This window comes from Vidua chalybeata, chromosome 14, assembly GCF_026979565.1.
Source record: "Vidua chalybeata isolate OUT-0048 chromosome 14, bVidCha1 merged haplotype, whole genome shotgun sequence".
In the NCBI taxonomy this organism is placed as follows: Eukaryota; Metazoa; Chordata; class Aves; order Passeriformes; family Viduidae; genus Vidua; species Vidua chalybeata.
Window position 1 is genome coordinate 14131493 of NC_071543.1, and position 70537 is coordinate 14202029.

General features: G+C 54.4%; 1 long non-coding RNA gene across 1 annotated transcript; it reads left to right on the forward strand.

Moving 5' to 3' along the window:
* The first annotated feature begins 26336 nt into the window (after positions 1-26336).
* LOC128795216 (uncharacterized) lies at positions 26337-28201 on the forward strand. Its single transcript, XR_008433434.1, has 2 exons — positions 26337-26589; positions 28020-28201. It is a non-coding gene; the product is annotated as an uncharacterized LOC128795216 (long non-coding RNA).
* Positions 28202-70537: the final 42336 nt, after the last annotated feature.

The following is a 70537-nucleotide window of genomic DNA, read 5'->3' on the forward strand; positions in this document are numbered from 1 at the left end:
GAGCTCCGGGTGTCTGGATGCAGGCTGGGATTAGGAGGGATTCGTGCCGGGGCTGTACCTGGCCACTGCTCCCCAGAGCTGTCAATCCTTTCAGCAGCACTAAAATTCAATTAGTTAAAACAACAACAACAACAACAGCAACCGTGGCTCCAGCCAGTTTGTGCCTCACACATTTGATCCCTTTTATTGCTCAGCCCTGCTCCGAGCCCCGCCAGCAACATCTGAGCTGACTCCCACCAGTTCCCTGGTTTATTCTACCAGGATTAAGTCAACCCTACAGTCTCCAGCTGTTTTGTGGTCGGGCCTGGATACATCTTTATATTCCAGCTCCATTATTAAGTGGAAAGTGGCCAAATTGACAGAGCTGCTTCAGGGAGGACAAGGCCACTGAGGTCAATGACAGTCCTGCCAGCTGGAGGGACACTGGGGACTCATGATTTGCTCGCAAAGCTCTGGCCTGTTGTCTTAGCCTCACTTGATGTCCCCGAGGGGGCTCCTGTGAAAGGCCTGACTCCAGCAGGAATGTTTGATTTCTTGGCAGGGAGATGTAGCAATCTGTCCTGGAGAATTGCAGGAAGATTTTGTGTTCAGCCTGGGCTGTCCATCACATCCTTTCATCACCCGATGTGCACCCGCCCTTCAGCTTTCCCAAACGGAATCTCCCCCGGACACTGGCAGCCCCCGCGGCCTGCTGCAGTAGGATGGGGGCTAAATATGGACTCACATCCTTCAGCTGGTGGCAACCACCCAGCTGGGAGCAGGGAATTGGTGAGGCCACACAAGGAGCCCAGCTCTGCCCTCCCCTGTCACCAGAGGTGTGATGGCACCGGCTGGGTTGGGGGGTGGTGACGTGGTGCCATGGATATGACATCATACAATGTGATAAGATGTGATAAGATGTGATAGTCACCCATCAGCCATGCTGGCGTGTCCAGCCAGGGATGCTCCAGGAGCATGACCCCAGTGGGACAGCCAGGACCTGCCTGGAATAAGGTTTTTCCTGAGCCAAATGGGATGAGTCAGGAGGAGAGTTCCTTAAATAAACACGGGTTTGCTCCCAGGTTAACACACTCTCTGTGTTGGTAATGAAGAGCAGCAGAAGGCTCGTGCAAAGAAAGGGATGAAAGCTCCATCCATCAGCTTCTTGGAAACTGTGTGATTTATGGAACTCCCCTGCACATCAGGGGCTGTGTGGGGCTCCGGCTGTCCCCAGGAACCAGCAGCACTCAGGCTCATTGGCCACATGAGGGAGGTCACCCTTTGCTGCTGGCTCGTGCTGGAGGGTGGGAGAACATTCCCAGCCTGGCATTCCCTCCAGCTGGACTCCCCTGGCAGCCTGAGGAGCTGCCTGAAATCAGGAATCCCAGAAGGGGTTGGGCAGGAAGACCATCATGCTCTAACCCTTTGCCTTGGGCAGGGACACCCTCCACTATCCCAGGTTGCTCCAAGCCCTGTCCAGCCTGGCCTTGGACACTTCCAGGGATCCAGGGGCAGCCACAGCTCCTCTGGGCAGCTGTGCCAGGGCCTCACGTCCCTCACAGGAAAGAATTCCTTCCCAATATCCCATCTAGCCCTGCCCTCTGGCAGTGGGAAGCCATTCCCTGTGTCCTGTCACTCCTTGACCCCAGTCCCTCTCCAGCTCTCCTGGAGCCCCTTTAGGCCCTGGAAGGGGCTCTGAGCTCTCCCTGGAGCCTTCTCCCCTCCAGCTGAACACCCCCAATCCCCTCACATCTCATCCAAGTGCAATTTCTCTTCCCTGTGTGACACATCCTGGTATCTCCTGCCCTCTCCCAGAGCTGCTGCTCTCCCAGTGCAGGGAAAAGCTCCGATGGCTTTTCCCGGCAGCAGCCGGGGCTGGAGCGCCTTTACCTCAGGAGCTCTGCAAAGCTGCTTCTCCTGCACTCCAACAACGCCACTTCCATGTGTGACTCATACTTTTCCCCCTGCCTTGGTCTTCCAGTTTTCCTAATTACTTCGAGCTCTGTGACAGGGAGCGTGGAATGTTCCAGCACTGCGTGTGTGATTCACCTAACGGGGAGTGCTCCCAGCCAAAAGGGACTTGGAGCTTTTCTGGCATCAGCCTGTGACCTGGAGAGCAGCCAGAAAATCTCACCAGGGTCATTTCTTCCTTTCCTTTCCTTCTTGGGCTCCTTTCTTCCCCTTAGCCCCTCTGCTCCCTCCCCTCTTTCCTCCCAACAAAGCTCAGCAGCACCTTTTCATTACTCATCAACATTTTTGCTATAAAACCTCCCTGAAATCCCAACCCTGCTGCAGCTCCAGCCCTGCCAGAGTGTGGTCCCTGGAAGCCACCCCCATCCAGAGCCACTGGCATGGCAGGGGCTTCAGTTAGGACACAGCAACATTCCCTGGGACACACTGAGCTTCCCTGGGACACACCAATCTTTCCTGGGACATCATCAGATATTCCTGTGTGATTTAGGAACTTCATTTCCAAAGGGATTCGTGTACAGAGTTGGAAACTTCTGTAAAAGTCATATGTGTGTGTGCGTGTGTCCATCCATCCGTGCGTGTCCATCCAGCCGCAGCCCCCACTCCCAGAGGGAAGGGGGCACCCCAGGGTGGGATCCTGCCCCCATTTCCCCCTTGTTCCAGTGGTGGCACTGCTGGGAATGGAGAGGGAAGGAGCTCGTGCAGGGGCAGCCGGAGGGCTCCTGATGTGCCTGGAAATACTCTGGCATCCCACGAATTCCTCTGGAGGCAGGAGGAGCAGCACTGGGGTTGTTATCAGCTGTAACAGGTTCGTGTTAGACTCCACAGCCAGAGGAGAGGGAGCAGGGAGAGCAGGACTCAGCAAAGCCTGGGAGGGACAGCGTCCTGGGCAGCCCCGTGGACGGTGTGTCCCACGGGAATGTCCCTCCTCTCCCCGCAATGTTCCCTCTGAGCACAGGGCAGGATGCTCCAATCCCTTCTCTCAGTTCACACAGGTCCCCAAAGTACCCAGGCAGCTCAGAGGGAGGAGCCACTGGAGCCCCTTGTAGGTGTCACTCTCTCACTGACAGTGTCACTCTCTCACTGACAGTGTCACTCTCTCACTCACGGTGTCACCCTCTCACTCACGGTGTCACCCTCTCATTCACACAGTGTCACACTGCCACTCCCACGGTGGCTGCAGCCCCCTGTCCTGCACAGAGTGCCTGGGGGTGCAGGCAGGGCTGAGGAGGCACCATCCAGCAGAGGCCAGAGGTGGCACAAAGCACCAACCCCCCCCCCCCCAGAAATCCCTTCAGATCCCAGTGCTGGCTCTTGCATTCCCAGCCCTCTCCTGCCTTTCCCCTGCCTTGCACACAGGTGATGCTCTCATGGTGCTCCAGCAGCCTTCTCCTCCTTGTCCCTGCTGAAACTCAGGGTTCATTGGCCTGGTGGCCCTGGCAGGACACTGAGGAGCAGGATGGGCCACGCCAGAGGCCACAGAAGGTGGGACACTCCCATGACTTTACAGAGGCTGCACAGCCTGGTGTGAAGCTTTTCCATCCTACACCAGGCATCCTGGGCCAGGTTGTGAGCGAGATCACAGCCCTCAGGCCTTGCCTCCCAAAGCAGCCAGGCAGCATCATCCCCTCCCTGTGTCCTGAGGTGACAATTGTGCAGCCTGCCGGGCTGAGGTGACAATTCTGCATTGCTTGGCACAGGGACATGCTCAGCCAAGCAGTGAGTGCCGAGGCTAGGGAAGTGCACACGGTGTGAGCACAGGGGATGCTTTGGACCATGTCCCTGAGCAGCATTTTCCTGAATTCCTCATCCATGAGATCACAAATCAAGGCAGAGCTGGAAGCAGTGGCCAGATCCCTCTTTCACAGCCCTCGAACAAATTCCCTAAAAGCTTCCCCTGTGTGTGCACAGATTAAGTCGTTAATGAATATTTTTGCTAAGCATCAGAAATCTGGCTGGCGCTGGAGCTCGGCTCAGCCAAGGCCTTGGAGATTTGCCTGGAAGGATTCAGCAGCAACCAGCAATGGAGCCAGGGGTCTCCAGAGCTGTGGAGACACCTCATTGTCCTGCCACTGCTCCGGGGTCGCTGGGTGGTTGTCCCTGTGCTGTCCTGGCAGAAGTGTGCCAGGGAGGGGTCACAGCCAGGGCTGGGTCCTCCAGGGAAAAGGGGAGAACCTGCAGGGATGCTCAGCCCCAGGACAGACACCAGACAGGCTCCCACACGGAGAAAGGAAGGATCCAGGTCACACCTGGCAGGAGATGCCAAGGCTGGGCTGTGACGCGCAGCTGGGACACATCTGTGGTGCTCCAGGTCCGCCTGTGCCACACCGTGCGGCCACCGGAGGGTGGCAGCTCCCCAGGTGACCCTGCCCCGCCTCGGACCCAGCCCTCGCTCCTCCCCTCCTGCTGCTCTGTCCCGTGCCCCGAGCAGCCGCTCCAGCAGCTCCGCGGATGCTCCGGTTCGGCAGGGACGGGCTGGAATGTCGGGATGGCACAGCCTGGAATGTCGGGATGGCACAGCCCGGGCTGTGGGAATGGCAGGCACAGGCTGGGCTGTCTGGAAAAGAAGGGGTCTGCAAAGAAGGAGAACAAAAGAGAATAAAACAACCTTTGGTAGGACAGGGAGTTGCTCCAGATCACATTTTCCAGGCACGATCTCAGGCAGCTTCGCGGATGTTAATTAAGACTTCTGCCCTTCCCGGGGGATGCACTGAGGTACTACAAATAATGGTATTACCAGGAGCATCGGTACAGATAAATTAATTAGGGGCAATATTTGAGAGAAGGAAAGCTGTGGGGATATGGAGCAGGAGGCGGTGGATGAACCTGCTCACCCACATCACAGCACAGCTCAGCCAGGCCACTGTAGACTTCCATGGAATTATCCTGACTTATCTTGCCTCAGAACCAAAGCCTGCCTTATCCAGAGCCAAGCAGCTGCTCCATGGAAAAGCTGGAAGTAAAACCCACCTTCTGTAGCTGCAGGGAGGGGAGGGTACCCCAATGCCACAGCCCTGGGCACAGGGGTACAGATCCTACAGACCCTCCCTGAGCCTGCAGGATCCCTGCTGGGTCTGGGCAAAGGAGCAGCAGCTCTGCCAGAGGTTCCAGGCTGGTGTTTTAAGAACTGAGTGGTTTCAGCCTCTGCAGGGGGAGGATGTGGCCACATTGACCATGAACGGTCCGGCAATGGTCGCATTCACGGCTATTTTGGGAGAGAACTGTGTCCAAAAAGAGGCACCAAGGACAGTGGGAAGAAAAGCACAGCCCTGAGCTGTGCTGTAGTTGAAGGTCGGATACGATCTGCTCTGATTTCCTGCGATTCTCTCCGTGTGGATCCCGGGCCAACAGCAAAGCCAGAGCACTGAACAATGGCCGGAGCGCCCGTCCCGGCAGCCCCAGCCCTATCAGATCCTGCGGGGACACCAGGGCCTGCCTCGGCTCCTGCCGCTCCCAGATAGGGCCCTGCATTGTCTGCAGAGTTTATTTCCATCCACTTTTGGCAGCCGAGGGCCTCGGGACCTTGGGTGAGGCAGCTCCTGTTTTGTTGGAAGGGACTTCCATGTCCCTTCCTGCTCTTCCTTCTAAACAAAGCCGTTATCAGCGTCCTGATCTCACTGGGGCACAGGGCGAGGGACACTGTGGGACGATGCCTGCAGAGCCATTCCCAGCCCCCTCAGCCCCTCCATCCATCACCTGATGCTGGGATGAGGCCTCTGTCCATCACCTGGGAGTCATGACAGGGGCCCTCCATCCATCACCTGGACACAGGGACAGGAACCCTCCGTCCCTCACCTGGACACAGGGATGGGGCCCCTCCATCCTCGGGGCACTGTGACAGGTGGAGGCCATTCAGCTGAATTCTCTTTCTGCCTTCTCCAAGAAGATCAAAAAGAACAAAATTATTCCAGTGTAACAAAGTCCTGGCTACGACTGGACAGACAACAGAGACATGGTCTGCACAGATCTGGGAGGCGGGGAAGGAGGAAAGGAATATGGGTCTCCAGCCACCAGAGCAAGGCTGGAATGCTCTGGCTGGGGGCACCTGGAGGACACTGAGCAGAGGAAAATTTAACAGGAGCCGTGGGTCACCTCTCCAGCAGGTCAGCTCCTCCAGGCAGGAGCAGCATCACTGGAGGGATGTGAGAACAGCCTTGGACAGAGCCCAAGGACAGAGCCTTTCCAGACCCCTGATCCAGCATCAGAGCATGAGCTAAATACCACTCGGAGCAGGGACGCTTTCAGGAATGTGCTCCTGCACAGGGAATTGGTGCCGGCAGCTCCCGGGAGCGAGGTGCTCGTTATCCAGAGCAGGCACCCGGACCCGGCCAGAGAGCACAGACCATCCCACTTTTCCATCCTAACCCCCCTGGATGCTCTGGCTCATCTGGAGCTGCTGTTTTGTTCATCACTCCCATTCCAGCGCGTTCCCAGAGCTCAGTGCTAATTACAGCTGGAGAGGCAGGGATGGGAGTGCGGAGCGGCCGCCTGGATGCTGGGAGTCAGGGAATGCTCCCTGCCAAGGCTCCACATGTGCTTTTGTACTCACTCATTGTTTGGCTGCGCTGGTTTTTCCCAAGGAGTTGAGCAGATGGATGGGAGCACTCCCTGGATGTGCCCACGATCACACAGAGCCCTAAAATTCCACTCGGGATGGGAACTCCTGGGAGAAGCAGACGTGGGAGGGTCTTGCTCTACCAGCAAGGAATGAGGAGGGAAATGGGATGCAGAACAGCCAAGTGGGAGACTGGTGGTCTCTGCCTGATGCAAGCCACAAAATCCAGGAAAACCAAAGGTATGTCCTCATTGGAATAAATCCTGATGCCTCCGGAGAGAAGCTGCAGCAGTGTCCTGGGAATTCACTTTGCACAGGAGTCTCTTGTGCAGGTAACATCACAAGAGATGTGAGGTAACAGGTAACATCATCAGTGAGGCACAGGACGGGTATCAGCACCTCCAGAGCTTCTGGATGTGGCTCATGACAGCCTCAGTTTCCCTTCCTGGTGCCCTCCTCCTGCAGGAGCATCCCTGGATTCCCTGAGCTGCTGGGATGCCAATCTCGAGTCACCTTGGCAGCCCCTGAGCCTCAGTCCGCGCTCACAGGGCAGCTTGACCTCCCCTCTGGAGTCCCCACATTTCTGTGAGGGATCCCTGTGTCCCCTCCTCCCGGGAGGTGACATTCCAGGTCACAGGGCTCTTTTCTCCATGCTAGTGGTGGGTGGGAAGGGATTGTGTCACCAGCTCCCCCACACGCAGGTGAAGAGAGGGAGAAGAGGCCCGTGACATCCCAGAAGCCCTGGAAAATGTCACCCACAGGGGTTTTTTGGTACCGCCTCTGCAAAAGCCATTGCCCATCCCTCACACGATCCTGTGGTGCTGGTGATGCTCCAAGGACCCAGGGAGAGGGAGCTGGGACTGCAGGAGATGGAGAAATTGGGGCTGAGAGCAGCTGGAGCAGAGCAGCCACCTCAGAGGGGATCAGTGTCTGCTTTAATGGAGGAAATTCCTGCCTTGCAAACCTCTGTTGGTTCAGGTGGGCACCAGGATGATGGGATGGTTCTGGAGGTTCATGAGGAGCAGCTGGATACAGACAGCACTTCCAGGTTATGTTTGTGAGAGCTCTGGAAAACGCTTTAACAGGCTGGAATGAAAAGCCTCATTTTCCTTGGAATGAGGGAATCTTGGAGATATCAACACTCTGTTATCACTGAGGTGGCTGCAGAAGCAGGGGCACCTCATCATGTGCAGTTCTCCAGGGAGAGGACAGCCCATTGTCCCACATTCCATGTCAGTGGAGCCAGCTCCCATCATCCCACATGGATTAAACAGGTGGAGAGGGAAGCCAAGGAACAGACACGGCATCGAGGTCAGGGAGGGGCAAATGCTCAGCTACAAGTGGGTGTGTGAAATAATCTCCCACTGTCCCTGGTTTTCTGCCCATCCCATTCCTGGTTTCTCTGGGAAAAAGCTTCAGCCCACCCAGAGTGCAGAGGCAGCACAGGGGCAGCTGGAGGGATCCCATCCAAGCTGGAGGATTTTCTGACAGTGGGCAGGAACCAAGCCCCTGTTTTTTTCCAAGCTGCTTGGAAAAAAAAAACTTGCTCTGGCTCAGGCTTGGCTCTGCAGCTCAGCTCAGCTGATCCAGGCTGTGAGCCTTTGCTTTGCTTTCCTTTGGGAGGACAGGTCCAAGAGCCAATCCCTGTTCCCACCTCAGACAGGGATAGCAGCTTTTGTTCTGCTCCAGGCAGTGCCAGGAAGCCCAGAAATCCCAGGGGAAGGGAGACCTTTCAAAGTTATCCAGACTAATCCTCAAAGATCTGTGCAATAGCTGGGATGAGCTGCCTGAGCTCTCCCAAAAAGGTCTTGATGCCAAGCTGCATGGCCTGGAAGAGAGCACCTCTGTAAATGATCCCAAATGCCCCAGTACATCCCAGCTCCAACTACTTCCCAATTCCAACCACTTCCCACTTCTCCTGCCATGAGCTGCTCAGCCTCTCTCTGCACAGATTATCCTACAGGAATTCACCCTCCAAACTCCAAACTTCACCACATGGGACTGCTGGAAATTCATAGGATCATTTGGGTTGCTTAGCTCCGTAGTCCAAAAAAAAAAGAAGGTGTGAATTTTCCTTCGGAAAGGCTGGATGCAGTGGGAGAACCCCATGGGGCATCAAATGAGCTCAGAAGAGCCCTGGGCTCAGCCGGTGAGGTTGGATCTCACTCATGCCCTAAGGTCCTGGTGCCCCAGGAGCCTCCCTGGAGGGCACAACTCACCTGCCACACATCTCCCAGTCATCCAGGAGAAGACATGGACAAGCTGGAATGGAAGTAGCTTTAGAAAAGTGCCCTGGAAAAGTGTAAGGAAAGGCAAAATGCTTGGGAAGGGGCTGAATGAGCCAGCACTCCACGTGCCCCAGGGGGGATGGAAGAACAGGACCTGGCGCGCTGCTCCAGCTGCAATTCCTCCCTGTGAATGAAAAAAACAGGAGAAGGCAAATGCCCAGGAATGCGGGATGCAGCCCCAGAGCTGTTTGCAAACAGGATGCTTTTAAAGCCTCGCAGGAGGCTGTGCTGGGGCTTTAATCCCCGGCAGTTCATTTGTACCTCCTAACGTTTTACTGCTGCCCCATTACCTCAGGGTCGGAGCGGGGCTGGAGCGGGGCTGGGAGAAACTCAGGAAGTTGGGAATTTCGGGGAGACGGAGTGGAAGAGGTCTGTAGATACTTTCTATCACCAGCGCAGCTTTCTGGAGAACACTCCGAGGCTTGAATGCTTCTCCAAACTCTTCAGGCCAAGAAAACTGGGTGATGTGAAGCAGAAGCTCTTTGGAGACCTCAACTCATTCCTGCTTTCAGAAAGCCAAAAAAAATGAGCTGAAAAAAAAAAAAAACACCTTTCCTCGGCTGCCGAAACATTTGGGGTCTGCAGCTGAGTGACTCGGGGGGCTTAGAGAGGTTCACCCTTCCCTACGTCCAGATTCCCAGCCCCTGCTCCAGGGATCCTGCGCAATAACGGAGCCGCAGTCACACTCAGCCAAACCTGCGGCACAGTCAAGGAGTAATGAGCGGTTTAAATGTCATTAGGAAAGAAATTCCTCTAGGAAGTGTGTCGGGACTGTCACACGAGTCCCACTCATGGCTCATTGACCCCGATGGGGTGAAGGACATCCCTGCTGAGGGCACAGCGCACTGGGAGGAGGAGGGAAACTCCCTTGGAAATGCAAATTTTTGTCTTTTGTTGGAGTAATTGGTGCGATCAGAGCGGGTGGAGTGTGAAGAGCAGCAGGGCAGGAGGATCAGCAATAGTTATTTCAAACAAAACCTTTGGGAAGCCTCAAGTCCCAGAGGGGACGAGCCCTCATCTCAGTGGAGGACACGGGCAGCATATCCTTCCAAAACAGGGGGAATTTCCAGAATATTTATTAATTTCACTAAATGCATCAGACTCTGCTTATCCCCATTCCTGCACGTCCCGGGTGAGGGTCAGCACTGAGGTATCATCCTGGAGAAAGGATAACCAGGCTGCTGGGAAAGCGGGCTTTGGGCCCAGGAATAAACACTGTTTTACAGAAAAGAGGGAGGAGGTGTGGAAACATTCAGAGAGAACAGAGAACGAAAGAGGGATGTGATAAAGTTGGGAATGGAAGGATGGACAGAGGCGAGGAAAGAAGCAGAGGCAGAAGTGAAGAGACAACGAGGCTGAGCCTCTCACAGGGAGCAGCTCCCCCCCAGCCCAGCAGCCCTGCTCAGCCATTCCTTCCCCCTTGCCGAGAAGCTGGAATGCCTTTTCCCATCAGCACCATTTTGTTCTGCCCTGGTTTTCCCTCGCCTGCTTTGTTCTCTCCCCTTCCAAGCTCTTGCTGAGGGGAAGTGTTAATTCTTTCCAGGTGCTCGTGTCCCGCCATCCTGCTGTTCCCTGCTCTCCCGCTTGGTGTTCTCCAGGCAGGCTCTGCTCCATCTCCCCCGGGGCAGCACCCCGGGAGCCCTGGAAACAGGAGACTCTTCTCAGTCCTGAAAAAACCAGACCTGAGGCTGCAGCCTCGGCTTTGCTGCCGTTCCTTTGCCATGGACAGTCTCTGTTCTGAACTGAGGGGGCACCAGCCACCAGTGGTGACACACAGACTCCCTCCCCACCATCTCAAAGTGCTCAGAAAATCCCATTGGGGTGAGGGACAGGATGGGGAAGGCCACCTGAACCTCCAGGGCTTCCTGCCCTGAGCCTGTTGGGAAGGGAAACCCAATAAAAGAGCACTTAACCAGCTCAGAGCCAGGCAGGAGCTGCCAGCACCTTGGAGCTGGATGTGTTTGCAATTCCTCGGCCTCCTGCCTCGCTCCTATGAACTGCCAGGATCCAAAGGTGAAATCCCTGCAGCTGCTCCCGCCGTGAATGCAGCTCCATGCAGACATTCCTGGTTCTCGGCACATAAAACAGCTCCGTGCTCCAGGGCAGCCGTGCCACGGCAGGGACACTTTACGATGTGTGAGCCTGACTCCAGGTCTGGGCTGGGGAGAGGGAGCAGAGCCTCCTTCCAAAGCAGGTGAGCCCTTGGCTTTATTCCCCTCTCCAGCAGACACCATCAAAGGAGAGGACGGCTCCTCCTGCAATCCCTGATGGAAATTCATGCAGGGTCAGGTGCGGTGCAGGACAGAAAAGCCTTGATGAATTTGGCTGCCAGGACCTTCCCATCTCATCCAAGCCCCATCCCATGGACACCCCCAAAGCTCCACTCATCCAGCCTGAGCAAGCCACTCCCCCTCTGAAGGCCCATTCCCAGCAAAAAGGGGATCACGGGAAGCCTGGAGAGGGAAGAGCTGGCAGCAAGGGCTGCTCCATGGCAGCACTGCCCAGCCAGCACCAGCCCCAGGCTGGAAGAGCACCAGCTCCAGGGGAAGTGCCAGCAGGAGCTTTCCCTGGAATGCCAGCAGATCCATCTCCCACACACCAGAACTCCCAGGGACATCGTGGTTTTCCATGCTTTGTGGGTTTTGAAAGCCTGACCTCACTTTGAGAACACGTGTGAAAGTCCAGGCACAGCTGCTTGGAGCAGCATCCAGGAATTCCACAGCTGGTGCCTCCCAGGCTGGCTCTGGCACAGCCTCTCCCCCTGCCCCAGGCTCCTGGCAGCCCCCATGGCCCCTGGCTGACCATGACCAGTGTTATTTATTAATGCATTAATTAATTTATGGCAGTAGCACCTGCAGGGAGGTCCCCAGACATCTGGGTGGTCCCAGCCAGCTCAGCCCACTCAGCTCCTGGTGATCCAGGACATGGATCCCAGGCAGGGAACAAGATGGTGAAGAGAGGGAGACAGGGAAACTGTCCCTGGTCCAGAGGGTAAGGCATGACCAGGTCTGGTGGTAAATATTGGGATATAGAGGAATATACATCCTACATATAGGAATATATCTATAAAAATATCCCAAAGTGAGGGCCTGGCTCCCCCTGCTCCTTTTGCCTAGAGTTATTTCACCAGCTGCTCCTCCCATTTCCCAGGGCATCCAAAGGGGTGGTGAAGATAAGAGCCATGACAAGGAGAAACCCCCCAGGACAATCCCGAGGAAATCAGGTTCCTGGAAGCAGCAAGCCAGGCTTCCTTCCCAAGCCTGTTTTCCATTTCCTCCCCCTCCTCTGAAATTATCATGGAGAATTTTCTCTCCCCCTGTTCAGTGCCCAATCTCTAATTGGGAACGCAGCTCTGGAGCCCATGGAGTTGTTATTTTCGGCACAGGGAATGGAGATATCTCCCAGCAGCTGTCAATCCCACTGACCTGAGCTTCTGTGCAGACAGCTTTTTTTTCCCCTCTCTTTCCTTTCCGATGTTTTTTCCCACTCCCTTTTTTCCTGCAGCCAAGTTACTGTTTCATTGCTCTCCGCTGGGACTCTGACAAGCGCCGAGCTCCTTGCAGATGACACAGAATAATTGAGATGTCCTTCTGCTGACCTTCAGTGCCTGCCAGCGCTCGCGTCCCCGCTGGGGACGAGGTGACAGCCAAGTGGCACCGTGTGCTCCGTGCCCATGCTAAGGAGGGACACTCCTGTCCGGGGGGGAAGGGAAAAAGGGGAAAATACCCATCAGGAACACAGCAGGAGGGCAGGGAATGAAACCCTGCCAGGAAGGACAGCACCAGGGGCAGCCCCGGTGCCGGGCACAAGTGTGGCTGCATGTGTGTCCCCAGCCACCTGCCACATGTGTGTCCATATCCACCTGTCACATGTGTCCCCATCCACCTGTCACATGTCCCCATCCCCCTGTCACACACGTGTCCACAGCCACCAGTCACATGCATGTCCCCATCCACCTGCCACACGTGTGTCCATATCCACCTGTCACACGTGTGTCCATATCCACCTGTCACATGTATCTCGACATCCACCTGTCACATGTGTCCATATCCACCTGTCACATGTATCTCGACATCCACCTGTAACATGTGTCCATATCCACCTGTCACACACATGTCCCCATGCCCCAGGATGTCTGCCCAGCACAAACACAGCCAGGGAGGCCCCCCAAGCCCACGGGAAGCAGCACAAAGACCCCACTGGTGCAGGTGCTGAAGGGGATGGAGGCAGAGGAGCAGGGGATCACACAACCATGGAACCCCAGAACCTCTGGAGCTGGAAGGGACCCACCAGGATCATCAATCCTGCACAGACATCCCAAGAACCCCACCCTGTGCCTGAGGGTGTCCAAATGCTCCTGGAGCTCTGGCAGCCTTGGGGCCCTGCCCATTCCCTGGGGAGCCCTTTCAGTGCCCAAACTCCCTCTGGGGAAGAACCTTTCCTAATATCCACTGAAATCTCCCTGACACAGCCGCAGCCATTCCCAGGGTCCTGTCCCTGGTCACAGGAAGCAGAGATTGCTGCTGCCCCTCTGCTTCAGGGATGCTCCATGGATATTCCAGGGGGAGGATGGAGGATGGGAGGCAGACTCTGCTCCCCGATTGTGCCTTGCCTGGATTTCCAAGGCTGGAGACTGCTGGGCTGGGATCATGCAGCCCCTGTGCCATGCTGGGAAGATCCTGGTGCCTCCTTCCCAGGGCAGGCCCCACTCCTGGTGTCAAAAGTTACCTCAAACCAAGGATGGAGGAATTCTTTCTTCCACATCTACTGTGTTTGGGTGGGAATCTCCCAGAAACTTGGCATCAGGTATTTCCTTTGGTTTCATGGGAGCTGCAGAAGATGAATCCAATTGCAGACATGACCCTGGCCATTCCCAGCCAGGGAGCTTCTCCAGAGGAAAGAAGAGGAGATTTAGATTATGGAAACACTGAAAGGAGCCGGTGCTGTAAGCGAAGAGGGTTGGTGGTTGTTGTTATCACTGCACCCAGAGATAAGCCAGGAGTGGGGACAGGGCTTCCAAACAAATGCAAGGAGAGCCAGAGTCACTCCTGGAGAAGTTTATTGTGGGAATAAACACAGTGGGCAAGGGCAGGAGGGAGGGAAATAAGGCTGGATTGGGAGCAGGGAATGGCGGTGGGGCAGCTCCACCACATCCCCACCACTGGGGGCCAGGGATGGGCTCCCCACCACAGGCTTTGTCCTGGGATCCTGCAGCCAAGAGGGAAAAGGGAGGAAGGAATCGTGTCCATGAGCCCAAGCTCCACATCCAGCCCTGAGGAGAGTTTGGGTTGCCTCTTTAAACCTTCACTCAAGCCCCAGCAGATTTCTCAGTGTCCCTTCAAAACAAAAACAAATTTACTGCAGAAAACGCTACAATGAAAGGTTTTGACTTTTCCAGGGATTTTTTTCCCCTTAATTTTTTTTCCAGTCTGCCCTATTCATCCAATTTGGCACTAAGTCCCTGCTAGTTGTGCTTGTCCCCAGAGCAATTTGTGGGAAATAACCCACTGTCCCGCCTTGCTCCCCAGCCTGGCCATGCCAACTTCCATTGTGCTGACAATTGATTCCAGGTGGCTTTTCCTCCTTTTTCTTCCTCAGCATATGAAAACGCCTGTACAAAATAAATCTTGGTGACTGGGATGGAGAAACCACCTCTCAGAGCTGTGCTGGCCAGCAGAGCCAAGAGCATTCCCAGGAGTGCTGAGGAGCAGGACAGATTGATGGGAACCTTCCGAAATCCATTAGCTCCAAAACAAACTCTGGGAGATTGACAAGTCCTGCTCGGGACTGGGAGAGTCAGATGCTGGAAGCTGGAACTGGAGCACAATGGAAAGACAATTCCAGAAATCCCCCCCACACCTAATCCTGGGGAGCAGGCGCAGGAATCCCCAGCAGGGACACCTTGAGCTGGAACAGTCACAAGTCATTTTAAAAGCAGTGTCACTCCATAACTCCCTGATCCTAAGTGCAGGTGCTGGACCTGTGCTGATCCCAAAAATCTGAGGGACAAGGAACACTTTGACCCAGCAATTCCTGGCTCGGGCTCTGCACGAGTGACTTTTAATTCCATTTGTGCTCTGGGGCTGGCCCTGAGATATTCCAAGGAATATCTGTAATGGTTTAAAGGCATTACAAGGTGCTGGAAGTTAAAATGGGAAATGTCTTAATTTTGGCTGGGGACCTTAAAAATACAAGGAAGGGCTTATGCGGGACTCAAGTGTGGAATGGGAAATCTGCTGCCTAAAAACCAGCCAAAAATGGGCTCAGCAGAGGTGGAATGGAATGGCTTTTACAAATCTTTTATTTGTCATTCCAAAGGGAAATGTCAATGCCACCATGGAAATATATACAAGAATTTATAGCAAGGAATTATTTGGTGAATTGTATCACTCGATGGTCAATGGTCAGGATAATGGCTGCAGAATGCCATTGGAAAAGGAGATGGGAAATGCACCTGCGTGGTGGGAAATGCTGAGATCTATCCTGTTCTCCTGAAATAATGAGGAGAGTAAAGATCCTTCACTTCAGGGGCTGATGGGAGTCAGGAAGGGCAGAATTTCTCCACAGAAAGGGTGGTCAGGTTTTGGCAGGGGCTGCCCAGGGAGGTTTGGAGTCCCCATCCCTGGAGGTTTCCAAGGAACGCCTGGATGTGGCACTCAGTGCTCTGGGCTGGTGACAAGGTGGGGATCAGGCACAGGTTGGACTGAGTGACCTTGGAAGGCTTTTCCAACCTCAGTGATTTTGAGATTCTGGGATTTCACTGCCCTGAGCATCTTGAGAGTCCTTCTGTGTGGTTTCTCCTCCTTCTGCAGAAAGAGAGAACACATCCACAGGGATAGAGGAGTTCATGGAAAGCCCTAATCCCACTCCTGATGTCCCCAACCCAGTCTGGCCATGCAGCAGATGTTTGTGCAGGAATGGTGATTACTCTGAGCTGACATTTATCTGGAATTTTCTGGCTCATGAGCAGTAAATCAGTCATTGCCGGGAGCATGACCCATCCTGGGAGGAGAGCTGGGAGGGAATCTGCTGGGGACTGAGGGAGAAAGAGAAGAAAATGGTCAAATTCCACCCCTTTTTTGAAAGGGTAACAGCACCAGCTAGGACCTGGGGTGACCCCAACATGACTCCAACAGCCCCTCCAGGCTCCCTGGGTCACAGGAGGTGGGAGCAGGAATCCCTCCCCATGCTGAGTCTTTATCAGCACTTAATTAAAACCTGACAAGAAGATTAACACTCAGAGGACAGTTTTAATTAACTTAAAATTGAGTCCCATTTCCCAATTGGTCACAGGGCACAGCCACCTGCAGGTCCCACTTCAAAACCAAACCGAAATGGGGAGGTGGGAAGGGGAGAGGGAGGATCCAAACCTCTCCAGAACCTCCTGCTGCTCTGCTCTGCCCGTGCTCATCCTCCTCTCCCCTGGATTCCTGGACGGGTATCCAAGTGCCAATGGCCACTGCTCCCTCTGGGCCCATTGGAGCAACTTAAAGATGATTTCTTTGCAAACTGCATTTATTTATTTGAGCTTAATTTACTGAAACTCTGTTCCTGAGGACCCACAAAGCCTGTTCTGCCCTTCTCCCCATGGGAAAAGAATGGGACAATGTCCAGGAGTAGGGTCCTGGATAGCTGAGGCTTAATGCTGGAAGGACATATCCATCCATCCATCCATCCATCCATCCATCCATCCATCCATCCATCCATCCATCCATCTCATGCTGCTGTTCAGGGATGGAGGAAGGGAAAGTATCCATCAAAACCATCCCTGTCCCACTCCTCCTGCCTGTTCCAGGAAACACCTGGAGCAGGATGCTTCTCCCTAGGAGAGGCACATGGAAAGGGGTGAGTCCAGCTCCGACATAAAACAGGGGGAAGGAAGGCAGGGAGAGAAAAGGTGTAGGAATTGGGAATACTGCCCTTCCCCCCTTGCTTCCACTGCTTTCACTTAAGTGCCATGGAATGATGGGTCCCAAATCTGGGAGATGCCAGGAGCCTGGACCATCCCCTGCCAGAGCTGCACCTTCACCTGCCTCACCTCTGGATAATGACAGGGAGGGAATAGCTAAAAACACCTCTGAGTGTCCTTTAGCTCCAGGTTCCTGCTGCAGGGGGCAGCTTGGGAAGCTCTGGATCACTGGGAATCCCTGTGCCGGGCACAAGGACACCTGGGACACCGTGCCAACAGGAACTGCCCAAAGCACCACCCTGAACCTCCAACCCTCCTGTCAGGAACAGTCTCCACACACCAGCCCAGGGTTATTGTGAACTTTCTCCTCCCATTGTTTGTGCTGTGTCCCCCCCTGCCTCTTCCCACTGATTTCCTGACAACCTTGGGAGGAACAATGCAGCCACCGAGTATTTTTTCCTCTGGATTTTTACAGTTGAGGTGGGACAAGGAATAAAGGTGCCCTGCTCCAGCTCCAGCTCCAGCTCCAGCTCCAGCTCCAGCTCCAGCTCCAGCTCCCAGGGGCACAGCTCTGAAGACTCACAGAGCTGCCAGGTTCATCCACAGGGTCCATCCAGGTCTGCTGATTCCAATGGGAAGAGCAAGGCTTGTTTAGATTTCATCCATTTCTTTGGACCATATTCCTTATGAGGAGGGGACAAGGTAGCTCAGCTCCAGAGGGATAATTTCATCCATGTTGCAGAGCTCTCCAAAGGCAGGCTCTGCTGGACAATCCCTTTGTCTCCCTGTACCTTTGGTTTTTTGCTGCCTTTATATTTTGTGATGCTCTGAATTCAGTTGGATGTGATTTAATAACTTGCTGTAGTTTTCCAGGGAGAGGCTTGGTTAGGAAAGGAAGAGGAAATGTCCTCCCAGCATCCTTACAGATGAGGAGAGTTGGACATCAGGAGCTGGATTGGTTGAGCCTTGTGAGTCCCTTCCAGCACAGGATATTCTGTGATAAAAGAGATGGGCCTGGATGGAAGAGCAGAGGGAGGGAAGGAGCTTTCCATGAGGCAGCTGATTCCTCCACCCCCTCCATGAGGCAGCTCCTCCACCCTCTTGAGAGCAGGGACTGAGGGAGCAGTGGCACCGATCCCAAAACTCCCTTCCCAGCTGTTTTCCTTCCTGGCAGGCAGCAAGGGGAAGTCAGGCAGCACCAGCCATCCTCCCCTTGACCTCCCGGCTGAAATTCCCAGCAGAGGAGGAAAACTCTCCATCCAGTGCTGTGCTTTGGGGCATAACCAGCCCCCTTTTCCTCCTCCTCCACTTGAGCACTCACTGGCACAAGGCTGTGAGTGACACCAGCCCCTGTCACCTCTACCCTATGCCCTAAATCCTTTCATCATCCTTGGGAACCTCCCATCCCCAGCCCATTGCCACAAGGAGCGGAAGGACGGGAGGCCATGGGAGATGGACAAGCATTTAAAATGTTTAATGGACAGAAACAGCCCATCCCGAGTAGGGGTCCCAACCTCTCGGAATATTTCAGAGGGAAAAGAGAGCCAGCCCCTCCTCCCCCACCTTGTTCCAATCTGGTGTAGGGTTTAAAGGAGGCTCCCCATAGTGAGGAGCTTCAAAGCCTCTGCAGCCCCTCCCTCCGAGTGTCCTCCTGCTTCAGTTCCACCCTCCGCATTTCAGGGCCTTTCATCCTTCCTCTTCTTCGTCCTCATCATTAGGAGGTCCCTTCCCCCCTCCCGCCCACTCCCACCCTTGCTGGAGACTGCCTTTGGTCAGGAGCCCAATGGGAACCAGCTGTCAGGCGGAGCTGGGATATCCTGGAGAAAACAGCTTGGAAATGCCTCCCCCCTGCTTCCCCCTCCATGGCAAAGACAAAACTCCTGCTGCAGAATGGCCCTGCAGATGGAAAAGGTATCCTGCAGGCCACCCTGCCCCTGACCCGCGTGGGTCCCCCGCTGGCGAGGTACCAGGAGCTCCTGACTCCCTTTGGAATCACCAGCCCATCCTGTTTGTCCTCCTCCTGCCAGCGGGACCCTCCTGACCCCGCAGCAGGAGCTTAGAGCCCTTGTGCCGGAGAATTCCGTGTTAATCCTCCTTTCTGGACTCCTTGCACCTCGCTCCAGCATTGTTCCTCTGAGATGTTCCTGCCCTTGCCGGCCTGGGGGTGGTTGTTGTTTAAACAGCAGCAGCCACACAAGCTGCTGCCTGTCCTGCCTTTCCAGGGTGGTCTGTAATTGCTTCCTGTCCTCTCCAGCAACTGCCTTCATTTGTTTGAGTCTCTGCCTAATCTCAGGACTGGGGGAGTTGGGAATGAGAGAACCTTGGTCCAGGCTCAGGTTGTTTCCCTGAGCTGGGATGAGCTGAGCCAGTTTCGGAGCTCCTGGTAAAGTCACAGTCCCACAGCCAGGAGAAAAGGCTGAACTTAAAATAACCCGGGCAAGCCAAAGCCTGGCCTCAGTAAAGCCAGAGCCCTGGTTTAGGGCTGCGGTGAGACCACGGGCTCTGTGGTCCTTGGATGTGGTGGCTGGAACCCAGGTGTGTCCTGGTAGGAGCAGGAGTGGAAAAAGCAATGGGGGAATGGGAGAGAAATGAAATGTTATTCCTCAGACTTCAGAGCTCCGCTGTTCTCGGTTGTGTTATGGCCTGGGCTGTGCTTGGCGTGGATTTTGTCCAAGGCGGTTCGCACACATCCCGCTGATTTCCCAGCGTGCTGATTCCCTGTCTCTGCGCTGGCCTCTGAGCTCCCATTATCCTGGAGCAGGAAAAGGGATGCTGGGGGCCAGCCCTGAGCAAAGCTGAGCTGTTCAACAGGCTCCAGACCAAACACTCCCACTTTGTGCTTTCCCCCTCACTCCAAAAAGGCGAACTTTGGCTTTTTGTTGAAATGGGACATGCTGTGGATAATGGCCACTTCCAACAGCAGTTTCCTCATGGATAAACTAAAGCTTTTAAAGGAAAATGCTCCAGAGGGCATTTCCAGAAATAAGAAACATCTTCCAGCAGTAACCTGCATGGTTTGTCTGGAGAAGGAAATTGGATGGGCTTTTTCCTGGGGTCTGGTTTGTGACTGAGGCAAGAGGACAGGGGTGAGTAGAACAAGGTGCAGGAATAACCCGCTTTCCAACCCACATCCAACCCTGGCATGCCCCCAGGCTGTGCCACCTCCCCCTCCACTCCAGCTGGATCCCAGTGTCACATGGCACCAATCTGTGACAAGTGTCCTTGTCCAAAGGGTCAGTGCTGGGGGACCCCCAGAACAGACGGCCTGGAGTTAAAGCAGCTGTGAAACCAAAGTCAGAACAGGCCCATTCCCACCCTGAACTCCTGTAAATACTTCCCTGAATGGCTTTTCAAGCTGTTCCTGGTTCAGGAGCCTCTCACACACACATTGCACATCTCTGTGCCTGCTCTGAATGTGCAGGACGTGGCATGGCACACACTGGGGATCTCTCGGCCTCCTGGCTCATTGGGACTGCCCAAACAGGATGTGTTCATTTCTATTTTCTCTGCACATCCTTTAAATGAATGCATGGGCACTCCAAGAGGGGATGGCTGTTTAAAGCCCCTGGCTGCACCCAGCCCCTGGGGCTCTTCCAAATGCTTCCAACACATCCCACCGCTGCTGTTCCAAACACTTTGAACACATCCCGTGGGTGCAGCTGCCTTGGGGATGCATTGGGGATGGCCTTTCCCATGCCAGAGCCAGGAGCAATTCCCTGGGCCAGTCTAGCTGGGCTTCACCTTGCAGGGCTGTATTCAGCTCTGAGGCACCTTTTTACCCCTTCCAAGGTGGCCAGGGTGCGAAGCTCACTCTGCTGCAGCATCTCCAGCTCAGCCTGAATCCCTCCTCTGCTTCCAGCTTTTGGATCCCGCTCCAACAGCTCTAAGCCCTGCAGGCTCTCTCTCCTTTCCCGCCATCCTCATGCTTCCAGCAGCTCAGGCCCCCTCCTGCAGAGCTCCAGGTCTGTCCCTGCACAGGGAACACTGACCAGCAAGGATGACACAGGCTCCACACGGGCTGTTCCCAATGATGCACAACCGAGAAACAAAGCGGGAGCCTCTGCTGGGTGTCCCCACCATGAGGTCCTGGAATGTAACATGTTCCCAGCTCCGTCCCAGCTCTGCTTCTGCTCAGTTTCCTGCTTTCTGGCACCAGGTAGCACCAATATCCCTTCCCTTTCCTCTTATCTGCACCCTCGCTCCTTCCCCGAGTGTGCTCAGCCTTTAACAGAGCTCTGTTCTCTTTCCTGGCCTCTCCTGCTTCCCTCACAATCCTGGCTGTCAGGAGCTATCTGTTCCCAGAGAGACAACTCTGTGCTGGGATGTGCAAAGCAGGGAGGAGCTGGGCTTGGAGGAGAGCTCTCCAGCAGTGGAGTGCAGCTGGGCTGCGGGGGACAGTGGGAATGACCATGGGAATTCCTGCTGTCCTTGTCTGGATCACCTGGGTGTGACCTCAGCTCCATGTTCCAGGTGGAGCCCAGTGCTCAGTGCCAGCCCTTCCCCTCACAGATGTCCCCATCTGCTGTGGCATGACCAGGACAATGCCCCTCAGGGACAAAGGAAGGGGAAGCTGCAGCCCTGGGTTGAGGGAAAAGGACAGAACATTCCTGACAGACAAGGGCCACGTTGCTTTTCTTCTCGCCGTGGTTCTCTGGATGCCAGGAATGCCGAGGGCTGGCTTGGAGTGCTGTCTAAAAGGGCTCCAGCCCTGTCAAGACTTTCATGTTGGTGGTCAAGGAATTAACGTGGACTTTCTGAACCAACAGAGAGCCAGAATCTGATGGGTACCAGAAAGAGATGGGGGAGAGAAAAACAATCCTGGTTCTGATTACCTGGCTTCAAACCCATGGCAATAAACCCAAATTTGGGAAGCAATTAGAAGGGAAGAAGAAGAGCAAGAAGGAAAAGGGGGAATGAAAGAGTCGCCTGGCGGTCTCAAGGCAGCCTTTCAAGGATCAGCACCTGGATGAAAGCCAACATATCAGCTCTAATCTTTGGCTTTTTGTTGGACTTAACAAGGACTTTAAAATGAATCCAGTCGCAACTGACGGGCCCCATATGGATCCTGGTTTGAAATCTCCTTTCCAGTTCAGAATCAAATAGGCTGGGACCACAGAGAGCTGGACAGGAGATTTCAAAGGGAAAACCAAAGGCAGGAGCACAGACGTTGCCTCCCACCCGTGCATGGTGCCCATTCCCACCCAGGGCTGGGCATGAGGATGCTGGGCTCGGTGTCAGCACAGAGTCACCGCACACAAGTGGCTTTGTGGCTCCACAGAGGGGCTGTCTGTGACCATGACAATACGACAGGGACATTTCCCTTGATGCCACTCTGCTTCCCAGCCTCCCAGACTCGCCCTGACTTCAATTCCATCTGCATCTGGAGATTGCCTTCATTTGCTGCCTTTTCTTTCAAACCTGGATAAAATAAGTGTACAGCAATTTGCCTTCACACCTAAAAAACAATTAAAACTCCATCCTCGCCTGCTCGTGCTCCAAGGCTGGCGCATCTCATCTCCCTAAGCTGCGCCAGGATGCGAGAACAAAGGCATCTGACCTGTAGCCATGGCAACCCTCAAATTCTACACCTTTGCCTTTTGTACCAAGTTGCCCCTCCCTGCTCTGTGCACACACAGGTCTGTGCACGCTCCTGTTTCCTGCACACTCACACGTGTGTGTGTAACTCACATCAGAGACAGGTGTAAAAATGCTGCTCCTGATTCTTTCAAGCGCTCCTGCCTTTTCCTCACACGCCAAGTGAATTCCCACTCATCCCTCGGTGGCATTTGCCTCTCAGGTGCCAGCAGGGTTAACTAAAAATCCACTGCTGGCCACAAGGTAGCAGCTGGTTCAAGGGATAAAAGCAAGTGTTGAGAGCTGAGGGAAGCAGGAGTGCAATGAGGGATTACTGGATAACACTTGGCATGCCAGGGCTGGGACAGCTGCCCTCTGCCTTTTCCTGGCCACTGCCACAATCCAAAGGGGCAGCCACCTCCTGAATCCATCCATCAGCATGAGGGGTGAGGCACCACGTCCCTGAGGAAAGGAACACCAACAAACACCACAAGAGATGATCGTGATTGTTCCAAAGGGAAGTGCTGGCACTGCTGGGTCATGTTTTTAGCACCTGGCTGCTGCTGTCATCACACCTGGAGCAGCTCCTGTTTGCACAGGGCTTGTCCTGTGCCAGCCACGAGCACAGCTGTGGATTTGCCCTCCTTCTGAGGGGCAGCTCGCATCTCTGCTCTCTGTGACCAGGAACAGGACCCAAGGAACACCTGGAGCGGTGGCAGGGAAGGGTTAGGTTGGGTTTTTTAGGGAAGGGTTCTTCCCGCAGTGGGTGGTGGGGCACTGACCAGGCTCTCCAGGGAATGGTCACAGCCCCAAGGCTCCCAGAGCTCCAGGAGCATTTGGACAATGCTCCCAGGAATGCACAGGGTGGGATTGTTGGGGTGTCTCTGCAGGAGCTGGGCTGGATGATCCTTGTGGATCTCTTCCAGCTCAGGAATTCCATGATTCCATGAAGTGCATCAGACAGCCCTATCTGGGTCCCATCAGTGCCTTCTGCTCCGAGGGCGAACGGACTGGGGGCTTTAACCCACTTCTCCCTGTATGCACCACCACCATGGATCCCTGGGGAAAAGGGAAGGACTTCTGAAGAGGAGCAGCTCAGCTCTGCTCCAGGCAGTGCCCAGACCTCCCTGGGATCCAGCTGGCACTCAGTACCACCCTTGGGCAGAGAGGGCACAGCCGAAGCTCTCCCCTCCCTCCTTTCAAACACTTCCAGTCGTGGGCACAGCAATAAAAGCCGGGCTGAGCTGTGGGTACAGACGGGGACTGAGGCAGCCCAGCCCCTCCTGCACACATGGAAGGGTTGCTGCTCATTCCCTGCAGCAGGAGGCCCGGGAGAGGCTCCAGCTCATTGACTCCCTTGCGCTCGATGGGCTTGCACTGGGACCGTCATTCCCTGGGAGAAGCCGCGTACTGGGAAACCAAGGCAGGACCTAAATGTTGGATAGACGTGGTGCTCCGCAGTGCAGAGCCATGGGGACTGCATTTCCCAGCATTCCCACTGCATCCTGGCCAGCACCAGGAACCTGGAATGCTGCATCCATCCCTGGAGAGGGCTCTTGATGCTCTTCCATCTCACCAGAAACGGGAATGCCTGAAATCCTCAGCAGCGCATTCACTGCTCCTTGCCAGGCCAAGTTTTCCCCAGACTGGCCAAACTTCCAGGGCAAAGGTGGAGTGGCTGGGAAGCAGGATGGCTGTTCCTGACAACCTGCACCTTTCCTGTGCCTCAGTTTCCCTGTTAGAGAAGGACATCCCTGCAGGGAGATGGGATATCCCATTTCTGCACTGAAAAGACACCCTGGTCTGGTGGGGGTGTGCCTGTCCATGACGGGGGGCATCCAACCCAAACCAGTCTGGGATTGTGGGATTCTATGGAAAGCTCCCACTAGGATGTTACTGGGCTTCCCATAGCTCATGATATGGATTTACTGGAGGCACTGTGTGACATGGCAGAGGGTCCTGGATAGGCAGACACAGCTCCCAAGCCAAACTCCAGGGACTGCCTCACCTCTGGCATGATCCCACTCCAATCCCCACAGCAGGGCCATCCACAAGGTATTCCTGTTGGATTCTCACCCCTTCCTAGGAAGCTTTTCCCTCTGTGGCCAAGCACAGAATCCAAGCACTCTGTGTGAGTTCAGACTGAAATGGTGCCTGCATTCCCTGGAAGACTCCCCACTCCTCATCTTATCCTCCCAGCAATGGCTGAGAACAATTCCACCCCCCAGGCTCTCCTTACGTGCACCCCCTGGTCACCAACTCAAGCCACCCCTGAACTTTCCTTCAGGATTTTATATCTCAGAAGATGCTTGAGGGATTTGGGCCTGCAGTTCAAATTCCTTGGCCTCCGGAATCAAAGCTTCCAAGCTGTTTGACACATGGGATGAAAGGGGAAGTTGGGAACACAAAATAAAAGGCCCAGCACACCCCAGTTGTTCTCCTCAGCTGAGAAGCTTTGGACACGCCAGGAGAACAGAGGAGCTGTCTTCTCCCTGCCCTCTGCTCCATGACCCGGATTCCTCCACCCCTCCAGCCTCCTCCTCTCCATAGGGAGCAGGTCCGGAGCGAGGAGCATTCCAAACACCCCGCTGGTGCCATGTTTATCCAGCGTGTCCTCCTCACTGAGCTGCTCCAAACCAGCGCCAGAATGAAAAAAAGAGAAAGAGGGGAAAACAAAGAGAGGGAAGAAATTAACAGCTCGGGCTTTTGGGCCAGAAAACAACATTTCTTGTTTTTTGTTCTAGCAAAAAAAAAAAAAAAAAAAGAGGAATCCTGCCAGAGATCCTGAGTTTTCAGAGTTAAAGGTGTATCTTGATCTAAAGACAGGGAACTGCAGATTTGGTTTATTCCCTTTCCCTAATTAAATAAGACCCGCAAGGCCCGACATTTTTGGTGGGAATAATGCTTTCTTTATCACTGCTCTGGGTCAGAAAAGGAGCAGGATCCATAGGCTTGAGTTCAAAAACCCAGGAGCAAACAATAGAGATGCTCATTTATGGACCCTGAAGTTGTGCTGTGAGGCCTGAGCTTGTCTCCTTTTGGCTGTTGTCTTCCTTTGAAATCCCAGTCCCCGGAGGATGCTGGAAGTTGCTGCTCCCAGTGCTCCAAAGGCATCTCCAAAGGCAGCACCAGGCACAGTGAGAGCCGTCTCCTCAGACACTTCAACAAACTGGGATAGCACAAGGATTGCTGGAGCCCTTCTGGGTGTGAAACAGCCACGGCTTTCCAGAAAGCACAGGAAAACTGCTGCTGTGCCAACAAACCCGTGGACAACATCCACGGCTCCCAGCGTTCACCATTGTTAGGGACTCAGAAGGATTTTCCCTAAAGAAAATCCCTCAGACCACCATTAGCTCCATTATCAGCCTCTTATGGTTCCCTCATTTAGGACCCAAACCACTCCAGACACAAGAGATGGAGGTGCCACTTTTTGCTCCATCTATGGGAGTTTAGAGCTTCCGAGCAACTCTCCAAGCCAAATTCCCACACCACGTTGCCAAAAATACTTTGGAGTGTGTCTCACTGATGTGAAACATTTCTCTGGATTGTTTCCTCCCAACATCTCCATTTTGTGTTGCCAAATGAGGAAGGAACAGAGTCCAGAGACCCTCATTTCCTCCCCGGGGTTGAAGAGGGGCCACGCTCCAGGAAACACAGCTTGGGTTTATCCACGGAGCAGGAGGAAGATCATCCACACCCTAAGAACGTTCCCCATGGCTGAGACCAAGGGAAGCTGTTCCTGAAATACCATGGGGTAGATGCAAGGGAACACCTGGAGCTGTGTGAGGGCAGGTTCAGGTTGGATTTTAGGAAAAGGTCTTCCTCCAGAGGGTGTTTTGGCACTGACCAGGCTCCCCAGGGAATGGTCACAGCCCCAGAGCTGCCAGAGCTCCAGGAGAGTTTGGACAACGCTCCCAGGGATGCACAGGGTGGGATTGTTGGGGTGTCTGTGCAGGGCCAGCAGTTGGACTGGCTGATCCTGGTGGTCTCCTTGCCAGGAGATTCCATGGCTCTATGACCTCATGAGCCCTGCTGGGGTGGTTCCAGAGAGCGTCACAGTCCGAAGGCCAGCGCCGTGTGCCCGTTCCTCCCTCGCCTTTCCCAGGCAGTGAACCAGACAGTTGTCCCAGTGATTTACCCTGGGATCATCTGTTCCCTGCTTTCTCTCTCTCCCGGTTCTCAGTCAGGCACGACAAGGGTTAATTAATTGCAGGGTGTGGAGCAGCAGGGCAGGAGGGAGTACCCAGCTCCTGTCACCCTGTGAGGCACAGGAATGACTCCGACTCCCGGGATGATCCCTGCTGGAAGTGCAGGTCAGGGCTGTGCTTTCCCCTGCAGATCCGGGGGTGGGAATCCAAGTGCCAAGCTGGATTATGTTGTTAAGCAAAGGGCTGGGAGTGCCAGACAGAGCCAGCCAAGGAGTGGGAAGATGTTAAGGAAGCTTCTCCCAGCTGTCCCCAGTCCCACATTCCTGTCCCTCGACACACCCTCCCCACATCTGATCCTCAGCATCCATGAAGTTCTGTTCACCTTTCCCTGGGCCAGAGCAGCCCTTACCGATTTTCTGGCTTGGCTGTGTCCCTGGAATGTGTTTCTGTGTCTCCTGCCATCCTGCAGCCCCTTCCCAGTCTGCCCACTGGAGCTTTAACTGAGACAGTGTGAGGGACATGCAGGAAAACAAAGCTCCTGTCCAATGTCACCCACTTTTCCACCCAATTTCACGCAGGGTTTTTCCCATTCCCTGTGCGTTAAAGTACCTTTTTCCAGAAAATTTCTGGGTCCATTAATTCCAGAGGCAGAATACCAACCAGTGGGATGAACAACTTCATCCCTGGGGGCTCCATTTCTCCATTTGGATTCGCTTTGCCTTGGCAGAGGAAGGCCAACCTCATCTGCCCCCTATTACCCACACCAAAACCATGTGTGAGCTTTTCTTCACTTTATTGGAGCCAAGCAGCTTGGAAAGGGATTTGGAGTTCTATTCATTCACAATATTCCCCCTTCATAATTATCCATGGAATTGCACCACACCAGGCCTTAAACTGATGTTTATTTTCTCTTCTAAGAGACCTGTAGCACATCCCTGAAATTCAAATCCCTGCTCCTGGACTGAAGTTTGGCTGTCCAGTGCCTCCCTTCATCCCCTTGGATCTGAAGTTTTCTTGCTGCTGCTGACTCCACCACAATTCCCTGGGTGGGAACTGCTGCTTTCCCTTTGTCCTTGCCAGTGTTTGGGGCTGGGAACAAACCTCCCATTTATTGTAAGCACAATATCCTGGAATATAAGGGGAATGTGGATGTCTGAGCAAGATCGGAGCCCTCTCCTGCAGTATCCTGGCATCAGAGGCATTCCCAGGAACACTGGGCAGTGACAGGAGCAGCAGGAGCACTGCTGGTCCTGGCACCTCCAAAAGAATGTAATTTATCCAGGCTGAGCATTTCTCTGGAAATGGGGCAGTTTAGGTGGCAGCAGTCACTTCCCAGGTTCAGGTGTCACTCCAGCCTCGGGAATGTGCCAAGGAATGGGCTGCATCCAGCACGTGTCAACCTTGGTGTCTTTACAAGGCACTTCCTTGGATGTTTTACCCTGCTCCACATCCTCCCATCCCACAAGGACATTGAGCAGGTCCAAGAGACACGAAGTACCCCAGATCATCCTCTTTGGCAGTGAGACATGACAATGGCTGACAATGGTTGGGTTGCTGGAGTTAAAAAAGTACATTTGTTCTCCCTCCCTACCCAGAATTGTGAGGGAAAGCAGGAAAGTCCAGAAAATCAGCTGAGAAAAACCCGTTAACAGCAAGATTTGCCAAATAAGTGAGCGCATCCACTGGCCTGGAAAATGAGCCGGCGAGTGATGGAAGAGCCCTTTCCCAGTTCTGCACACTCAAGGAAACATTTAATACATCTGGAAGGAAAAATCTGCCTTGGCTCCTGCTGCCGGCGTAAATATTTGTGTTCGCAAGTGTTGGCAAATATTTGAGCCATCGATGTTGTTTAACCAAGAGCTTTGTCTCGCGGAGTCCCTCTCCCTGCTCAGGCTCCCTTGGAATCACATCAGCCGGTGGAATCCTCCTGGTGTTTATGAGGGATGGGATCAGACCCTTTCCCTTTGTGAATTAAAGACCAGGCAGGAGCTTATGGAGGTGACCAACAAAGGGTGTCGGAAGTGCTGACAAAGGTCGTGCCCCAAATCCGATTGCTCTTGGCACGGATTCCTTTGGGAGACGGGGAATTGAGCCTGAATTTGCAGGCACAGAGCCATGCAAATGAAGGATTTTCTTGCCTCTACAGTAATTCCTAAGCTTTTATTTGCCATATTCCATGGAAAGGGACAGAGCAAAGACGATTTGCCTCCCGCCATGGCCGTGGTTGTTCAGGTCAGATATGGGAAGACCTCTGTAAAAAACTCCCGGACAAGAGTTTGGTGCCTCAACAGCTTCTGAGGGAAGAGAAACAGAGGCGAAGTGCAAGGACACCAGGAATTGGTAGCCTGGGAATGGAGAAGAGGGGCCTTGGCCTCTGGAGCAGGACTGTGACCACAGCTTGGATCTCTCCAGCTCTGGCCATGGAATTGGTCCCATGCTTGGTTTTCATCTTCCTTCAAGGACAAGTTGTAGACTTCCCATTCCTGGAAATGTCCAAGGCCAGGTTGCACAGGGCTTGGAGAAACCTGGGATAGTGGAAGGTGACTCTGCCCATGGCAGGGGATGGACTGGATGGGATTTAAGGTCTCTTCCAGCCCAAACCATTCTGGGAATCCCTGATTATGCTCCATAAACACTCCTTGCTAACTCATACATGGACCTTGCTAACATTGCCCTGAAGCTGATGGAGAGAATTCCCAGCTGTAATCCCAGCTCAGCGGTGGATGGCAACATCTAAATCCATGACAGCTGTTTCTGCAGTGACTTTGTGACTTGGCTCAGGGACCTGTCCCCCCTGTGCCCACTGTCGGTGACAGCATCACTGAGAAATTGTCCTGCTGATAAACAATTAGCAAGAAAGTCCTAAAAAATTGCCAGAGCAGTTTCTTGAGGAGCTTGAGGGGTGCCTTAAAATGCCTTCAAAGCCTTTTGTGCTTCAACCTGGGTCTAGAGAACACACTAAAGATGTTGAAGTGGAAAAAAGAATTGCAAGCATATCCTGACAGAGCCAAACAAAAATTGCCATTTCAGACAGATGAGAGCCAGCACGGGGGAATCCTGGAGGAGTAAGGGTGGAGTGAGCAGCCCTGAAACCACCTCAGCCTCACCCACCCTGGTGAGGACCACAGCAAGGGTGACTTTAAAGGACGAGGGTGACTTTAAAGGATGAGGACCACACCTGGATTTTTCAGACATGGAACATAGAGAGCAGTAGAGGAGAACACTCCAGGCTCTTCCAGCTGTTTATTCAGTGGAAGATGTTCCAGCAAAAAGCCCCCACCTGCACTTCTGGGTGCTCTCCTGAAGCAGTGCTGTGCCAGGTAAGGCAGCAGGGCCAGCACAGGAGCTGCTGTCCCCTGCCCTGGCTGGCAGCTCCCTCCCAGTTGCTGCATTGACCTCTGAATAAACAAACCTCTGCAAAGGCCTTTCCTAACCCAGCCCACATTCCTCTGGTTGTAAACCCCGAGTGCAGGACACACTCCTGGGAATGAGCTCGCTGTGTTTTCCCTTTGATTCCAACCTCTTGGGAAGATTAAACAGTGTCATCAGCAGGTTAATGCCGGGTGACCTCCGCCGCTCCAAACATTATTGCCTTGCAAATAACGCTGACATTTCCATATTCCTGCCTTGCCCAAGGGTGCAGCAGCCACGTTCCAGGTGCTGCACCAGGAGCGTGCTGGAAGGAAGTTGTGCAGGGATGGGAAAGGGCTGGGATCCAGCACTAAGGGCTGGGAGAAGGCAGGGAGCTCCCTAAGGAAGCTAAAATCCATCCTCCTGTGCCAGGCTCCAGGGAACAGATGTCTCCCTCACCTCCTGCTCAGGCTCCTGTGAAAGAGAGCAGGATCCCAGCTTGTTTCCTGTCCAGGTCTGGAGGATGAGCCTCTCACCAGAGTTTTGTGTCCCAGCTCACAGTTGAGTGGCCTGAAAGGGGCTCTGTGTGCCTGGCTGGAAGGTGATGCCACCAGCGGCTGGTGGCAATGGAGAGACTTCCCAGGGGAGCATTGGCACTTCCCTGAGCTCAGGTGAAGAGGGAAGCACAGAGGTGTGAGGGAGTGATGGAGAGGGGAAGGACAGGGATGAGGAGCAGCAGGGAAAGCTCAGGGCAGCAGTGCAGGGACAGTCAGTGCCTGTGCTACACCTACTCCATGTTCTCCTATCACTGCAGCAGCACCAGCCCCTTCAGGCTGAGGAAAACCAGACTGAGCCCCAGATCCTCACCCGGTTTTCCCTGTAGGTGGGCAGACCCGTCCCCACAGCCCTCCACCCCCTGCTTCCCAAAGCCTGACTGTCTCCCTGTGAAGATGAACGTTTCTCTCACAGGTTTTTCTCTGGTTTTACAGCGAGGTCTTCCATGATCTAAACCCTCATCCTCCTATGGACTGCTCTCCCTCGCCCCTCCCATGCCAAGCCCAGAGGCCTGGCTGGATGCTGGCAGAGCTCCTGCATTCCCTGTGGGCCGCCAGTGCCTGGGCTGGGCAGGACAAAGCTGCAGGGCCAAACCCAGCCCAGGGCAGGGGCTCTGGCAGAGCTCCCTGTGCTCATCCCTAGGCACTGACAGGGATAAGTGTTTCCAGCTCCCAATTCCCTTTCCCGGTCAGAACATCAGGACTTTTCTGTGTCCCAGGAGGGTTTTACTGCCCTTTCAGGATGCTGTGAGATGGTGCAGCATCTCACCATGGGTCCAGTGATTCCCTGACAAATCCCCAGGGATATTCCTGCTCAGGAACACCCTGGGCTGAGTTCTGCCACCCCTGTGTCACCTCACCCAGCATGGCCTCCCAGGGTCACAGAGAGTCCCCAGACCTGCTGGAGAGGTGACACCCCCCAGCCATGTCCCTGTGTGTCTGGGACAGTCCCTCATCCCCCTCCTGCCCCTCCTGGGATGGAAACAGGGCCACGCTGGAGCTCCTGAGCAGGAACCCAAGGACAGAGAACTGAATTCCAGCTCTTTCCTCAGCCCATAAATCCTGCAGTGCTCTGACTTTTCTAGGAATGATGCCTCAGGGAGGGTCTGTGTGGTCCAGAAAAAGAAAAGCAACTCAAACCATGCTTGAAACTCCCAAAGTCTGCTCATCAGCCTCCTCAGCATCCCACAGGCCCAGATCCTGGTGGTTTGAGGGCTCAGCTCTCTGGGATCTGGGATAGAAGCTGGGAGAGATGCTCCCTGCTTGGAGAGAGGGTTCACAGGGGTTCCTCGGGCCTGGCATCAGCTGTGTCCAAATCTGGTTGTGATCTCCCTGTGGAGAGGCCTGTGGCAGTCACAGGCACTGCCAAGGCTGGGCAGGGACTCTTGGGAGCACAGGAAGGCTCCTGGCTGCCTGGCATCCTGCAGAATCCCAGAATCATCAAAGTTGGAAGAGACCCAGAGCATCATCAAGTCCAACCACCCACCCAGCCCCACAATCAGCACCCCTAAACCCTGGCCCCCACATCCAGACACCTCTTGGTCACTCCCAGAGACAGTGACTCCACCACTTCCCTGGGCAACTTATTCCAAGGCCTGACCACTCTTCCAGTGAAAACATTTTTCTGAATATCCATTCTGAAGCTCCCCTGTGCGACTTGAGGCCGTTTTTCTTTCTCACTTGGGACACGGCAGAAGCAATCGACCCCACCTTGCTACAGTCCCCTTCCAGGTGCTTGTGGGGAGCACTGAGGTCCCCCTGAAACTGTGAGGTCCCCCCGGAGCTCCAGCCCAGGCTGGGACCCCAGAGCCAGGTGAATTTGCCTTGTTGTAGATGTGGGATCACAGAGAGGGAGCCTTTCCCTGAGCACCCCAAGCACGGCGAGGCTTCTGCAGGAGACAAAGGAGAGCTGGAGCTGTTTGGGCTGGGAGGAGGCTCTGCATCCAGGAAACACCTCCCGTGGGAGATGAGGGAGACCTGGCCACCCACAGCCCTGGCTTGCCAGGAATCCAGGCTTCCATCTGGCCAAAGCTGTGCCAGAAGTGTCACTGCCATCACCAGCAGGTCACCACCCCTTTCCCTGCATCTCTCTCCTCCTCTGCTCACCCTGGAACCAGCTGAGTTTTTTTACAACCAGGAAACAATCAAACAACCTCTTGAGCTGCTCCTCCTCCTGCCAGCACGGCCATCTCCCCAGCAAAGGATGCTGTGAGTATTCCCAAGGCCTGATGCTGTTCCGTGCTGTTATTCCAGCCTCCCGGTGGGGAAAACCCTCCGGGCTGCAAATACCTGTGTTTCGTTAAGTAAATAATCACACACGATAAAATATCCAGTGGCTGCTGGGATGGAGGAGGGGGGAGCAGGAATGCAGGCGTGGGGATGAGGTGCTGGCAGTCCCAGTATGCTCCAGCAGGTAACTGGGAGTGCTGGCACCACTGGAGAGGAATTAATGAAAAGCTTTTAGGGGGGTCTGTGGGGGGAGTGTTACATTTGTTCAGAAAGAGCAGAGCTGGGAAATCCATCCAGCACAACTCACCCGGCCTCCTTGGGAAAGGCTTGGAAACTGCCCAGCTGTTTCGGGCTCCCAGGGGGCAGAGGAAGAGGAAGGTGGGTGATCCCAGTGGAGGGGGAGCTGTTCCTAAAGCTCTGGGGGGCTTTCTGTGCCCCTCTGGGTGCTGGGACCTTCAGAAATGCTGTGAAGGCAACCCAGCTCTTGTGGGACTCCACTCTGCCCCTTTCCCAGGGCCACTGAGGAAGTTTTTGCTGGAGCCAGGCTGTGATCCTGAGTGTCCTGGCTTGCTGCCTGCTCCAACCACGAGCCCGTGGTGCTGCTACCTCCCTGCAAAGTCCTCTCCAGCTTTTTATGGCTCACCTGTTTGGGAGACTTCGCACGTTCAGAACTGAGGCTTAAAAACCTGTGGAGAGAAGGGAGGAAGGGAAAAGGGGAAAGAGGAGTTCAGCCAGGAGTGAAATACTCAGGAGGTGTTGGAGCCTTGGGCTGGGCCTCATCAAGGTTATCCAGGTCCATCCCAGACTATGGAAAGGCAGCTGGGGGGTTTGCCCTTGCCAGGATCACGGGGAGGGAGGTGTGGGGTAACCTGTGGGACTCTTGGGAAGGCCAGGAGGAGTGGAGTGGGATCAGGAAAGGCTCGTGCCAGGCACAGGTGGGCCTGATGGACAGCTTAGAGCTGTGCCTCGGATTGTGAGCTGGAGCTGGAAGCAGGGCTGAGAGGCTCCTGGAGTCATTTCTCAGTCATTTATTCATCTGTAATTGCCTGTCTGCCTGTCTCGGAGCTAATGACTGGCTGGGAAGATTTGCAGTTGGGTTTGCAGGAGGTAATTACATCCCAATCTCGCTGGATGACTGTGCCTCCAATGAAGATAAACTCGTTGGAATGGGGCTGCACAAGGCAGGGATCAGTTGTATTCCAGAGCCCAGGCATGGCAGGGCAGATAAGGAATGTTTGCGCCGCTGCTTCTTTATCTGCTGACCTATTAAAAGCTTTTCTGTCTGAAGGGAGTGAGGAGCCACCAAGGGGGTTAATCCCACAGCTCCTCACTCCTGATGGATGCGATTCCAGCCTCCTGGTGAGACTCGATCACTGGCTTGGGGTTCTCTGGGTGCTCCTGCTCCTTTCTTTAGGCAGGGCTGGGTTGGTTTTTTCAGCTGCCCCGAGCTGAGCTCCAGGTCAGACTCCAGCAAAAGGAGAATACACAGCTGGGAAAATCCAGCTGATGCCTGGGAATAAAGCCCTGTCTGGGGGGGCAGGGAAGGGGCTGCAGCAGCAGGACATGAGTGGTTTCAAGGCTGATGTTTGGATAAACCCTCCTTCCTGTTCAGGAGCCCTTTGCTTATTCCAGCACTGCACAAGAAGTTTCTCTCTGTCCCCGTCCCCTCGGTAAAGCATCACTCGAGTGCATCATTTGTCACCAGCTTTGTCACCTGAGGACACTTCTGGAACATTGGAGGGCCTCGTGCAGTCCCAGCCCTGCTGTGGGTCCTGGCAGTGCCTCAGGAGCACTGGCTGTGACATGGGGACACCCCAGGGGACAGGAGGAGGCACCTTTGCTCTCCTCAGGCCTTTCCTGGCGTGTGACTTCAAACCCCGGCCCAGCTCAGAGAAGGAGCCAAAGCTCTGAGGACATTTCTGGAATATTGGATGGCCTCGTGCAGTGCCAGTCCTGCTGCAGGTCCTGGCTGTGCCGTGGGGACATCCCAGGGGACAGGAGGAGGAGCCTTCACTCTCCTCAGGCCTCTCCTGGTGTGTGACTTTAAAGCCCCAGCCCCGCTTGGAGCACGAGCCAAAGCTCTGAGCTCATCCCTGTCCCAGGGAGCTGCTAAACCCCCTCAAATCTTTCTTGTTCAGCAGCACTTCATATAAATCCCATAATGTGCGGATCACTCCGGCTGCCAACGGCTCTGGGGCCGGGGGGGAGGATGCTGGGGGGGATTATTGCAGTCCCTGCTCCATTCCCAGGGGATCCCGGGAAACCACGGGCTGCCAGCAAATGTCTGCAGGATGGAGGCACGCTGGGACCCCCGGGAATCAGCTGGCAAAGGGGATGCACTGGGGATGGATTAACAGCCCATTAGGGCAGAGGCTCGGTGCTGCCTTTCTCAAATCCCCTCTGGAATGCCGGGATTCCTGCCTTCCATCCCGGCATCCTTCAGCCCATGGAACATCACTGAGGGCTCAGGGCACTGCACAGCCCTCCCCGAAGGGAGGGCAGGGATTTCCTGCCATGAACCCAACAAGTCTGCTCCGTGCTGCAGGTGCTGGCTGTGGATGTGGCCGAAGGAACACTCGGGAACACTCGGGAATGACTCGAACCTGCTGCTGGAGGAGCTGCAGCCACGCAGGAAGAGCCTTTGGGCACAATGGCCCGCCTGCTTTTCCCCTTCTCCCAGGAAATCATTGCCCAAGAGGCTTCCAGGAGCAGCATGATCCCAATTCCTCCCTTCCTGCTGTGCCAGGGAGTTCATCCTGGTGGCCAAGGAATGATTTTTAATCCAATTTTTCTCTCTCCAGAAACAATAATCTGGAATTGGTAACAAAAGCCACACTGGGGGGATGCCTTTTGCCCCTGAGGGCCACTGGATCCCTGCTGGGATCATGACCTGGTTATTTGAGATGACTGAGAAGTGCATATTCCAAAATGGGATATTGGAATCATCAGTGGAATCCTTCTTCTCACCAGGGAAAATCAAAAAAATCTGGAAGTTTGTGCTCAGAGTGAGAGATTTCTGGCTGCAGAAGTTACCTTTGCCGTGGGATTCTGGGCTTAAATCTGGGACAGTCACATCCCATTCCCCTCAGTCCCTGGGTTAGCACAGGTCAAGTCCCAAATCCTTCGGGAATTTCATGTGGAGAGTTTTACAATGGGAAGAACTCCAAATAGGTAGTTTTGCTGCCTACTTGGATACAGATGGGCAGCACTTTGAATCCAGTTCAGAATTCCAGGAATGGGTTGTGTTGGGATGGAAAAGAGCAGGAGGAAAAGGGAAACTGCTGCTGTGAAGCCATGGAATGCTCAAATAGATCCCTGGCATTCAGGCATTGGGATCAGCCTGGCTACAAGGGATTAAGAAAATTATAATGATATTTTTACTTCCCAGAGAACAGAGTTTCATCCAAAATAAAACCTTTGCAAAAGGGAAAAAAAAAAAAAAAGGAAGATAAAAATAGCCAAATGAATCGGCACAGCAGGAAAATTCCGAGCTGGTCATGGAATGAGCGTCAGCATTCCCTGTTTGTGAGTTCCTCACTCAAAGTGGGTTTTGTTACAATACTGGAATGAAATAAAGTCACTATGAAAAGTTGCTTTTTAAAAGCTCTTTGCATCACTGGTATAAAGCAGAGGCTTCCTGGTAAAACCCAAATCCAGACTCTGGGAGCTTTCTGGATCTTTGTGGGTTTGGAAGAATGGCAGCAAGATGAGAAACCCCAGAGAAAATGGGAATTTTCCTGCCTGAGAAGGCAGTGGATATTAGGCCAGTCCATCTCCTTCATTTCTTGAATTATTCCTGTATAATTCTAAAATTAGTCCCTTATTCTTTGGGCAGGTGAGGCAGCGAGGGAGGTTCCTGCTCCTCACAGCACTGTGGGAATTGAGCCTTAATTCCTTCCTGGCAAACCCTGCCTGCTCCAGCCACACAGCCTCCCAATGGCAAAGCCAGTCCTGAGCCTCGCACTAACATAAGCCCAAGTCTGGCACTTGAGATTAAACTCAGCTTGGAGATTCTGCCTCCGTGCAAAGCTTCCATTCCAAGGGAGCTGCTCCCAGAGTCGGGATGGGCAGGGAGTGGAGAAGAGGCAGAAAATTGAGCTATTTTCTTGTTCTTCTACAAGATTTTATTGCTCTTTTTCATGTGATCCTCTTCATTATTTTCTTTTCCCTAGGGGAATGTTGTTCATTTGTTGATGATCTGACCTGGAAAGGGTGAGGATGATGCAGAGTTTTTGGCCTCGCTGACCTGCTGGATGCTGTTGGTGCCTCAGCTCCCACAGATCCGCTGTGTCCCGTCCCATGGAGACAGCACAGGGAGCAGGGGGTGGCACAGGAGGCTGTGGGAAGCTTTAATTACCCCAAATGTCCCCAGTGCCCGAGATCCTAATTGCTAATAAATGTTCCTGCTGAGTAGCTTTTATTTTTCCAGGGCGATGGAATAACAGGGAAAATATGTGAAAGTCTCTGGATTTCTAAAGTGTGTTTTTCTTTCATTTATATTTCCCTAATTATGCTGTCATGGGCTGCTGAAAATTGGACCCCCTCCCTTCTTCCCTTCCCAAAAATGACCAAATAAACAGAGCAGTGACAAGCTGGCTGGGATAAAGGAGAGATGGAAGGGGCGGTTCTGCATCCTACTGCTTCCAGCCCCAGAGCTCGCAGCTGCTGCCTCTGCCCTAGAATCCTGGGATCATGGAATCGCCGTGGTGATGTGGGCTGTCACTCCCAGCTGGGATCTTCAGTGGAGGTGCTCTGGACAGGCACAGCCTCTTTCCAGAGGGATGTGGATGAGGTGAAGCTCAGGTGGAGGGTGGCAAGCTAGGCCCTCCTCTCCTCTCCTCTCCTCTCCTCTCCTCTCCTCTCCTCTCCTCTCCTCTCCTCTCCTCTCCTCTCCTCTCCTCTCCTCTCCTCTCCTCTCCTCTCCTCTCCTCTCCTCTCCTCTCCTCTCCTCTCCTCTCCTCTCCTCTCCTCTCCTCTCCTCTCCTCTCCTCTCCTCTCCTCTCCTCTCCTCTCCTCTCCTCTCCTCTCCTCTCCTCTCCTCTCCTCTCCTCTCCTCTCCTCTCCTCTCCTCTCCTCTCCTCTCCTCTCCTCTCCTCTCCTCTCCTCTCCTCTCCTCTCCTCTCCTCTCCTCTCCTCTCCTCTCCTCTCCTCTCCTCTCCTCTCTCTTCCCTTGCCTTTTCTCTCACTTCTTCTCTCACCTTTTCTCTCACCTCTTCCCTCTCCTTTAGGACCCACTCTTGCCCTGGAAAACGCTTTCCCTCCAATCCTGGGGTACTGTCAGCACACCCCGAGCTGCTCTGCACGTTTTAAATAACATTTCACTGAGCTGAGTGTGTGGTACAGAAACCACAAGTGTGAGGATCCCACAGTCCATAAATATAAAGGAGTGTACAGAGAGAGAGGAGACTCCAGAGGGGGAGCACAACCAGCAGTGGGATCACACCTCAAATCCAGGGTATTGCAATCCATGTAAACCACAAACTGCAAAGGAGGCACCATAAACAGCACAGAGCTCCGGGAAGCCTTTCCCAAGTTTTGGTGTGCCAGGAGCTGAGGCAGGAGATGGCTTTAGGTCTCCAAAACTCCTGGCTCTTTTTCCCACATGCAGAAGGCCTGGCACTGGATTGGGTTACTAAAGCATTCCAGCCCCATTCCCACTCACAGAAATCTCTGCTTCCCTGAAAAATTGAAACCATTTTATTTCTCCTCTTCCCTTCCCCCTCCCCTGGCTGGGCTCTGCCACGGCCCCGGTGGGTTTGGAGCCCATTAGCCAAGGTGCCAAGGGTACAGAGGCAAATTCCACCTGGCAAATTCCACCTAAGGAACCAGGATTGTTGGTGTCAGGAATCTCCCAGGGCTCCTGGAGCTCTGCTGTGCTCAGGACAGGGCGACAGAACCACAACCTGCCATTCAGGGGACTCTGTGACACCCCCTGGCACAGGTTCCTAGAGAAGCTGTGGCTGCCCCATCCCTGGAAATGTCCAAGGCCAGGCTGGACAGAGCTTGGAGCAACCAGGGATTGTGGAAGCTGTCCCTGCCCATGGCAGGAGTGGGACTGGATGGCATTTAAGATCACTTCCAACCCAAACCACTCCATGATATTCAGGCCCAAACAGCCTCTGTGACCTCATCCCTCTCCTTGCCCTCCACCTCTCCCATCCTCTCCCCTGTGTCCTCCACGATCCTCTCTGGGAAGGTGCTGTGCAGATTTTCCTGCACAGCTATTAAGTTCTTGCACTTTCCCTGTGGATCCTATTAGCCAAAGAATTTGCTCCTTTTCCAGAGCTCTTTTTTACTCTTTTAAATGAAAACACTTCAAAATATGTCTACGTACACCTTGGCTTGGAGATGGAATTTCAGAGCTGAGGCCGTGCACACACATTTCTGCCTCTTTCTGCCTCAAACATTTTCTTATATCCACAAATGTATGAAAACCCCATTAGAGAATTGAATTGAATTCCCTCAGTGCACTGGGTTCCCTGAGCAGGCTGCAGCTCTTTCCCAGCACCAGGAGTCTGGGTTCCTGCTGATCCTGCCATCCCTGACATTTCTGCCCAGTCCTGGGTGTGCAGCCCTGCCTGGCACTGCTCCTTCCCCAGCTGAGGGGCCAAACAGCCTGGGATCTAAAGCATGGACAGATTTGTATCCATGGCTCCAGCCTGTGTGGGGGCTCTCAGCGAGCTTGGATGAGCTCCATGCAGATCCCATCATGTGCCCAGTGCTGAGATCCAGTCTGCCCCATCGTCATGGGATCCCGGGTGGTTTGGGATGGAAGGGACCTTAAAGCTCATCTCATTCCAACCCCTGCCACGGGCAGGGACACCTTCCACTAGCCCAGGTTGCCCCAAGCCCTGTTCAGCCTAGCCTTGGATGCTTCCAGGGATCCAGGGGTAGCCACAGCTTCTCTGGAAAACCATTCCAAGGCCACCCCACCCTCACAGGGCAGAATTTTTCCCAATATCCCGTCTAACCCTGCCCTCTAGCATTGGGAAGCCAGCCTACATCTCCCTGTGTCATTACCCCATCTCTCTCCATCCCAAGTCCTTCCTCCCCACCCCTCGTGTCCCCTCTCCTCCTCCTCCCTTCCCGAGGTTCCATGGATGGGGCTGTGCCTGCAGGCTGCCTGCTGCCGCCTGTCCCCGGCCAGAAAGCTCTGCCTGTGGTGCCTCACAAAGCTCCCTTTGAGCCCCGAGTGGCGGCGGGGGGAGGCCCTTGTGGCTGGGGCTGGCGAGTGGCTGCAGAAGGACTTTGTGAGAGGCACTGGCGGTGCCAGGAATCTCATTACAGCCCCTGACTGACGGCCGTGCGAGGATGGTCCCCAAACAGGCACCCAGACACCGCAGGCTTGGAGCTGAAGGGCTGGAGGAGACCTCGGGAGCTCCCGGAATCCCAAACCTGTCCAGTCAGGAGCCCACTCCCAGCTTTTGTGCAGGCTGGGAGAGCAGGGCAGGAGCTGAGCCAAGGCAGAGCCCAGCTCATCCCTAACACTCCCTCAGTCTCTCCGTCTTGATTGAAGGAATTTCCACCCGGCCAAGCGCTGGAGTGTGGAATTGCTCCCCCACAGCCTGGCTGGGCCCGCTAAGGGTTAATGTCGGGGCCAGGCAGAGAATCCATCTCCATTTCAATGCTTCGTTAAGAGTTTTGTGGTGAAACAAAGCAAAGCCATCCAAGTTTGGTGACAATTTTCCCACAGTCATCCGCGGCTCTGATTCATTTTCAGCCCCAGATTGGAGTGGTAATAGCCCGACCACAGAACATTTCCTGGGGATTAATCACGGCTGGGAAAGGGCTGCAGCTCTGAACTGCGCTCCAGGTGCCCCCAGATTGTCCTTCTGTGTCAGGAATTAGCGGCTGCTGAGGTCACTCCCGCTCTGCCGCCGCTGCTGCAATTAGAACCCAATTCCTGCTAATTACCAGCAGGTTCAGACATCAAGGTGCCGGGAGCTCGCAGCAAAGCCCAGCTCCTGCCCTGTCATTCCCGGCCACCTGCTGCTTCCAGAGCATTGGCAGGCATGGAAATCCATGGGGAATCTCTGAGGGGCTTCCCTGAGGTCCCTCTCTGTGTGCTTTGTGGCACCTGGGCTCTCAGGTGACAAATGGATGGGTGGATGGATGGATGGATGGATGGATGGATGGATGGATGGATGGATGGATGGATGGATGACACTTCTTTCTTCCCAAAGCCTGCAGAACATCCCCAGGATTCAGACACCCCACTTTCCTTCCAGGGAGTGAGTCAAGCCTGGAAAAGCAAATCCCAGGACATCATTCAAGCAAAAGCTTTTTTTTCCATGCACAATCAAGAAATTCCTGGTCAGGGCCGACATGGGAAGGGCTGGCTCCAAGGGTGACTCCTGGTCACCATGCTGGATGTAGGGCCCCGTTTTTCACTGTTTCTCCAGCTCAGGGAAATATTCATCCACGTTCCATCCAGTTCCAGCCCACCACTCCTTGCTGGGCACTGCAGCCCCCTCCCCACCCGTGGGGTGCTCCGAGGCCATGGGGACAGGACGGGTTCTCCACTCCACCTTTTCTGCCTCCAGCTGCCTGCAACAGGAAAAATATCCCGGGAAAGGGACCCCATAGGGTGATCCTGAGCTACTTTGGACTCATTTTAGAAACACAAATGCCAGGGGGAAAAGAGAATTTGTGCCTGTCCCAGCTGAGCACCAGCACTGGCACAAGCACCAGAGCCAGCAGCAGCACTGGCATCGCTACCAGAACCAGCACCAGGACCAGCAGCAGAATCAACACCAAAACCAGAACCAGCACCAGGACCAGCAGCAGAATCAACACCAAAACCAGAACCAGCACCAGGACCAACACCAGCACCAGAACCAGCACCAGGACCAACACCAGCACCAGCACCAGCTGCAGAACCAGCCCCAGCTCCAGCCCTGCTCCGTGGCCACAGCTGGCTCTGGCTGTGGGTGCCACTGCCGTCCCCATTCCCCTGCCACATGTCTGCCAGATGCAGCCAAGTTTCCAAGCCCGGCTCTGCCAAGGAGCTGGAGAAGGGGGAGCCGGCACATCCCCCCTTTCCCCAGCCTCCAGCCCTGCCTGGGCACTGCGGCTGCACAGCGAGGAGGTTTTTGGCTCCAATCGCTGTTTGCTGCCGTGTTTTGTACAATAATTAAGCACCTGCCTTTTGAAGGTTCCTTCTCATTGCTGGGAACATTCCCCAGTGCTGTGTCCCCCTTTAATTTCCTCCGGCAGTGCTGCCTCCCGTCACCCTTCCCATTTCCACGGCATCGCAGCACACCGGTACCTGCATCCACCTCTTGTGCCGGAGCTTTGAAGTTGAAATTCCATCTCCCTGCATGATCAAATCTTTGATTTCTGATTAAAGCTGTCAAAGAAACAGTTTCCTGCCTGCTGAAAATTCAGATTTCAAATAAAATAGAAAGACAAAATCTGCATTGGGCTAAAACATAAAAATACCTTTTCCATGGAGCTAAGAAAGGAAAACAGCGTCAGCACAGGTTGGTCCCAGCGTTTTATCTCAGCTGCAGCCTTTGCTTTCCCTCCTTCCACTTCTTTTGTTATGATTGGCATATTTTTGGAAATATGAGCCCGTGTTAAGTGAGAAGACAAGGAAATTTTCACTTTAGGAGCAGCAAAACAAAATCTTCCTGAATAAATGTATAGGCAGGCTTGGTTTTTTTTTTTCTTTTCCCCAACTTTTGGAATTGAAATTGTCCCATCAAAACCTGTCCTAAGGAATGAGTGAGGATATAAATAAATAAATGTTCCTGGCTTGATCAAGCACGAACAAGAATGATTATTAAATTCCCAGATAACATCCCATCCCCTTGGGATCTCCCTGATGGACACCTCGGCAGACGTTCCCCTCCCGCCTGGCACATCCTTCCCAGCACAAACAATGGGACCAAAAAGGAAAGAGGGAAAAGGCCAAACTTAAAAATCCAGCTGGGAACTTAAATGAGAGGCCTAGATGGAAAAAATAGCCCTTTTCCATGACACGGAATGTGTTCCTTCATCAGGAGGCTGCACACATGTGGAAAGTGAATGTGTGGATGAGGGAAGTGCTTGGATAACAGATCCTGCTGTGCCAGGGAAGGTCTGGATTGGGAAGGCTGGAGGATCCAGCGTTGGGATTTTAAGGAATGTTGCTTCCCATGTCTTAAATCTCTGCTGTGGGAGCAGCCAGCCCAGGCAGGAATGTTTGCAGCCCTGGTATGGGAATGAGGAGGGTGAATCCAGGGATTTGAGGGTAAGTGCTTCTCAGGGGGGCCAAAGGCAGGGGGATTTTCCATGCCTGGCACAGGCGGCTGTGGGAGTTACAGGTGGGGACGGGCGGCAGTGCTGGATCTGTGAGCAGAGGGGCTGTCCCTGCTCCCTCAGGACATTCTGCTCTCCCTTCACTGTCCTGGGTCACAGGGACAGCCTGGTAAAGCCATTCCTCTGTCCCCTGCAGCCACCAGGATTGAGCAGGGGGAGGAATGCAAAGGAAAATCCAAAGGCATCCAGATCTGGGGTTTGAAGTAGGTAAGAAATCCTCTCCCCGTCTTTGGGAATAGAACTGGCAGACAAACCCTTTATCCAAATCTTTGAGAATAGAATTAGGAGAAAAACCCTTTCTCCAATCTTTGGGTGTAAATTTGGGAGACAAACGCCTCTTCCAGCCTTTGGGAGTAGAATTAGGACACAAACCCTTTCCCCACCCTTGGCACCCTCCCCACGCCCGTCCCCACCAGGCTCTGTGGCCCAGGTGCCCATGGGGCTGCGTTCCCAACTCCTGGCTTTAATCTCCACATTTATGGGCCATGTGCAGTTATTTAACAGGTCTGGCCCGAGCAGCAGCGTGTGCCAAGAAGGAACAATCATCCCTCATTTCCCAGCTGTGACATCATCAGCTCATATTTCACGGATATGATGTCACTGCTGCGCAATAGGACTCGGGATTTTCAAAAGGTTTTTATTAATGCTGAGGCTTTTTTGGGTGGTTTTTTTTTTTTTTTTTCCTCTGGTCTGGCCAGAACATCTGGAGCTGGGAAACTTCAGAGTCCGGAATATTCACGAGTTGGAGCAGACAGAATTGCAACCCACAGGACTTCTGGGAGTGAAGGAGGGCAGATAACGATGTGGGGATCCAGGAGTCAAAGCAACTGCGGAACAATCAAAGAGCATCAGGAAGGAGGGTGAGGCAGGAGGGGTGGGGGGCTGGGGACGTGTCCTCACCCTCCATGAGCAGGTTGGGGACACCAGGCTGGGGAGGTGACACCACAGAGCCACACCTGGGGTGGTGGCAGAGGATGAGTGACACCTCCAGGGTGGAGAGAAGTCCATCCATCTGCTTTTCCAGAATAAAGGAAATTTTACAGCCTCACAGAAACCTCGGGAAGCTGGGAAGGAGGGAGGGGAGAGGATTCTGGGGGAGAGGGTCTGCTGGGCAGGCAGCATGAACTGGGGAGAGGGGATAGAAGCCTTGGGAAGGTGCAGCAGGCCTGGACAGGGCTGTGTGTCCAACGTTGCTCAGCAGGATTGGGAAACACCACCTGTGGCACCTGGCTGTGGGATGAGCATCCCTTGGGACGCTTGGCACCCTCCCAGGATCCCATCCTTCACCCTGCATCTCCCACCGCCTCAGGTGCCTCTCTCCCACAGCACTCCCCCTCGGTGAAAGCTGTGGGACACCTGGAGCTGGAACAAGGTGCTAAAAGGACTGGGGTGACCATTCCTTGGAATCCCTAATAAATCCATCCCAGCTGCATCCCTTTGAGGTTCCCTTCCCAGCAGCCCTCGTGCAAGAGAGCACAAGAAGTCCCAGACAATGGAAATGCTTTTTCCATGAGCCCTCGCAGCAGAAGCCGGAATGTCAAGCACGGCTGTCGGGAGAAGCCCATGGAACTGATGTCACCACGCTCCAAGCAGTGGGTCCCCTGCCACGTGCCAATCCCAAAAAATGTCGTTCCCTGGTTCTGAATGAGGAAGGGCCTGGGAATGGCAGGAATTCTGCTGCTCCGTTCCGTCTTGCCAGGATTGTTGAAACCCATTTTTCCAGCTGCGAGCTTTTATAAATCCCTCGGGAGCTCCGTGAGAGCCCCAAGCTTCTTCCAAAGGAGCCCAGGCAGTTCCAGTGGCTGCACCGAGGAGAGAAAGGTTGGAGAATGAAGCCTGACAAGCTGATGAGATAAACTGGTCAGATCAAAGACTGACAGCAATAATTGTACACGGCGTTGCTGTGCAAAGCTAATTTAGACACAGATGAGCCCATGACAGACTCACTGGAGGGTGGCAGACGAGCAGGGAATGGAGAGCACTTCATTTATCCTCCCTGGAAGCGGGGGGAGCGCCGGGAGCAGGCGGCTGGGGCGGCTTCTCCCTCGCTCTCTCTCCTTCCAAGTTATCAAACTTTATCTGGCTCTTTTGCTGCAAATTAGCGAGGAAGGACAGAGAGGGAAAAACACTGAATCCATCAAGGCTCCTGCTTGTTTCACAGCCCACGGGGGAGAAGTCAGGATGATTTACTGGGAGGGTGGGGAGATGCTGGAACAGACTGTCCAGAGAAGCTGTGGCTGCCCCATCCCTGGCAGTGTCCAAAGCCAGGTTGGATGGGGCTTGGAGCAACCTGGGATGGTGGAAGGTGTCCCTGTCCATGGCAGGGGTTGGCACTGGATGAGCTTCAAGGTTGTTTCCAATCCAAACCACTCTGGGATTCTGGGATTCTGTGGTTCTGCAAAACAGAGGCCTGATTTTTTCTTGCAAAGCCCAACAAAGCACCACATTTTCACACCATGTGGGGCTTTTGCTCTGTTATAAATCAAACCAGACCCATCATTTCTCCCACTTTATTTTTTTTCCAGCTCACTCAGATCACTGGGAACTGGAGGAGTTTCTTCTTCTGGTGGTGTTCAGACTTGCCTGCTGCTTTGGGTCTCTGCAATGAAGTCCTCTCCTGGTTTCTTCATTCCCTTCCCTCTTCTCTCCCTATCCCTGGCAGGAACCAACTCTCAGAGATGCAAACCCCGTGTCCTACAACCAGCACCTGCACCAGGACAGGTCCCCTGGCACAGTGAGGCCCTTGTACCTGCCCGAGCACCTCTGCCCTGGAGATCCTGCTGCCTGCAGCCCTCGGGAAGCTCTGGCTCCAGGCCGGGAAGCAGCGGGATGCAGGCACCAGCGCGGGCTGGCAGACGAGGGAGTAACTGAAGGGAGAAGAATTTTCACTTCATATTTTATGCAAAACTGACACTTTCAGCCCAAGAAGAAACCCCTCCCACTCAGCATGGGCAGGATCCATCCCGGAGGGAGCGGCCAGCGGTCCCTGATCCCATCCCGTGCCATGGGTGAGCTCCGGGCAGGGAGAACCGCTCGCCCCTGCCCTGCTCCCGTGCCCAGCCCGGGCTGGCTGTGCCGCAGCTGCCAGAACAATGGGAACAACCCCAATAACCCCCCTTTCCCGGGAATACTGCGGGCTCTTGGCAGCTCCTTCGCACACAATTAGCATTTCTCGTCAGGCGGGGGAGCACAGATTGCACGCGCTGCGGAGTGTTTTGCACAACAGACCGAACCCAATATGGCCCTGCCCGGAGCCGCAGCTAAAAGTGACTCCGCAGCAGGACAGACCCAGCGCGGCTCCCGCGGCCCCGCCCGGGTCAGGCTCCTCCCGACCTCTCCTGAGCACGGCCCCGAACGCACCCAAGGGCTGAGCGCAGGGCGGGCACTGCCCCCACCTTGATTTGCAGCAGGGACTCACCTTTTCCTTCCTCAGGGAAAGAAGAGGTGGATATTGGTGGGTCCAGGCTCGGAAGAAGGGCTGGGACTTAGAGGGAGCTCAGGGGCCAGGGACACACGGAGCCATGGGATGGTTAGGGTTGGAAGGGACCTTAAATCCCATCCAATCCCACCCCTTGCCATGGGCAGGGACAGCTTCCCTGCCAAGCCCCATCCAGCCTGACCTTGGACACTTCCAGGGATGGGCCAGCCACAGCTTCTCTGGACAGCCTGTTCCAGCACCTGCCCACCCTCACAGGGAAGAATTCCTTTCTAATACGCCATCCAAATCTCTCCTCCTTTAGTTTAAAGCCATTCCAGTATATCTAGGGGTTCACACTGGCTGATACATCCTTTCCAGGCTGGGAGAGGATGGACCTCCACAGGCTGACACTGCTTGTGATCCTCCTGCTCCTCAGCTGCCAATGCCAAGGGATCTGTGCTGCCCCTGCTGCCAACACCAGCCCAAGAGGGTCACACGTGCTGGTGACACCGCGATGCCTTTGGCAGCTCAGCTGGTGTCTGGTCACTTGTTAAACCACAACAACCCAAGCTCACCCTGCGGCCTCAAAGTGCCACTTGGAAGGATTCCCAAAGCTGGGGAGGCTGCACTGGTAAATCCAGGGAATGCCAGAGTCGCATCCGCGTTAAAGCCCAGCCCAGCCCATGGACAGTAGCGCTCCGTGATTAATTGCTGTGCTTAAAACTCCTATTTATAGACACGCTGCAAGTGCTGTGCCAGGGATAGCAGAGCCAGAGGCTCCTCCTCCGGCAGCTCCCAGGGCTGATCCCACAGCCTCAGACTCCCAGGATGTGGAGCAGCTGAACTCCTTATCCAGCCAGAGGTTCCCTGCCCTCCTCATCCTGCTCACCCACAGTCCATGGAGATCCCATTGGCCTCCCTGATCTCGGTGGTGATGCTGTGGATGTGGTTGGATGCTGTGGATGCCATTGGATGCTGTGGATGTGGTTGGATGCTGTGGATGCCATTGGATGCTGTGGATGCCATTGGATGCTGTGGATGTGGTTGGATGCTGTGGATGCCATTGGATGCTGCTGGATCCCCACAGGGCTGAGGAGCTTTAGCTGGAGCTTGGCACCTGCAGGGATGAGGGAACAGGACCTGAAGGCACTGGTGCTCCTTAATCTCCCATCACCCCAGAGCCAGCACTGGAGTCCAGCAGTCTTTGATTCTCTGGGAGGCTCCAGGCCTTGCTCCAGGCTTCCCTGGGCTTTGCCTGAGTTGCTGCTTGGGAAATGAGCTGTGGGAGATCCAGACTTCAGCCAGCAGCTGGGAGAACTGGTTGGGAAGGACGTCTTTGGGTAGTGATGTTCCACATCCAACAGGTTCCTACCCTACAAACAGTTCTCTTTACCCTACAGTTTTCTTTAAAATGAAACAAACAAAAAAGGAAATCCATTTCACCCTGCTTTTATTCTCATGACAGCCCCAGCTCTTATCAGTGTTGAGGTACAGAGCAGTCCCACTGCCCAGAGCATTCTGCTGCTGAGAGCATCCCACTGCCCAGAACATCCCACAGGATGGAGGAGGAGGATCATCCTCCATCCCCCCTGGAGGACAGGAGCATCCTCCATCCCCTCCTTGCCTGTCTCCCTCTTCCAGCCCCAGTTTGGGCAGTGTTGGGACAGGCTGGTGGTGGGAAGGGGAGTGGTGGCTCCCCTTGGAGCACCACACAGAGCAATCCATGGCAGCCTCATCCAGCTGTGGATTTGTCTTCTGCCAGGAGCCTCCCAGCCCATCCCTGGGCAGCCACAGCTCTCATGTCTGGGGGCTCCCGAGCTGCATTCCCACCCTGTGGGTTTGTGGTGGAGAAATATCCTGAGTTTGTGCTGTTTGGGATGTGAACGTGTCTGGTGGGGAATGATCTCCCCCCGTCCACACTCACACACACAGGGGGAGCCAAGGGGGAGGGAGCATTTCCACATGGACACAAAACAATCCCTATTTGTCTCCAAGACAGACCCCACCGTTGGGTTTCCTGGGGTCACGCAGCTGCAGGAACATGTGGAAAAGAAATGTCTCTCTGCTCAGCACTGGACATTCGTGTAATTCAATCTATTGCTCCCATGTGCAAGAAATCCACCAAAGTGGCCCCATTCCAAATGGCAGGAAATGCAGAGTGTCAGGGACAGAGGCAAATCCTCTCCCAATCCAGGGCTTTATTTTATTTTAATTGGGTTGGACTGGGAGAGGCGATGGAGGTCGTGTGGGGCTGGGGGAGGCAGCAGCACAGGCTGGGGACATCCCACTGTCCCTTTCTGTGGTCACACATCACCAGTGGCCTGGGGAGCAGCCAGGACAAGCTCACCTGGGCCCCAGAGCAGAGGTGTCTGCAAGTTCCTGCCATTCCCATTCCCAAAATCCCTGCCACATCCTCCCAAAGAAGTTCACAGTGATTTTCTACATGAGCAACAGCACAACAAAGCCTTTCCCCTGGGATTTTGGTGCCCAGAGATCACCCTCTCCCTGCAGACCTTCACCCCAACACCTGGGCTCCCTGAGGAGCTGGGCTGGTCATGCCAAGCTCCAGTTCAATCCTGTTTGATTCCCAGGCACGCTGCTCCAGGATGTGAGCCGAGGTTACCTCAGCTGAGCCTTAAATGGATTTTTCCGTTAAGAGAGGATTTTTTTTGGTCTTGTTTTATTGAAAAGGAATTTGCAGTAATTAGCTCTTACAGGGGATTTCACTGTTCTCTCTCCTCCTCTAAAGCATAAAACACTTGTTACAACACATTGTTTAACGTGATCTCCACTCCCAGGGATTTTTCTTTCTTCGTGTGATGATCCAGCCCTGCCTTTGGACTTCAATGCTCTAAATCTTCCTGCAGCCCTCGGCCGTGCCCTGATCCCTCTGCCTGGATCCACATTTATCTTTCTCCCTAGTCCTTGGTGCAGCTGGAGATGAGAAAGCTGGGAAAAGAAGGCTTTTTTTCTCCATTTCCCCTGATTTGTTGGATTCCTGTTGGGCAGAACATTCCATGTCTGCTTCCATGGGCATCTGGGGAGCAGCTGCCCCTCACTGGCCCACAGAGAGCAGATTTTCCCTACAAACCTCTGTCCTTCCCACTGCCTTCACCTGTGTTAGGCTGGCCTTTATTTAGGTTGTTGGGCTTCATCTTCCTCCTTGGAGAGTGGGCTGGGAGCAGAGCTGGGAGCAGAGAGATTAAATCAAAGGATTAGGACACACCAGGTTATCCCTCCTGCATTCCCTGACCCCTGTGCTGCCCTGCTGGCAACATTTCCCTGCTATTCAGCCCGTGTTTTCCTGCTCTCATTCCCATGCTTTTCCATCACTCGTTACAGCCCGTGGGCTGACCCGAACGCCTCCTTTGCTCTCCCTCCCTCCGTTCTCGGCGTTTGAGCCCGGAAGAGGCTCCCGATGGTCTCCATCGTTCCCGGAGGAGGCTCCCGGTGGCTCTCCATCGTTCCCGGAAGAGGCTCCCGATGGTCTCCATCGTTCCCGGAGGAGGCTCCCGATGGCTCTCCGTCGCTCCCGCTGTGGGTGGAGGTGGATTTTTCCCTCGCGAGGGTGTTCAATCTCCTCCTGCTTCGTGTCAGCTTTGTCTGAGCCCGAGATTAAACCTCGGCGTGCTCGAGTGCTTGCTCTCGTTGCCGTCACGCCGCCCCTTTAAAGTCGCCGTACAAATCCTGCCCTGCAGCTCCTTGATTGTGTTCCTGCTTCTCCTCTGAACTCCCTCCAATCCATCAGCAGCGCTCCAGAGGCAGCGCAGGTGCAGCTGCGGGAGCCTTTGCCAAGAGCTTCTGTTTCTCCGCGATGCCCCGGCGCAGGGGGACCGTGGCGAGGACGATGGGGGGGACGCGGTGGCGGAGCGGTGCCAGCCCCGGTGCCAGCCCCGGTGCCAGCCCCGCGCGGGGATCACTCGCCAGGGCCATTCCAGACAAAGCCGTGCCGTTAACAGCTCCTCTGGTTGCTCTGTCAGCTCCCATTAGAGGGCTGGGGAAGCAGCGCTTCCCGAGGCTTTGCAGGATAATTTGTGTGTTTAATACACCTCAAACCCACGTTAGGCTGCAATTAAGGCAGGGGGAGGGAGCCAGAGCAGAGGAGACGCCGACCTCCCGCTGCCTGCTCAGATCCTGCTGCTTTCTGTGCCGATGGAGGATGCCAGGGAAGCTGGAATTAGAGGGAAAAGCGTAATTTGTCATTTGCAAGTCTAAGCCAAAGGCTGGGCTGGTGGGAAGAGAAATGGGAGAGCTGGGAGCTCCTCACGGGAAATTACCATTGAATGAGCTGAGTGAGTGGAACATCCCAGCTCACTGGCAGCAGCTGGTCCAGGCTGGTGGCTGGGAGCCAGGGACATGGGGCTGTGGGATGGCAAGAGGGGACCCCACAGCCCGGCAGAGCTGTCACACAGGTCACTGCAAGGAAGGTGCTGCGGCCCAGGCCGAGGCCCAGCTCCTCACTCTGTTCAGGGAATAGGAAATTCCTTTTCCTGACACCACCAGGACATTTTTCTTTGCCTAGTTAATGCTTTTGTTGTGTGCAGCTGGTAAAGAAAATGCTCAAAATGTTAGAGAAAATGAAGTGGGAGCAGCTCATCCCACTTTAGTCCTTGTAGGACTTTGGAGTCCACAGTGGTGTTTAACTCATCCCATTGGAAAACAGACCCCCCCCAGTGACACAACCACGAGGAACCCACAGACCTGTCCTCATTCCAGTCAACACAAGCCCTGCTTCACGGCAGGAACTGGGAGCTGCTGGGAGTAGGAAGGTCTTTGGTGAGTTCCTCAGTGGGATTTATTCCCTGAGCTCGACGCCGATCCAGGTTTTGCTGCTGCCAGAAGGGAGCTCCCACTCCTTTCCCCCCCACAGGACAGGGAATGCTGAGAGTGACCCACACGTCCCGTGGGCAGAGCCAGAGCCACAGCTCCTCCTCTGGTGGCCTTCCCTGGTGGACCTGGCAGGTATCCGTGGTGTGTGGGGAGGACAGGGACAGGGATCCTCGGTGGTGGGAACGGCGCAGTTCTCCCGGCACCAGGCAGGAGGGATTTCTGCAGGAATAAACTGAATCCCCCAGATTAAATATGTTTCAAAGCTAATCAGGAGTGGTGTGTGGGAGCCAGGCATCCTCAGAACTGTCAGCAACGTTCCTGTTTTCCTCAGGGGCTGCTTCAGAGGGTGCCAGCTCCTTCCTCAGCATCCTTGTTTAGCTGGGTGGGAATTTGCCTCGGGCAGAGCTGCTGCAGATTTTCAGGAGCACACAAGAATCTTGCAGAGTCCGTCAGGAAACCTGGCAGGAGCTGGGATGGCTCCTGAGCAGCAGAGACCAGAGGCCCTTCAAAGTCACGTGGCCACTGAGTCCTTCAGAGCCATGCCAGGCTCTGGGAAATGGAAATGCTGCTGCCAGCTCTGCCATGGGCTCCTCATTCCCAGTTAAACCAGGGCTGCAGCTGCTTCTGGCCCAGCTTTGTTGGGTTTCTTTGGGAAGTGGGAGATCTGTGACAGTGGCCCAGGGCTGGGAGCAGCCGAGTGGAGAATATGAAAAAGTGGAGCACATGGGAAAGGGTCAGGCAGGCTTTGATCCAGGAGCAGTCCTTTGTGGGAGAACAGGGAACAGTGGGAGCAGCCAGAGTGGGGAGGGAGCACCGATGAGCTTTGACCTTGGCCTGAAAGATCTCCTAACATATTTAGGGCTTGGTGATCAAAATATTCCTGATGCCCCTGCACTCCCTGGATAGAAACATGCTCGTGCTTGAATTCCCGGCCCAGGGCTGTGGGCTGGCAGCACCTGCACCCCCTGTTTTCATGGAAGAGTCTCCCAGTGCAGGAGGCTTTGCAAAGCTGTCAGTGCTGGGTAATCTCCTCTTTTCCTGGGAAGCCAGCATGCATTAGGATGAAAACCCTTGTGAAGTCAGGTGAGCCCAGGTGTAATCCCATAAACCATGTTCCAGAGCCCTTCAAAGCTGCTCCTCCGCACTCGGATTTGCAGAGCTCTGTGAGGATCATTCACAGGGAGTGACAGAGAGCTGGGAACAGGGACTGGGGTGTCCCAGCTCTGCCCCTGCTCACTGGAGATCTGACCCCAGCCTGTCCCTGTCCCAGGCTGCCACTCCCAGGGTCAGGAGCAGCCCTTGGACGTGACCCTGCTTGCTGAGGGAGGAGAGGAGCCCTGGGTGCACTGGGCTGCCAGAGCTCCGCTTCTCCCAGTCGCTGGAACAGAGGGGATCCCAACAAACCTCGCAGTTTCCTTCCAGATGCCGAGCCCTAGACCTGCTTCTCCCCGTTGCAGACCTTGGCCCCAAGGTGTGGCCGTTCCAAGGGCAGGGAGAGCAGCTGGCACAAAGCCGGACACGGGGGCTGGGCCTGGGCTGAGCTGGGCCCATCAGCAGCCGAGGCTTCCCAGGGAAATGGCCAAACTCCAGTGGGCACCCACCCCAGCTCCTCCTTTCTCAACCTTTTACATGGGCAGACAGTCACAGGAAAGAGGAAATGGTTTTAAACTAAAAGAGGATATTTAGATTGGATATTGGGAAGAAATTGTTCCCTCTGGGTGTGGGGAGGCTGTGACATGGAGTGCTCAGAGAAGCTGTGGCTGCCTGGAAGTGTCCAAGTCCGGGCTGGATGGGGCTTGGAGCAACCTGGGCTAGTGGAAAGCATCTCTCCCATGGCAGGGGGTGGGAATGAGATGAGCATTAAGGTCTTTTCTAACACAAACCATTCCATGATGATTCCATGATGTTTTCCCCAGAGCTGGCAGCAGCAGACGAGCCATCCTGCCTGCAGATCCCATATGGGGAGCACAGCAGGGTGTCAGGAACCTGCTCCTTCCCGGACACCAGAGAGCCTCTGCTTCCCAACCACTCCACCTCATGGAAACTCTATCCCTGCAAACACTTGCTCCCTTTATATCTTCCTCCTTTATTTTTTATGGAGAGGCCTTGGTGGAGAGGGAATCGCAGGGGGCTGGCACATCCCCCCTCCCCCTGGCCTCTCAGAAATAAAGGGATGCAGCTGGAGGGGCAGGAGTTTCTGGAGCAGTATGGATGGGGTGAGAAAGTCATTACCTGCCTTGGGTTTCACTGTGGGAATGGCTGCACCTTTCCCTGGGAATCACTCGTGTCTGGGGGCATGGAGAGGGGGGAGAGGGGGAGGAGGGAACAAAAGGGGCAGAGGAAGGGCTGGAAGCAGCATGGGAAGAAAGGAAAAGGGAAAGGGGATTTTTTTTTCCTTGCATATAGCCGTAGAGGGGCTGAAATGAATTACCTGTCTCCAAAGCAGGGGTGTTCAGGGAATAATCGATTGAACACGCCACAAACTCAGATTTTATGGCTTTAGGAGCCCGGCTGGGGCTGGGGGAAGTGGGGGAAGAGGAAAACTGTTCCACACTGAGGGGACACTTCAGGATGATGGGTTTGTCTGGCCTTTTAAAGATTTTCTTTCTTCTATTTTTTCCCCCTCCTCTCTCAGTTTGGAGTTCTTTAGGGTTGGTTGTTGTTACCCTTTTTCCAGTCTTCCCTTGGGGACTTTCCCTGTCGTTCTGCAGGGGAGGAACAGAACTGGATTGTGTTTCTCCAGCTCCCAACTGCAAGGAATGACATCAGCCTGAGGTGTTCCAGCATCTCCTCCCTCTGCACTCCTTCCCTGCCCCAAACTGCTCTGGAATTTGGAGTTTAATAAAGGATTATTATTTCTCCTGATCCATGATTGGTCTTGGAATGGCAGTGGCTGTGAGGGAGCAGTGGATGCATCCAGCTGGTTTCTCTTGGCAGCTTGCAGTGATCCTTGAGGAGCATCCCAACCCCTTGCTGCTCCAGCAGCCCTGCATCCCAGCCCTTCCACAGGGACAGCTTTCCTGCGTCCCCTGGCACCGATGCCAAGTGTCCCTGGAGCTCTCCCTGGAGAGATGGCAGCGGGAACAGGTCCTCAGCTGTTCCAAGGGCCTGGATTCTGCATCCCCATTCCCAGAGCCATTGGACACATCCCTGCCTCACCAGCATGTGACTAAGGAGCAGGAGGCAGCCCCCAGACCCCCCAGACAGAGAACAAAGGTGCAGAAATTAAAAGACAATTTCCAGAGCTGAAAATAATTTCATGGAAAAAAGCAGGAACACGGCGGTGCTCGGGGGAGCGTGAGGATTCCTGACAAGCTCACGGTGATATTTGCCAGGAGAGTCATTAACTCCTGCCATGGGAGAAGGGATCCAGCTTTTCCAGAAGGCCCTGGGTCAGCTCCTGGGGTTTCTCTACCTCCCTGGTGCTGTTTTCCAGCATCCCGACAGGCCGGGATCACAGCTGGCTCTGCCCCAGGGACACAGGCTGCAGGAGCAGAGAGCCACACTCCCCTGGAGCCACCTGGAATTGCAACCCCTGTGATTCCAAGTGCTCTGATAGCCCTCTGAGCTGGGTCTGGAGCCAGCAGTGCTCGACCCTTTGGTGACTGTGCAGAATTCCCAGCTGCAGTAGAAGTGCTCAAAGCAACTGGGAAGAGCAGAGACCGAGGGAAGGATTCCAGCATCAGAGAGAAGCTGGGCTGCAGGTAGCACTGATTTTCCCAGTTTTCTCAGTCCAGTGAGCCACAAAGTGGCCAGATTCCAGAGAACCCAGTCAGGCAACTCCGAGTTGCTCAGCTGAGCAGGGATTTGGGGCCACACTCCTTTTCCATTGGGAAAGTGGCTCCTGCTGCTGGTGCAAGAGGATGGGGAGCCAGGAGAGCTCAGCTTCCCCCAGGGCACGGGAGCCAGGCATCCAGCCAGCCTTGGCATTCCCAGTGTTCCACATCTCCCTGCAACACCACAACAACCTTTGGGAGGCCCAGATCCCAAGGTCACATTGCAGACCTGGAGCCAGACACGCCAACCACAGGTGAGTCAGCGGCTCTGGGAAGATCCTGTGCCTCCACGGGATTCATCCTTAACCTCCAGGATCCAGCCACCTCCATCCCCTGTGTGTGTTCCCCATAATTAAAGTTGCACTGAGAAAATAAATCCTGCTCCTCACTAATAGGACGGAGGAGGTGTTAAATTATGGCTCCGTTTATCCAAGGATTGCCCAACGCAGCTCCTGCTTTAATAAGTGCCGATAAAACATGTCAGGAAATGATTTGGGAATTAATCCCTCCTGGATGAGGCGGTGACAAACTGCTCTAATATGTTTCACTCCAGGAAGGTGCGTGTTCCTGTTTTATTGAAAGGAGCTGCAAGTGGATTTAGGATTCACGGAAATAAGGGAATGATTGACAGTTGAGGGCTCAAGAGAGCCGATGGGTGCAAGGAGAGAATTGCCCTCCCAGCCCTGCTGGCATTGCCTTCCCATGTTCCTCACTCCCACGCTTTTCCAACCATACCTGGTGGATTCCAGAACCATTTCTGCCCTGTGCCATCCCTGCATCCCACTCTCCCCATCTCTGATAACCTCTGGGATGGCAGGAAATGAGTTCAGCCCCTCCAGGACCAGGCAGGGGGGATCGACCTACTTCATCCTGCAGTCGTGTTAATAACTGGAGGTTGATGCCTTGAGTTCCACCTTGTCCTCACATGGAAGTGCTTCCAAGTGGTTTGAGGATCATTGTCAAAATGCAGCCATTGGGAACTGCTTCATTTGCCAAAAAAACCCTCCTCACTGTTTTCCAACTGGGGAGAGTCTGGAATTTCCTCATTTCCCTGCTCCATTCCAGTCTCCTCTCTCCAGTGTTTGGATTGCAGGAGCTGTCCCAGCTCATCTCAGCCCCCAGGCAGCCCCTGCCTGCCCCTGCGCTCCTCCTCAGCAGCCTGGGAGGAGCCTGGGCTGGGAAGAGCCCAAAAAGGGGGTTTTGAAGGAAGAGAGGGATCCTCCTCTCTCCAGGCAGGGCTCTCTCCATGGGGCATCCTGCACATGCCACCCACTCGTCGCTGGGTGCCAGGACAGGGTGGATCTCCACGGGAGGGGAGGAGCTGGTGCAGAGGGGACAGAGGGGAGGGACCTCCGAGCAGGAGCCTCAAATCCCACTGAGACCTCATTTCCCACGGGCCTGGTGACCCCCTGTGTGCCCACCTGCCCTTCAGAGGGGTCACTCCCTCCTCATTCCCAAGCCAGGGGGAGGAGACACAGCCCGGGCAGCAGCTCCACAGCCCAGCTCATCTCACAAGAGGACATTTGAGCGTTGCCTAAGCCCGTTTAAAACCTGCTCTGATCCCATAAACTCTGCCTACCTTAACTCAAATTAAAGGGAATTGGCTGGAACTGTGTCAGGCCCAAGGGGGAGTCAGTTCATCCCAGCCCTTCCCAGCTCCTCGAAATGGGGGCTTAGGGGAAAGGAGCCATCCAGGAGCTCAAAGCCTCATAATGGGGTTATGTTGCAGTGGAGAAAATGAAAGTTAAACATCAGGGAAACCTTTATAGCTCTGACAAGAGTTCAGCCAGTGGAACGCTGTGGAATTGCTTTCCCTGGAGATATCCAAGGATAAGGCTAAGCACACATCTGACAGGGATGGTTTACCAGCCTGATGTGCAGGATAAAGTGGAGCAGGTGAGCTGGGGGAGCTTTCTTCCAACCCTAATAACTCTGGGATCAGGGCAGGGCCTCTCTGCATGGGATCATCCCAGACCATTCCTCACTTTCCACAGCCTCCCGGAGCACTTCCAGCACTCGGTGACACGGGAACAAGGCTCCCATGGCAGCTACTCAGTGGCTGGTGCTCAGGCACTCCTGAGGCTGCAGGAGAAGTTCAGAACAAAGGAATCCCTGACAACACCAGTCTGGGGGAATTGCTGGACCACGGGAATGCTTCCAGGAGGATTTGAAGCCTCTGCTCAGAAGGCTGCACTGCTGGAACAGCAGGACCAGAACCCAGGGTTTGAAGGTTTTCTCATGAAAACCCTTTGACAAATCCACCATCCATCTGCCTTCCCACGGTTTTGTTCCTAAGCTGAAATCCATGGAGCAGGCAGAGGGGTGCTGGAGCCGGGCCCTGGGAGGCCTTGGAGTGGCTCTGCCCCTCCTGTCCCAGCACAGGTCACCCCTGCCCTGGGGGTTGGTGCTTCCTGGGCCAGCAGGAGCCACTTTAGAGAGTCAGGCTGTGCCATCTTTTGGGATGCAGGACATGGGAAGACTCCTCACCTCTGCAGAGCTGGGATATTGATTCCTCAGGATGCTGCCTCACTGAAACACCCAAAAAAAAAATCCCTTCAGCAAGAGAGAGAAAGGAAAGAAGAAAGGATGTTTTCCAGAACCACATGGAGGAGATGGAGGAGGCAGAGGGAGCGTGAGTCAGGAGCACCAGGAGGAGCCCCACCTCCATTCCCAGTAAGGATCCCAAAAGGGGAAGGGCTGGAAGGATGACAGGCTCTCCATCCATGTCCCTGGCTGATTTGTAAGGAATTACAGATATGTGGATGGGACATTGGTTAGTGTTAAGTCAAGTGGAAGGTTTGCTCCGAAGTGATAATCAAGAGGCTCCAGGAAAGGGGAAAAGCTCAGCAGATAAGGGCAAGGATCCGAGACCACAAGTGCTGCTGACAACGGGATGGGGCTCATGCTCAGGGGTAAGGATGGGGTCAGGATTTCTCTCATTTCTTCACTGTTGCAGCCTACAGAGCCCATGGGGAACTTGGCTGTTGATGTTTGCCCTGTTTCTTGTGGAATTTCACCCAGAGGGAGAGTGAGATGTGAAGGAAGTGCAGGACAAGCATGGAGCAAACAGGGATCCAGTTTGGGGGTTTTCCTTTCAGGCAGCTCTGGGTGATTTCCTCCACCAACACTTCCCAGCACAGCTGGAAAACCTCTGGCCTGAGCCTGGGTGCTCTGCATCCACTCCCTGTCACTGTGACCATCCAGGAACCCTCTCCTGGATTTATCCCGGTGCTGTGGCTTTGAAATTCTGGGGGAGAGAGAGAGAAAGAGAGAGAGAGAGAGAGGGAGGAGGAGAGAAGTTTTTGCAAGGCCAGCAGATCCCTCCCAGGACATCTTGGATTCATCCCAAAACAAAATAAGATTTCTCTAATTTTCCAGCAGGCTGGAGGAGAAGCCTCCCTGCCAACCTTCCCGGAGCCAGGAGCTGGACAGCCACACTCCCCCTTCCCACATGTCCCAAGGGAAAAGGACCTCGGCTCAGAGCAGGGGCAGAGGGTGGAATGCCAGAAAGATTGGCAGCAGGAAACGGAATTTCTCCTTCATTCCAGCAATTTGATCCATCCACGTGCGGCCGGCCTGGCTGTCGGTAGCACCAGGATCTGTCAGTGGGAGAGCAGCCCCAGTTCCAGCTGCTCCAGAGGCAGGAGAGGGCTCGTGTTCAATGGCTCTCATATTAGCACTTGCTATTTAATATTGCATGTTTAGTCTGCTCTGTCTGCTGCTCCCTTTAGGATCAGGTCTATCCCAAACAATCTCAGAGAGGAATCGGGTTCAAAGATGGACTCAAATTGGTTTCAGACCGGCCCAGTTAATGCACCATTCCACCCAAAATTGGGACCAACTGGCATGGACTGGGGTCCTCAGGCATCTCAGTGCTGCTGCAGGGAACAGACAGATCTGAGTCCAAGGTCTGGGGCTGTTCCTCCTCCCCATCTGGAGTCTGTGAGGGTAGGGAGGCCTTGGAATGGTTTTCCTGGAGAAGCTGTGGCTGCCCTTTCCCTGGAAGTGAACAAGACCAGGTTGGATGGAGCCTGGAGCAACCTGGGATGGTGGAAGGTATCCCTGTCCATGGCAGGGGGTGGAACTGGGTGATCTATAAGGTTCCTTCCAAACCATTGTGGGATCCTGTGACTTCTGCCGCCAGGGTGGCACCTGTTGGAGCTGCTGCTGGCAGTGGTCTCACTTGCCTTGCCCTACCTGAGCCAAGGAGTGACACCCACCCAACCTGCAGAAGAATCACCCCTGGCAGGGGTTTCTTCCAAGTTCTAAAAATCATTTAAAAAAAATAAAAATAAAAAATCCAGCAATCCCAGCATCACTGGCATGTCCTTAGTGGAGTGGGCAGGTTTAACATCAGCGTGTGTTTTATGGATCAGGAGCTCCAGACAGCTGGAAAAATAGTTAACGTTCCTGTTTGACGTGTTCCAGCCTGGTTTGGACGGAGCAGATCCAGCAGCTGAGCTCTGCCAAGACAGGGAATCACAGGTATTTCACTGGAGAGGGAGAGCTGGAGGTGGGAACTGCACATTTTTAACTGGAGAGGGAGAGCTGGAGCTGGGAACTGCAGGTATTTCACTGGGGAGAGGGAGCTGGAGCTGGGAACTGCAGGTATTTCACTGGGGAAAGGGAGCTGGAGCTGGGAACTGCAGGTATTTCACTGGGGAAGGGGTTCTGGACCGTTTTGCACCAAAATCTCTGAGGTTTCTGAACACAGTGGAATCACAGGCAGGATCTGGCTCAGTGTTAAGGAAGAGATGAACCCAGTGCTTTGTGATTAGGGTACAGCACAAGCAGGAGGAAATACCTGGATTTCAGGGGATACCTGGATTAAAGGACAAGAATGAGGGTGACTGTGCAGTGTCCAGGCCCTTTCTGTCCTCCCAGCTCGTGTTCTGGGATGCACCAAGGTTCCTGGCATCACCCACCAGGACAATCCAGCCTGGTTCTTCCCAGCCTCAGTCCAACCCTTCCATGCAGTGGCAGAGAAGGACATCCCACCTGGAAAATGACACCGATGGCTCACAGGTCTCTCAGCCAACTCCTCCTCACAGCCCAGGGGTTGGCAGAGCCAGACTTATTTTTCCCAGCCTAAATGAGGAGCAGGGTAATCCTAAGGTGACCCCAGATGCCTGAGGTGACCTATTCACCCAGCGAGCCCTCGGAGCAGCCTGAGCCCAGAGCTCCACAGACACCCCGGAGCCAGGGCTGGTGGGGCAGGATTAGGATCCAAAACATCCCAAAATATCCTTGCTGTGCCTCCACCGTGGTGTCACTGCTGCTGCAGGGCTCAGTTGGGGGACAGCTGTGAGGGCAGAACAGGATGAGTTTCGGCTGGGTGGCTCTGAGCATCAGCCAGCTCCCGCTTGAAATGTAAAATTTGGGACAGATCAGGCACTGTGGGAATGGTTTTTTTGGTCTAATTCAGTGTCTAGATCCCATATGGAGTGAGGAGGAGGGTGGGGGAGATTGGGGTACAAGGCACCTTCTCACCTCTCTGCATGTGTAAGTGATTGATGCTTCTACAGGAGATGCCCAGTGCAGGCAGGAGGGATCCTGGGGCAGGAGAGATCCTGGGACAGCAGGGAATCCTGGGGCAGGAGAGATCCTGGGACAGCAGGGAATCCTGGGGCAGGAGAGATCCTGGGGCAGGAGTGATCTTGGAGACTTCCAGGGCAGGAGGGATCCCAGAGCAGCTGAGCACAGGCTTTGTACAGAAGAGTTTGGGCTGTTCCTCACCTCTCCTTTGGGTGACAGATCCACTGCGGTGGCATCTCAGCTGCTCCTCCCACTGTTCCTCAGGGGTCAGGCTTGGGAATTGAACCAGCTGGAAGTCATCCTGGTGAGAAAAAAATAATAGCTGATGAGGTCTGATCTTGATGAAAGTTTGATGAGAGTGGGGAGGCCCTGGCACAGGGTGCTCAGAGAAGCTGTGGCTGCCCCATCCCTGGAAGTGTCCAAGGCCAGGTTGGATGAGGTTTGGAGCCACCTGGGATAGTGGATGGGGAATGGATTGGGATGAACTTGAAAGCCACTTCCAATCCAAAGGATCTTATGATTCCATGATTTTATTCTGTCACTAAGTGCCGGACCCAGCTTTGCCTGCTCAAATTCTGCTGCTGCTATAGGGAGGAGGGGAGAGGGGCTGGGGAATGGAATAGGTGGGATCAGCACTTCCAGCAAGGAGTGATGTCAGCCCTGTGTGAGCAGAGATTCCAGCTCTGGCTCCTGCTCCAGCCAGCGTTTCCTCAGCCTTGAGTGGAGAGGGAGGTGACCTGGTGACCTCAGAATGTCCCACGGCCTCCAGCCCAGCTCCTTCACGCCTGCCACTGCCACCAGCCCTGCAAGGACACAGCACGAGGAGAGGGAACACGAGGGGGGAATTTGTTATCATATCAAACAACGTTCCTCGAGCAGCAGCACAGGGCAAATCAAGGGATGGATAAAAGGCACAAAGCGCCTGCAAAGCCTGGTTTAAAATAACCCTTCAAGTAGGAAGCAGCAGCATGAATCATGGTGCATCACAAACAAGGACGGGATGTGTTTAATTTCCAGTTTATGAAGGCAGTTTTATTTATTTATGATTCTCCTCCAATGTTTAGCTTATACACAAAGTCATGACTCACTGCTGAAGGAGCTCCAAGTCCTCTTTGGAACAGCACATTTCCTCCTTGAGGAAATGACACAAACCCATTCTGTCCCATCAGCTGAGCAGCACAGGAGGAAGGAGCAGGAGGCATCAGGAGACTTCTCTGCCACCAAACCTGCTCATGGGACCCACCTTCCTGTGGGTAGGAAACTCCTGCGGGTAGGAAACTCCTTGGTTGTTCCCGGACTGTGCTGGGAAAAGTGTGTCAGCAGCAGAGCTGGGCTTCAAGGCTGCAGAGCTGTCCCTTGACACATCAACAGCTGTGCCACCAGCAGGGCAGAACAGGGATTTAGGGGCAAAGCAGCCTGGTTTTGCTGGAGTGGATCAAATCTGGAGGCTTTGGATGCAGGGTCCATCCTCCGTGGCTCAGTGGGAGCGGGAAGTGCCCCATCACCGCCCGGTGCTGGAGTTTGTACACAGCTCGTGCTCTTTGCTGCCCTGTGGCCTCAGAGCACTCCTTGTCTTCCAAATGTGCAACAATTAATCCCACGGTTTCCCTGCCAATTAAACTTCTTCCTTTGGAAAAATGATGTTTTAATGAAAATGGATGAGGTCCTGGCATGAAGGTGATTCTTCCCCTGGTCTGTGCCATGGATCCAGGATATGTCCCAGCAGTGTGATCCACTGGGCTGAGCCCACTTTTCCCAGCCCTGTTCCCACTCTTTTCCCACTCTCTGGCTGCTCTGAGAGCACATCCTGCTCACAGCTCCTGTGCAGTGTCAGGGATGTATTTCCATGGGTCTGGATGTGCTCCTGAGGGTGCTCAGCTTCCATTGTGCACTTCCAGCTCTGCTGAGCAGGAGAGGCTGCGGCTGCTGGCAGGGTTGAGGGTGGACTTGGAGAGGCTGGAGGAGGGCTGGGATGAAGCAGCAGAGCCCAGGAATTCCTCAGGCTGGGCTTGGTGAAGGGCTGCAGAGCTGACCTTCCTCTCCCAGGGACTGAACCTTTGGGAGCTGCTTGAGGCACAGGGTGGCCTTGGAACATGGACAAGGACATGGAAGGGAGGACATCACAGTGAGGACATCACAGTGAGGACATCACAGTGAGGACATGGCAGTGGGGACATCACAACCAGGACCGCCAAGCAATCACTATTTTTTCCTTTTTTTTTTTTTTTCCCAGAAGCGAGGCAATGGAGCCAGCAGCACCATCCCCCACAGGAGCATCCAGGACATCCCCAGCCCGGTCACTTCCCGGCCCGGTGGCCCCGAGCCGCTCGCTGGGGGTGGGAGGGAGCCGCGACAGCCGCGGAGGAAGCGCAATCAGCCGCTATTTACGGCCGATTATCTCAGCCCTGCTCCAGCTTCCCGATAATTCCCTGAATTAACCGGCGCACTTTGTTCGGGAGTGTTTTTGTCAGATATCTTGGACTACAGGGAAGGGGGGTGGGACCCAGGTGGGGGGAGCAACAGGCAGCGCTGAGTGTTTACAAGTTCCCAAGCAGGAACTACAAGGCTAATTAATTTCTCATTAAGGAAGAAGTCGAAGGATAAAGAAGCAGAAACCTCGAGCTTTGGGAGATGCTGCGGATCCAAAGACTTGCACACACATCCCTTCCTTTTATCCCTGGGAATGAGGCCCCTTTCATACCCCAAACACCTCGTTTCCTGCTCTTCCCTTTATCCCCAACTCTCCCCTTCCCAGACACAGTCAGGATCACCCCAGCCCCATGTGTCACACAAATATGGGGAACTTTTTTTTTGGAAAATGCACAGAATTTCAGTGTTACAAGGCGATAGCAGATGGGATCGTATCCCAAATTCCCAGAATGGATTCACATCCCTGGAAGTGTCCAAGGCCTGGATGGACAGAGCTTGGAACAACCTGGGATAGTGGAAGGTATCCTTGCCCACGGCAGGAGTTGGACTGGATGAGCTTTAAGGTCTTTTACAACCCAAACCATCCAATTTTTCTATGCTCCACATTTTGGGCACTGCTGGAACTGCATCCATCCCCCGGCCATGGCACCACCCAGCCCCATCCTTCCCTCCTGCCTGCTGTGAAATGGAGTGCCAGGAGAGAAAAAACAGGGTTTGCTGCTCCCCCACTGCAGAGAGCCAGGGAGGAGCTCAGGACTCTTCCCAGCAGTGCCATCTCTGTTCCTGCCACTTCTGCGAAGTCAGGAGAGAGAAGAGCTCCAGAATCTTCCCATGGCTTCCAGGAAAATCGCCTGCTCAGATTTCCTTGGCAGCTGGACAGTTTCCTTCAGTAAACAGGGGGATCTTGAAGGGTGAACTGGGTGGGAAACACCTGAGAAGAACCAGGTCCATCCTCATTGCTGGGCGGGTTTTGGGTGCTAAAACAGCACCCAGGGGTCTGAAAGCCTGGATTCCATTTTAGCTGAGATCATTTCCCATCCTCATGGGGAGATCCAAACCCAGGGTGAGCTCCCAGGAGCAGGCAGAGCTCTGTCCCCTCTACTGGCCATGGGACAAGGTCAGGTCACCACGAGCAGCCTCCAAAGCTGGAGACAGGGATGGGTCACCCAGCAGGCGCTGAGCCCACAGCACAGCCCAATCCCACCACTCCAGTTTGTCTGGGGAAAAAGAAACTCTTTTCCAAAGTTTTGTTGGGCCTGCTGTTGCCAAGCCTCGCTGAGCCCCCAGCTCCTGTGCTGTGGCTGGAGGCCCTGGGCTGCCACAGGCACTTCCACCAGGCATCTTTCTCCTGGATGGGATTTGCTCCAGGCCATTGATTTTAAATCCTGGGAAAATTGGCCCATTTGCTGTGTTCACGGAGTGTGTATTTTATAGGATACCTTGTCTCAAAGCCATTAACCAAGCAAACATCACATTTTATAATCAAATAACAAACCAGAAGAGAATGGAGATGTGTTTCCTACCTGCACTGCTCGGAATGCACCAGGGTAAGGGGTGATTCCTCAGGGTGGAGAGGAGCTGGAGATGGGAGGGTTCTCCTGGAATGAGGGAGCTTCTCCTTCCTGGATGTCTGGTGGGGAGAAATATCCATCAGCAGGGCCAGGGGGTGCTGCCAGCCCCGGGCAGAGGGAAGGACTGCAGAGTTTCCCCTTCCCACAGCCCCCAAAGCTCACGAGTGCTTGTGCAGAACTCATGAAATTCTTTCTCCTTTCTGCTTTACAGGAGGGTTTTTTTTTCCCCCAGGTTGGAATTCAGTTAGCAGCCGTTTTCCTGCAGAAAGTGCAGGAATTGGCCGGCGTTGGAGAGGTGCAGCCCTTCCCCGCTCCCCCAAGGTGCTGGGGGAAATCCCACAGTTCATTTTTCCTGGCTGCAGAATGCCTTTTCCTTTGCATTCTTCAGCTCGCAGGTACTTCATCACCATGTTTCCTATTCACATGTCTGGTCATTTCACTCGTGTCAGGGCTCCTTAACTAGGAAATATCAAGATGTTTTCACCCTGGAAAGCTGGGAAGCGTGTAATTAGCCACCCAGGTAATAAATTACCTGTGCTGGCGACAGCCCACTGGGGAAACCTTTATTCTCCATCTCATCCTATTATGCTGAGCCAATTTAGCACATCTGTAGTTGTTTTAAAATAGTCATTTCAATGGACTCTGAGAAAAGGAGGCTTATTAACAACTTAGCTGCCAGGAGGAAAATGGGAGGGACAGCAGCTGCCATGGATGGAGAAGTTTGGTCCTGGCTGGAGGACAAATCCTGCTGTGCCTCCAGCCCTTTTCTTGGACCACAGCATGGACAAAGCTCTGGGATCCCCCTCCAGCCTTCCTGGAACCCCCAGATCAGAGGGGGGAATGTTTGGCCATGGATGTGGGAGAGGACTGGGGGATTTGGGCTCCTTCAGCCACCCCATTGCTGAGGAGCTCCACGTCCCCTGTGCACGGTGCTGTCCCTCACCCTCCCCCGCTTCCCCCAGCACGGGACAGTGGTGACATTCAGCTGGGGAGGCTCCCAGATGTCCCCAGCTGGCAGAGCTGTCCCCTGTGGTTGTTAATCCATGGTCCCCAGCTGCAGGGCCCCAGGACTCTGCTCCTTTGGGAAATCCACCCAAGCCTGGCTGGGAGGGGCTCCGCAGGTGAGAGCTGGGGTGGGCAGCTGAGTGCAAGTGCAGAGCACCACAGGTGTTTGTGCTGGGAAGGAGGGAACAGCTCCAGCCTGGAGGGAGAACAGAGAATTGATACCTTGTGTTCACACACGCAGCCCGTTCCTGGCTCCAGCGCTGCAGAGCCGCGCTCCCAGTGCAGCTGCCCTGGTCCGTGTTTGGGGTGGGATCACACTCCTGAAGCTCACATGGAACAGCCTTGGAGATAGAGGGGCTGGAAAGTGTCCATCAGAGCTGGTGTGTGCCCTGGGTCACCCCCAGCCCACCCCGGGAACCACAGGATGAGCCCCTGCAAGCACGGCTGCTTTGTACGGCAGAGCTCCAGCTCCCGGCGTGGATGCCAAGGGAAAACCAGGAGTTCTGGGCTTTGGCACAGCCCCTGAGTGGATGAAGCTGCTCATTTCAGCCTTTCCTCCTCATTCTCCTCCCCATCCATCATCGCAGCCCTGTTGGACACCCTCCATCCCTGCTGCAATGGCCGGGACTCTCTGGAGAGCTGAGCGTGAACTCTGTGCCTCAGGCAGGAGCGAGTTCCTGCTGGGGAACCTCCCCATCCCTCCTCCAGGCTCCATTTCACTCCCTCCCCACGCTGCTCTGGGATATTTACCGGCTGTAGCTGGATGAGGGGGAACACACATTGTTTTTAAGCCGAGCCTAAGTGACAGAAGAGCCCTGAGCCACACTTAGAATCCCAGGCAGATGTTCCTGGGACATCAGCACCCTGGCTGCACCTCCATCAGGGAACAGCTCAGGCTTTCCCAAGCACCTTTCCTTGGCTCCAAGCCCCTTCCATCCTTGCACAGCTGAGCTCCCTTCCTATGGAATCACAGACTGCTTTGGGCTGGGAGGGACCTTAAGGATCATTTCATTCCAACTCCCTGCTATGGACAAGGAGCAATTGTTCCCTGAAAGGTGGCTGTGCTCAGGTGGGGTTGGTCTCTTTCTCCAGGCAGCGCCGACAGAACCAGAGGACGCAGTCTCAAGATATAGGTTGGATATTAGGAAAAAGTTTTAATGGAAAGAGTGATGAAGTTCTGGAATGGCCTGCCTGGGGAGGTGCTGGAGTCACCATCCCTGGGTGTGTTCAAAAACAGACTGGATGTGGCAGTAAGTGCCTGGTTCAGTTGAGCTGTTGGGGCTGGGTTGGACTCGATCCTGAAGGTCTCTTCCAACCCAGTGATTCTGTGAATTCTGTCCTCCAAGGAACCACCTTGTCCTCCTGAGGAAGGTGGCTGCATCCATCTCCCTTCAGCACAGGCTCCTCCCTGAGCTGTGCCTGTCCAGACCCTGCCTGTCCACCCCTGTCACTGCTGGGGTGAGCTGGGTGTGGGGACACAGCCATCAGGGCAGAGGGACACGGGACTGTCCAAGACAGAGCCCCCAGCAGGGCCTCCTCCTGCACAGGGGCTGCTCCAACTTTTCCAGAGCCTGCAAAGCTCCAGGCCCGGCCTTGGGCTTTTCCAGAACATGGAAAAACAGGTCTGGCAGAGGGAGCCCTGCCTGCTGCACACTGGGAGCACTGGGAACCCCCCCGGGATGCCCCCCACTTCCCTGCCCTCCATGGCTCCAGCAGGGCCCCCATCAGGAGAGCTCCTGCTCCATGGCCCTTTTCCAGTGGGACAGTTAATCCCAGCCCGACTCCTCGCAACAAGGACCAAAACCCACATGAAAGAGATTATTTTTTCAATTTCCTTCCCTGTCTGGCAGCCTGGAGAGCACATCTAATTGGAATGAAGCATCCTGGAATTTCCCCTGCCATCACCTAACCCTGACTGCTGCTCTGCCTGGGATGGAGGCAGGAATATGGCCTGGACCAGCACTAACCCTCCCAGATAAATGGGATATCAGGGCAGGCTGGGCTCTGAACTTGAGGCATCCACCCAAAGCCATGTATCTTTGGGATTTTTCTTAGCACCTTTTAGTAAGCCAGGAACAGAAGGGATTTAGGAACTATTCCACCAGAGCCCCCTCCAGAGCTGGCCCAGCCTGGCCCCTGCTGCATTGCTTTTATGCAGAGATCCCTCAGATCCCTGGAAATCAGCTCATCCCAGGTGTAGCCCGAGCATGAACCGGTTCCTGGCTTGCTGGGACAGCGGGGCTTAGGGGCAGCTGGGAGGTGCTGAGGGCCAGCAGCAGATTTGCCTAAAAAAGGCAGAGAAAAGTGCCCGGGAGGAAGCTGCTCCCTGCAGTTTTATTTTTCCTTTCTTATTCCTTATTTACACAGGTTGTTCCAGCTCCTCTCTCATATTTTTACCCTTTTCAAATGGAAAAGAGCAGCAGAACATTCCAAAGCCCTGACCCTGAGTGACTCCCTGCAAAATCCTTTTGAAACCACTCACCAGGTCTACCTCCAGCCAATCACCTGGAAAAGCACCTCACACCCCAACACCTACACCTGGTGTTCCAAAGGGTTTTTTCATGCCCTTGGAGGCCAGCAGTGGCTCTGTCACGTGGAATGTCCCATTCTGTCACATGGAATGTCCCATTCTGTCCCAGGGAACTCTCAGAGCGGCCCGAGCAGGGCCCTGCTCTGCCTGGAGGCTCCAGGTGTGAAGGCGCCGGTTCCCAAGGTGCCCATTCCACGGGCTGGTGCTCCCCCTCTCCCTTCTGGCCAGATGGCTCCTGGCAGCAGCCTCTTGTCACATCCCCAGCTCTGGAATTACTCCGTGCATCCTCTGCCTTCTGCTTTTGTCAAACGGATCATTGACCCCACTTTCCCTCATTGTCTTTGATTATCCAAGACAATCCCTTTCACTGCCTCGAGGAGCTCCCAGGGGGATCCCACCCCTTCCATGTGTAAACCAACACAAACATCCGTGGTTTGCAGCAGGCTGGATCCAACCCCTGTGATGAATCATTCCTCTGTGTCCACGTCTCACTGAAGGACGGGGAGAGGGGAATGGCTGTGGGATTTGTCAACTGTAGATTCAGGAAAACAGGGGGAAAAAAACCCTTGTCTCAAACATTAGTTGGCAAATCAAATTATTCCCCACTTCATCTGTATTATTTAGGCTTAATTGCATTACTGGGGCTGTAATCCAGGGAAAACACAATTATTGGAAGAGATTGCAAGGATGGCATCTTTGGGAGGGCAGGAAGGAAGGGCCTGGCTGGTGGGGGTGAGGAGGGGGCTGGGAGCTCCCTGGTGCTGGGACAAAGCTTTTCCAGCCCCTGCTCCTGCAGGGATTCCAGCTCAGATCCCAACTGAGGCTGCAGCTGCTGGGAGCTGGAGGCTGTCCCCAGTCCCAGATTTTATTGGATATTCCGGGTGACTCGGAGGCTGCCAAGGACCTGAGAGAGGATGGGCTTTGTTTTCCTCATGTATCAAATCCGTCTCTTGCCGTGCCAGGAAACATTCTGCTCTTTACAGCATGCCAAGGATCAAGGGATGTGCTGGTGGCTCTTCCACGGGCAGTTATTGAACCTTCCATGGATTTTACCATCCTAAAGAGCCCCAAAAAACCTCTGTCTGCACAGCCAGGGGACACTCCCTGTTCCTTACCCTGCTGGTCCCTGCTCCTCCTGTAGGATCCCAAGGAACAACCCACCTGCCAAGGAAAAATGGAAAAGAGCTCTGGCCCTGGGACATGAGTTAGTGACAGCACCTGCAAGAGGCTGCAGAAGTCAGAGGAGAATTTCCTGCTTGGAAGTTTAAAGACAAGAAAGAATAATTAAAGTCCCTTCTGCAATGTCATTAAATATAAATACAAATGGTGTTAATATCTCTGGGTACTACAGAGCATTCCCAAGCACCCTCTAATTGTCTAATTAAATCACTGAGGGCTGAGGTTAGTGACAGCAAAATCCTTAATGGGGCCTTGCTGGGACATTTAGAGAAGGCTCTGTGTATGGGGGTTGTTTATCTAATTAATCCCCAAGGTCACAGCCCCAGCTCCTGAGCCAGGTAATGCAATTTGGGTCCCTTGCATTTTGTCAGGCTGGCTCAGCCCTACTTTACACCATTGGCTGTGCCGGGGGAGGGAAGGGATTCGGAGCATCCTCACGGAGCAGGGAGAGCTTCATCCTTCTCCGGGCTCTGCTGTCCTTCAGCGGGATGCTCTGGAAGGGAATGGGCTGAGCAGCACTCAGTGGGATTGGGGCAGAGGTCCTGAGCCTGAAGAGGGGCTGAGCAGTCCCAGTCCTGACTCAGGAATTGTCACCTCCTGCGGGGACAGAGCTCACTGTGCTGTATTGCTCTGTGTGGGATCGGGGATGGGCTCCATGGATGGATGGGTGGGTGGATGGAGGAAGAATTATGTTCTGCAGGATAGTTGAGAGCAGCAGCAGAGATTTTCTTCCAGAATGAGCTGCAGAGGTCAAACACCCTCCCACCCTCATCCCTCCCAGGGTCTGAGCAGAGCTCCAGAGAGCACAGAACTGGGATGGGGCACCTGAGGAGCAGGGGGAAGAAGAAGAGGAGGAGAAGGGAAAGAAAAAGGAGAAGGAGAAGGAGAGCCCCTCTCTTCCTCCCTGTCTGCAGGCAGGGAATGGCTGGACAAAGCTGTTGCCATGCCCTGGCTGCTCCAGGGGAGAGGGGACATTTAAGGGGGTAAGGAACATCCAAGAGCAGCACCCTGCTCTGCTTTGCAGCATCCCAGCTCCTGTGCTGCTGCTCCCAAAACCTCTGTGACAAGATGAAGGGAGGCTCTGATGCGGCTCGTCCCAAATCCCAAAAAAAGAAGCAACTCTTCTTTTCTTTCCTTCCCTTTGAAATGATGATTCACCCCCCTACTTCCAGTGTTGGCTCAGCCAGCGCTGATGGCTTTGGATAGGAACGGCTCGGTCGGAATTCCTGGGCAGGCTGTCAAGTTGTCACAGCTCATCCGTGTTCAGCCAGGGGCTGGTGCTCCATTGTCCACAAATCGGGACCAGATGTGGATGTCCCGACAGCCACGGGCTCCCGCTGCCGCCGGGAGAACGCAGCAGCCCAACGCCCCCAGCCGTGGCCGTGGCTCCCCCCGCTTCCCAA